General features: G+C 51.2%; 3 protein-coding genes across 3 annotated transcripts; 1 reads left to right on the top strand and 2 right to left on the bottom strand.

Annotated features, from left to right (window-relative positions):
• Positions 1-33,180: 33,180 nt before the first annotated feature.
• Col8a2 (collagen type VIII alpha 2 chain) lies at positions 33,181-35,911 on the top strand. Its single transcript, XM_051172065.1, has 2 exons — positions 33,181-33,368; positions 33,930-35,911. The coding sequence occupies exons 1-2, from the start codon at positions 33,188-33,190 to the stop codon at positions 35,846-35,848; spliced, it is 2,100 nt and encodes a 699-aa protein (XP_051028022.1). The 5' UTR covers positions 33,181-33,187; the 3' UTR covers positions 35,849-35,911.
• Positions 35,912-39,194: 3,283 nt separating this feature from the next.
• On the bottom strand, positions 39,195-44,087 carry Adprs (ADP-ribosylserine hydrolase). The gene is made up of 6 exons (XM_051172066.1): positions 43,862-44,087; positions 41,479-41,575; positions 41,005-41,212; positions 40,739-40,923; positions 40,336-40,436; positions 39,195-39,866 (listed from the first exon to the last, which is right to left on the bottom strand). The coding sequence occupies exons 1-6, from the start codon at positions 44,085-44,087 to the stop codon at positions 39,574-39,576; spliced, it is 1,110 nt and encodes a 369-aa protein (XP_051028023.1). The 3' UTR covers positions 39,195-39,573.
• Positions 44,088-44,378: 291 nt separating this feature from the next.
• Positions 44,379-47,494, bottom strand: Tekt2 (tektin 2). Its single transcript, XM_051172073.1, has 9 exons — positions 47,179-47,494; positions 46,950-47,075; positions 46,629-46,834; positions 46,026-46,169; positions 45,826-45,940; positions 45,612-45,719; positions 45,322-45,465; positions 45,115-45,194; positions 44,379-44,775 (listed from the first exon to the last, which is right to left on the bottom strand). The coding sequence occupies exons 1-9, from the start codon at positions 47,332-47,334 to the stop codon at positions 44,562-44,564; spliced, it is 1,293 nt and encodes a 430-aa protein (XP_051028030.1). The 5' UTR covers positions 47,335-47,494; the 3' UTR covers positions 44,379-44,561.
• Between the last annotated feature and the right edge of the window lie 12,613 nt (positions 47,495-60,107).

Consider the following 60,107-nt stretch of genomic DNA (forward strand, 5'->3'; position numbering starts at 1 on the left):
TCCTGTACTCACTTTGTAGACCAGGCTGGCCTCGAACTCACAGAGATCTGCCTGCCTCTGCCTCCCGAGTGCCGAGATCACAGGCGTGCACCTCCCCACCCAGCTGATATTGGGATTTTAACACCATGAGTTGAACAGTAGAGATCCAATCCAGTTCACTCTGGCCTTTCAACCGGAGGTTACCCTAGGAGTCTCAGTTACACACCATGGCATAGGAACACCCAAACTGACACAACACAGACAGACAGACAGACAGACACACACACACATAGAGAGAGAGAGAGAGAGAGAGAGAGAGAGAGAGAGAGAGAGAGAGAGAGAGAGACAGCAGAAGACAATCCCAGTGGCCTTTAAATCTCCTCACCTCAGCTCCTTCAGAGCCTGGCCTGAGAGCCTCCTGAAGTCTTCTATCCCGCGCCCCCACCCCCACCCCAAGAACTCACCCCCTACCATCAACCAGGCCACCCAGCGGTCTGGGCACATGTGGTCACATTTAGATGTTGATTGAAGCAAAGTAAGATTAGAATAGTTAAGGTAACTTTAATTTCCACTGCATTACTGGGATTTCTGAAGTTGGAACGAGCTAAGAGGTCCCCTGGGGTGGAAGCTGTACTGGGGGGGGGGCTGGAGTGGGGGAGGGTCTCCACTTTCCTCAACCGGGAAGAAACAGGCCCTGGCAACCATAATGGCTGAAAGCAGTGTGCCGGAGAAGAACTTCCTAGGAATCTCAGAGCCAAGAGCCCTGTGCTCTAGCATATGTAGAAGTTGGTTGGGGCAGGCCCCGGTGGAACAGGAATTTGCCAGCGCCACACCCCCCTTCCCAGACTATTTGCATGCCCCGGGCCACACATCTGTGCAAACATCCCTCCCTTCAGTTTGCCAGACAGAAGGGTGGCAAAGGGGAAGGGCGCATCCAGGTCCTCCGCAGGCTCTGGAGATGGGGAGAGGGGGTTACGATGGTAAGGCAAAACAAATGTGGAAGGAATGGAGAGCCGTGGTGAGGGGATGAAGATTACTAACATGAGCTGTGATTAAAGGCCTGACATTTGTTCAGTGCCTATTTTTGAACCATTTCTATGCACCAGACTTTATTAAATCCTTTGTTATTATTTTTTGTTTGTTTGTTTGTTTTTTGAGCCAGAGTTTCTCTGTGTAGCCCTGGCTGTCCTAGACTCACTTTGTAGACCAGGCTGGCCTTGAACTCACAAAGATTCGCCTGCCTCTGCCTCCTGAGTGCTGGGATTAAAGGCGTGTGCCACCACCGCCCGGCTTATTCTTTCTCCTTCTGGTCTGAACAGTGTTCACTCCTTGCAGTTCTGAAGGTTGGAAGTCTGAGATCAGAGTGCCAGAATGGTCAAGTTCTTGGTGAAGCCATTCAGGCTTATATTTACTCCCCCCGCCCCCCCCCCCCCCCCCCCGCCAGACAGGGTTTCTCTTTGTAGCCTTGCCTGTCCTGGACTCACTTTATAGACCAGGCTGGCCTGGAACTCACAGTGATCCACCTGTCTCTGCCTCCCGAGTACTGAGATTAAAGGCACGTGCCACCACACCCAGCTCTATACTTACTTATTTTATGTACATGAGTGCTCTGTCTTCATGTACACCAGAGGAGGGGATCAGATCCCATTACAGATGGTTGTGAGCCACCATGTGGTTGCTGGGAATTGAACTCAGGACCTCTGGAAGAGCAGTCAGTGCTCTTAACCTTTTAGCCACCTCTCCAGCCCCCTCAGGCTTATACTTATAGACTGACTTCTTGTGTCCTTAGGTAATGGGCACAGATTGCTGTCTCTTCAAAGAGACCTTCTAGCACAGTGCTCAGGGGAAGTCCCTTGGGGAGCCAGCTCACTTACTTCTCATCTGTGTGACCACGAGTGAGTCATTTAACCCCTGTGGACCTTAGGCCCCATCCGCCAAGTGAAGACACTAACACCAATGACCTCATAGGTTGTTGTTAAGGTTTAAATGTGTTAATATAGGTGAAGTGAGCACTCAGCATCACAGTCATTAGGAAGGACTGTCCCCATAGTGTCCTCCTTTATTCAGCATCACAGTCATTAGGGCTGTCCCCACAGTGTCCTCCTTTATAGAGGAGAAACTTGGGTTTTCAGAAATGAGGTCATGGGGCTGGACAGATGGTTCAGTGATTAAGAGTACCGGCAGCTCTTCCAGAGGACCCTGGTTCAATTCCCAGCACCGACATGGCAGCTCACAACTGTCTGTAACTTCTTTTCCAAAGGATCTGACCCTCTTACACAACCATACATGCAGTCAAAACACCAATATACATAAAATAAAAATAAATAAATCATTAAAAAAAGAAAAAAGAAAAAAAGAAGGGAAGGAAGGAATGAGGTCACTTGCCCACAGTCACAGAGAGGTGGTACTGGACCACAAAATAAGTCTGCTTTACTCATCTTCCTCCCTGTACCAGGGTGCCCATGCCAGCACTGGTGCTTCCAGGGCCTATATAAGGAAGGTTATATGCCTGGTCTGGTTCAGTTTAACAACTATTGGACTCTTCTGCTCAGGCCTAGAACAGTCTTTGAATCCTCACTTTGTTGACCTACAGTCCTTTTCTTTTCTTTTCTTTTTTTTTTTTAAGATTTATTTATTCTATTTTATGTGTAGGGGTATTTTTGCATGAATGTATAGATATGTCTACAACATGGATGTCTGATGCAATCGATGCCCTGGAACTGGAGTTACAGTTGTTAGCTGCCCTGTGGGTAGTAGCTCTTAACCACTGAGTCATCTCTCTAGCTCCCAGCCTCCAATTTTTTTTTGCTGGGGGTGGGGGGATTTTCAAGACAGGGATTTTTCTTTGCAGACCTGGCTGTCCTAGACTCACTTTGTGGTCCAGGCTGGCCTCGAACTCACAGCTGTCCATCTGCCTCTGCCTCCCAAGTGCTGGGTCCAATTCTTTTTTTTTTTTTTAATTCCAATGTATTTATTTATTCACTTTACATCCTGATTGCTGCCTCCTCCTCTCCTCCCAGCTCCCCATCACACACCTCCCTTCCTCACTCACCCCTCCTCTTCTCAGAGAAGGGGGAGGTGCCCCATGGGTACCAATCTACCCTGGCACATTAAGTCTCTGCGGAACTAGGTGCTTCCTCTCCCACTAAGGCCAGACAAGGCAGCCCGGTCAGGGGTCCAAAGGGAGGCATCAGGGTCAGAGAGGGCCCCCCATTCCAGTTGTTGGGGGATCCACATGAAGACCAAGCTGCATATCTGCTATATATGTGCTGGGGGCCTAGGACCAGTTCATGCATACTCCTTGGTTGATGGTTCAGTCTCTGTGAGCCCGCCTTGGGGCCAGGGTAGTTGTTGCTGTAGGCTTTTTTGTGGAGTCCTTGACCCCTCCAGCTCCCTCAATTGTTCTCCATACTCTTCCTAGGACTCCCCAAGATCTGTCTAATGTTTGGCTGTGAGCCTCTGCATCTGTTTCCATCAGCTGCTGGGGGAAGCCCCTCAAAGGAGTTATGCCAGGCTCCTGTCTCCAAGCACAGCAGAGGAAGGTTACCAGGGTCAGGGGTTGCTTCTCTTCTATGGGATGGATCTCAAGTAGGGCCAGGCTTTGGTTGGCCATTCCCTCAGTCTTTGCTCCATGTTTGTCCTTGCACATCTTGTAGGCAGGACAAATTTTGAGTCAGAGGTTTTGTGGGTGGGTTGGTGTCCTTATTCCCTCCACTGAAAGTCCTGCCTGGCTACAGGAGGTGGCTACTTCAGGCTCCATCCTCCTTACTTAAACAAACAAACAAACAAGCAAACAAACAAAAACTTTAGGATTATTTGTCTGTGTCTCTGTGTATTTATGTATGTGTATGTCTGTGTAAGTATACCTGTCTGTCTGTCTGTCTGTCTGGGTCAGAGGCATTGGTTTTCTCCCTCCACTTTGTTTTAAGGCAGAGTCTCTTGTTTCTGCTGGGGCTCAGAAGTGGTAGGGACCTAGAGAGGGGTTGGTGTTAATTTGCTTTTTGGGAAAGGTAGGGTTCTTTAGTTTGTTTCTGTAGAAATGTCTAGAAATGGTGATGCATTCAAAGCATATAGTCACCACCTTCCAACCCAGTAATACCTGCTTGGTACACAGTGGCCACCAGGCGGCCCAGAGGATGGCCTCAGCCATTAGCCATCCAGTACTAGAACCTGTCCCTCTGCCAACTTCGGCAGCTACTGTGGAAAGCTTTTTAAAGTTTTCTTTATGTGTGTATTTTGTGTATAAAGGTGCTTTATTGCATATATGCTTGCATGACAAAAGAGGGGATTAGACAAAAGAGGACATCAGATCCCATTATAGACAGTTGTGAGATACCATGTGGTTGCTGGGAATTGAACTCAGGACCTTAGCCATCTCTCCAGAAACTCCCAGTTTCTGGGTTTAAGGAGCGGTTTCTCTGTGTAGCCCTGGCTGTCCTGGAACTCATTCTGTAGACCAGGCTGGCCTTGAACTCACAGAGATCCACCCACCTCTGCCTTTCTTTCTTTCTTTCTTTCTTTTTATTTTTTATTTTTTGGTTTTTCGAGACAGGGTTTCTCTGTGTAGCCTTGGTTGTCCTGGACTTGCTTTGTAGACCAGGCCAGCCTCGAACTCCATCAATCCACCAGCCTCTGCCTCTTGAGTGCAGGGATTAAAGGCGTGCGCCAGCACGCCCGGCCGCCTCTGCCTTTCTAGTGCTGGATTTAAAAAGTGTGCCATCACTGCCTGGCAGCTCTAATTCTTAGAGCTAAGTTCAGAGAGGGCCACGAGCAGGGTGCCAGAGGCAGAGCTGACTCACAGTTGTCCTGACACTACCAGAGGGAGCAAAGGTGGAATTCTCTAAGGAGTTTGGCCCAACCTTGCTAGGAGGCGAGCCTTGGGACAGTTCACAGCCTCTGGCTCATCCAGGACATTTATTTCTGGTCTTACAATTCTAATAAACAAAAGGGAAATGGCCGGTGGACAAAAAGACTCCAGCCATGAGGTCAGGGCAAGGCTGTCTTAGCCTCTGTAGGGAGGTGGGTGTCGGGGAGTAGGGGTGGCAGCAGGTTGGGGCCAGGCATAGTGAGCTCTAGGGCTGCAGGACACAGCCATTCCAGAGCTGGTTGCAGAGCCCTGCGCCGGGCCAGAGAAACGGTCCAGTAGGAAGGTTGTGTGCCGCTGTGGGCCAGGTCTAAAGAGTTTGGGGACTGAGGGGGTCTATCAGGAAACTCAGGGTTGCATCCCAGTGAGGGAGGAGGTCAGCAGCTACCTTTGGAGGGATGTATGTATGAAGCCCATGGAAACTTCCTTCACAGCAGCTTGTCCCTTATCTGTCCATATCACTTGCACAACCGAGTGATCTACATGGATTAATAAATTTGAACCTCGCCGGGCATGGTGGCGCAAGCCTTTAATCCCAGTACTAGGGAAGCAGAGGCAGGTGGATCGCTGTGAGTTCGAAGCCAGCCTAGTCTACAAAGCCAGTCCAGGATAGCCAAGGCTACACAGAGAAACCCTGTCTCGAAAAACAAATAAATAAATAAATAAATAAATAAAATTTAAAAATAAATGCAAACCTCACAGCAGTCTGTGAGAGTTTATTCATTTATTTATTTTCAATGAGAAAACTCAGGCATGAGAAGTTACGTGCCTGGTTCAATGGTACACTGTGATGTGGTAGTACTTGGATTTGAACCCGGCAGGCTAACTCCAGAGTATCATTGTCTCCCATCCCCTCTTTGAGTGTTCAGGTACCATCTGAGCCTCTTCTATGCTTTATTCGTCACACCAGCAGTGGGGGAAGGCCCCAGCTATCCATCCTTGCCAGTGTCCTCTTAGCTGCTCTGTCACCCCGTCCCCCTCTCCTTCCTCAAGCAAGGCTCCAGCTTGACTTTGCTGTACTTCTCCTGGGCTGGCTCAGGCCAGGAAGCAAGACCCAGAGACCTCCCTGGTGGTCTCCCAATTTGAGGGGTGGGATAGAGTACGCCCAGGCTTGGGGTGGGTGGGGGTGAGAGGCCCTGATGAATAGTGATGGGGCTGCTGTGTACCTTGGCAGGGGGACAGCGAAGTGGGAGGCCCTTGGAGGGCAGGCAGGAGGGGGAAGGGGCGACCGAGACAGCCCTGGGCTCTCTCTGCTCCTTATGGTGTCCTGTGGATACCTTAGCTCCTTCCAGCTTAGACACACAGCGACCCTCACCCAAACCTCACCCCGCCTCAGGCCATCTAAAATCCTCCATTGCACTCCTTTGCACCTCTTCCTGGGATACCTCTGCAGGCTCTGCAGCCTGCTCTGCCGCTGCCAACCCTGTCCCTAACTCCAACCGTTTTCTATGAGACCTGCCTGGCTCCATGGGCCCTTTTGACCTTCTAGAAAAAAAAAAACACTGGCTTTGCATCGGCTGTTCTCCTGGCTCTTAGTTTCCCGCCTCAGCCATATCCCTCAGCGCTTTGCAGCTCCCTCTTCTGTCTGACCTTAGGTGACGGCAGGATGCACTTAACCGATGCTGGGTCCTGGTGGGGCTGCTTCCCCCAGCTAAGGCAATGTGGAGAGGAAAGGGTTTATTTCTGTTTACATTTCCAGGTGATAGCTCATCACTGAGGGAAGGCACGACAGAAACTCAAACAGGGCAGGAACCTGGAGGCAGGAGCGGATGCAGAGGCCGTGGAGGGGTGCTACTTACTGGCTTGCTCCCCATGGCGTTCTCAGCCTGCTTTCTTTCTTTCTTCTTTTCTATTTATTTATTTTTTTCTTTTTTTTTTTTGTTTTTTGAGGCAGAGTTTCTCTGTGTAGCTCTGGGTATGCAGGAATTTGCTCTGTAGTCTAGGCCTCTGCCTCCTCTGCCTCCTGAGTGCAGGGATTAAAGGTGTGCGCACCACCACCACCCAGTTTCAGGCTGCTTTCTTTTCTTTCTTTTTAAAGATTTATGTATTATTATGTATACAGTGCTCTGCCTGCACATACACTTGCCGGCATCAGATCACATTATAGATGACTGTGAGCCACCTGTGGTTGCTGGGAACTGAACCCTGGACCTCTGGAGGTGCAGTCAGTGTTCTTAACCTCTGAGCCATCTCTCTAGCCCTCAGGATGCTTTCTTACAGAACTGAGGACTACCAGCCCAGGGATGGTCTCACTCACAGCGGGCTGAACCCTCTCCCATCAGTCACTAGTTAAGAAAACGCCTTACAGCTGGACCTTATAGAGGCATTCTCTCAATTAAGGTTCCCTCCGGTCGCATAACTAGCTTGTGTCAAGTTGACATAAAACTAGCCAGCACACAAGGCCTCTCTGTGTAGTTGGCTTTCCTAGAACTCACTATGTAGACCAGGCTGGCCTGAAACTCAACAGAGGTCCGCCTTCCTCTGCCTAGGATTAAAGACATGTACCTCTGCCCCGCCCCCCCCCCCCCCCCCTTTAGACGCCTCTTCCCAACACCTAAATTCTGTCTATTTCACTGCCTCAGTACCTTTCAGGGTTGACCATTCTTCCAAATTGCATGCCCAGCTCATTGGGCCATCCCCGGACTCCCAATGACCCCCTCTGCTTTCTGTGCAGTAGTGAGCGGGCTCTTTCAAAGCACAGATCTGATCGCTTTAGTTTTCCAGGTCTCCCTACTTCCCTAAAGATGACATCTAACCAACTTAAGCTCAGCTCACCGGTTCATCATGACCTCCTCTCTTTCCCCAGTCTTCCTGGCTGAACCCAGGTCACCGAGTTGGGGCCAGTCTTGAGTCTTGTGTGGATTCCTTATGAATGGTGCCCAACAGACCACTCCACGCACCCCACCCTCTTTGCAGCTCTGCTGCTGTTCCCTAGACAGGCAGCCGTCTAGGGCAGGGGTCTGCGGAGCTCCGAGGCTGCGGGAAAGCTGTGCTGCGGGCGGGGCGCTCGCCTTTGGCTGTGGCTGTGGAAAGAGCAGGGCGGAGGCCCCGCCCCACTGAGCCCCTCCCGCCGCCCGCCCACTCGGCCAGGGCGCGGGGCAGCGGGCAGAGCGACGCGGAGCTCCAGTGGCGCGGACTTCGACGACGCCCCGGGCCCCCGAGCCTGCGCCATCCCGGTCGCCCTCCAGCGCCGGAGCGCCGCCCGGAGGCCGCCCTGAAGGTAAAGGCGGGCAGCATTGCTGAGGTTCGGGCTGGAGGGCTTCGAGGGCCGGATGCGGCCAGGTGTCCAGCCCCGACGGGGCTCGGCTCCTCAGGCCCTAGTGTAGGCACAGGATCTGGAGGTAGGTGACTTGTGCTGGGGGTTGACCCGAGGATGAGGGGGACCCGACCTGTTCCCTGGGCCTAAGAAGATAGAGCCCCCCTACTTTGTCGCTCTCTAACACTGGCCAGTGGCTCAGGGTGCCACTTCACTTCACCTGTAAATCGGCATTAGCAAAACTGAGGTAGAGAAGAGACAGGGAAGGGAAGGGACTCAACTTTTACCCTATGACATCTCTCCCAATCTTTCTGCTTTTTCTGATTCTCCAGCGACCTCCAAGTTACTTGGGTTTTCTGTCTCTACCTAGGTTCTTTCTATTTTGGGTAACCTGGCAGCCTCTACACCGGAGACTGAGGCTCGGAGGAATGTCCCAGCCAGAGGGTCTACACCCCCACTCCCATTGAGACTTGTAGGGATTGAGGGGGTTGTGTCTGGCCAAAAATGGCTAGGGTCCCAGGTCCTTGGAGCAGCTTTCTGCTGTCTCCACTACGCGGGTCCCCGGAATCTCCTAGGTAGAGAACAGCTATTCACACAGATTTCTGGAGTAGCACCTGGGAGGACAGACCCTCCTGAGTTTGTTCGGAGTATGTGCGCTCTTGTACGTGAGAGTGTGAGTGTATCTGCTACAGACAGCTTGTACAGGAGATCAGGCTAGATTCCTCGGACAGAAATGCATCTGACCTTTCAGGGTACCCTACTGGCCCAGAAGTCTTCCTTTGACTGCGCACCCAGAAGCTGTGTGTGTGTGTGGGGGGGTGAGGGGTGGGGGTGGGGGGTTGTGGGGCAGAGATGCTGGAGGGTGTGCAGATGGGGTCTCTCACAGAGATAGCTAAGATAGCAGATCCTCACTTTTCCAGGCAAAGGGATCTACCCCGGTGAGTGGGGGCGGGGGCCACAAAGAGAGCTGGCCGTCTTGATGGGGACAAAGATGCAGTGTTGGCCTCTCCCCTGGGCTGATGGAGACTTGGACACATAAAACGCCCTAAAAAGATACAAAGAACAAACCGCAGACACACACACAGCCACGCTCCCTCCCACTGAGACGCACACACAGTCACACACTGAGTGAAAGACTCATTGGACGCACACAACCACATTCTTACCACAAATGCTAAAACAATGACACGCGGGTGCACACTCGGTCTCCAACAAACACACAGCAAGCCCCATGTGGTCTAGCCAGACATACTTCCATAGGACAGTGTACACACACACACACCAGTTTCACACCCTACATGCTTACTAGGGTCTCTCTGGTTTCATTTTGTCTACCTCGGTGAACGTGTTTCCACTCTGGCCCAGAGGAAGGGAAAGACAGGAGGGAAGGAAATGTGTCTCTTAGCGAGAGGGAGGGAGAAGATACCAAGGCCCCCCAAACCCCACCGCTTCCCTGTTCTGGGCCCCAGCCAGACCAAAGGATGTGAGCCCAATTTCCCTGCCCTGCTGGCCCACAGCTTACTCCAGAAGCCTGGTGACAGGCACAGGCCTCTCTGTAGGAAGTAGAACCTCAATGAGCAGGTCCTAAGGCTCGTATGGAGTTAGGTGGATGAACCAGTGGCACAGATGTCTCTCATGGGGGGTGGGATACAGCTATGGGCTCTGGGTGCCTATTGAGGTACACAAGAGGGATGGTCCTATGCAAGCCAGAATGCAGGGCTGTGAATGTGGTGAGAGGAGGATCAGAGGGAACTGTTAGGCTTTCAGAGATAATGCGAGTGTTGTCAGTTGGATCTCACAGCAGAGTCAAGGGACCAACCGACCATACTGTTTGAAGTCAGGTTTCTCAGGTTATCCAGAGACACCGGTGTGAGCCTCCTAGTGATGCAAAGTGGGACTGACTGACTGTTCTATGCCGAACATGAGGCTGGACATCTTCACCTTCCAGGCAGGGAGATCTTGGAGGAGGCTGTACAGTATGAGGAGAAAGGTGATGGTACCTAAAGTGAGTGGTTGCCATGAGGACGACAGGAGGGGGTCGATGAAGGCACACTCATCTGCTGGGGGCAGTGGTGGTACACGCCTTTAATTCCAGCACTAGGGAGGCAGAAGCAGGTGGATCTCTGTGAGTTCAAGGCCAGGCTGGTCTACAGAGTTAGTTCCAGGACAGCCAAGGCTGGCCAGAGAAACCGTGTCTTGAAAAACCAGAATCCTAAAAGACTAAATCAAAACAAAACCAAAAAAGGATAAAGAAAAAAAGATGTACTTATGTCATTATGGAATCAGTAGAAGTCAGGCAGGGAACCTTCCACTGATGCACTGTGGCCTGTCCCCACAGGAGACATGATGGGAGACTGGAGCTGGGTATGGCCATAAATTGGGGGTGTGAGACACACTAAGTGTACAGAGGCCGGGGTGCATCTACAAGGCCAGACAGTGCACACATGTACCCAGATATGCGCCAGGGAAGCTATGTTCTCTGAGAGAGCAGGCTTGACCTCTCTGTTCTCTGAGAGAGAAGCCTAGAGCTCTCTGTTCTCTGATCATTTCCAGGGCAGGGAGGGTATAGACAATAGGTCTCAAGTGATGGGAGCATATTCAGTTTCGAGGGTTGGCCCTGGCACTGCCTGTCTCTATGCCTCAGTTTCCCTATTGTCAAAATCCCTTTCTGGGATCATTTTTACTTGTGGAAAGGGTGAAGGAGGGGTGGTCCCAGGTTACTTTTGTCATCATACAGGTAGCTTCCAGCGCTTTCTGAACAGCGTGCACCCTACCTCTCTGCTTGGATCATGGAGTGTAGGAGTACTGACCTCATATTATCCAGATTATTAGGGTGTTTTGAATGGTTGACTATCCGATCCCATGTGGATAGCTGCGTGTGCCTGTTCTTAGAGAGTAGAAAGGCCTGTGAGGGGGACAGGGAGCTGGTGAACACCTTACAGGGAGAGCCAGGCCAGCATTGCTGGCCATCTAGGCATGGGATTAGAGACTCAGGAGGGATCATATGAGGTCACATAGCAGTGAGTGAGAGGCAGAAGTGAGAGCTCAGGCTACGACCATGGGCTCAGGGTGTTCTCTACCGAGGCCTGCTTTCTCTCACAGGCCTATCACAGATCCTGGGGGTGGAGGGAGCCTCGTCAAATTATCTGACACGCTCTGATTTTTTTTTTTTTCTTCCTTTAAAAAAGGTTTTATTTATTTATTTACTTATATGTATGGGTGTTTTGCTCAAATGCATGTCTGGGCAACACATGCATGCAGTTCCCTTGGAAGCCAGAAGTGGGTGTTGGAGCCCTTGAAACGAGTTAAAGACAGGTGTGAGCCACCATGTGTGTGCTGGGAACTGAACTTGGGTCCCCTGCACTAGCATCCAGTGCTTTTAACCACTGAGCCATCTCTCCAGCCGAGACACCCTGTAACTTCAATTCCATTCTGTCTCTTAGAGAGAGTATAACCGTTGAGACTTTGTTGGGGATTTACTGTTCATTAGGGCCGCTGTTTACATTTTTCTAATCCTGTGGCCGTAGTACAAGGCAAAGATTGATGCCTCCCCCAACACAGCAGCCCAGGAAGTCTCTGCCAGGTCAATAGCCAGCCTACGTGCTCGGTGCAGGCCTGGACCTCCCAGGCCGGTCTGTGATGATACCCACTTCCAGTCCTTCACGTTAGCCTGAGTTTCTTCACTTTGGGGAAAGGGGCAGAGAACTGGATGTCAACATCTTCAGCATGCTGGGCATCTCTGTAACAAAGATGGTTTTGTTTTTGTTTTTGTTTTTCAGAGAGAAGCAACAGGTACCAGAAAGTCAGGCCCATGGGGAGAGTTTGGAACAGAAAAGGCTGGGTTGTTGTTTTTTTAGTATCTGAGACCTGTCAGTGGTCCTTGGCAGGGACACCTGGCAGTGAGGGACACCAGTTTTTTCAAACAAAAGCCTCTGAACCCAGGGTCTTGGCCTCACCTGTCAGTCCTGACTGGGCCCTTTGAGAGCCATGCTTCTGAGACGGGCCAGTGATGCTGGCCTGTCCCTCCCTGGAAACTGTTGGGTAGGAAGTCATTTCTCCTCTGTGAGCTCCCAGAAGCCTACTCCCCTCCCTCTGTAATTTCTTTCCCTATGTAGCTCGGGCTGGCCTGAAACTCTCTGTGTAGCCTAGGCTGACCATAAACTTACCATCCACTTGCCCCAGCCTCTTGAGAGATAGAATTACAGGCCCGAGCCACCACGCCTGGCTGAGGCCAACTTTTTGGCACCCACCCCTTCCAGCATCTCAGTGCTTAAGACCAGGAAATTCTCCCTTCTGTCTAGCCTTCTTCTCTCCCACTGTGCTGGCTGCTATGAAGCTTGCGTGGGCCCTCCAGGCCACACTCCTGACAGGCGACCACGAGCTTATTAGTTCGCGGCAAACATTCTTTTCATAGTTCCTGGAGCACAGCAAATCCGATGCTTAGCCAGGAATGCAGAGCCCCCTCCTGCAGTGGCAGCAGGGACTGGGGAGGGGGTGGAAACCCTGGGGGTTAGCCAGGCTGGGGATGAGCTGAGGGGATGTGGTAGACACCCTCCCTCCAGGAACACTCTGCCTCAGCTGCGGGAGCAGGATGGAGGGCTGTCTTCAGCAGCCTTGGACTTACCCAGCTTGGCTCTAAGCCCTGGGACCACCCTCTCCTGGCTCGCTGATGAACTCTGGCAAGTGACTCATCTGTGCCTCAGTTTCTTTCTTTCTTTCTTTCTTTTTTTCTTTTTTTTGTTTTGTTTTTTTTTGTTTTTTGTCTTTTGGTGTTTTTTGAGACAGGATTTCTCTGTGTGGCCTTGGCTGTCCTAGATTCACTTTGTAGACCAGGCTGGCCTCGAACTCATAGTGGTTCATCTGCCTCTGCCTCCCGGGTGCTCAGTTTCTTATCTGTTAAGTGGGGTTTAGAACACTTCACATAGCCAGGCGGTGTCATGGTGGTGGTATTTTAATAACCACAGTGGACATGTATTGAGTTCTTGTATGACAATTTACATGTTTAATCCTCACACAAGTTCTAGGGAGCAGAAGCTGTTTACATATCATCAATGAAGGAGTCAAGGCACTGGCTGGTGAGGCCATAGGAATACACTCATGGAGCAAGATGGCTCAGCAGATAAACATGCTTGCTGCCAAGCCTGATGACCTGATACAGAAGACCCACATGGTAGGGGGATGAAGTGGCTCCTAGAAGTTGCCTCTGACCTTCATACTGGCCCTGTGGCACACACAACCCCTCCCCCTTAATAAATAATTGGATATTTAAAAACAAAAACAAAACAACGTGAGGCAGGACATGGTGACCTATGCCTTTAATCCCAGCACTTGGGAGGCAGAGGGAGGGGGAATCTCTGTAGTTCAAGGCCAGCCTGGTCTATAAAGAGAGTTCCAGGGGCCTAGAGAGATGGCTTGGAGGTTAAGAGCACTGGCTGTTCTTCCGAAGGTCCTGAGTTCAATTCCCAGCAACTGCATGGCGGTTCACAACCATCTATAATGAGATCTGGTGCCCTCCTCTGGCCTGTGGGTGTGCATGCAGGCAGAGCACTGTATACATAATAATAAATAAATAAATCTTGAGAGAGAGAGAGAGAGAGAGAGAGAGAGAGAGAGAGAGAGAGAGAGAGAGAGAGTTCTAGCATGGCCAAGGCTACATAGAGAAAACCCTGTCTTAAGACAAAACAACAACAAAAAAAGGTGTGCAATGTAGTCGTGTGTGCTGACACAGGAGGATTGCTGTGAACTCCCTGCCAGCTTGAGCTTTATAGCAAGACTCTGCCTCAGGGCTGGAGAGATGGCTCAATGGTTAAGAGCATTATCTGCTCTTCCTGAGGACTGGGGTTCAATTCCCAGCTCCCTCATGGTAGCTCATAACTGTCTGTAATTCCAGTTCCAAGGGATCTGACACCAATACATATAAAATAAAGTTTAAAAAAAAAAAAAAAAAAAGACCCTGCCTCAAAACAACCATACCACTACCCGGCATGTGGAACAGGAGGATCACGAGTTCAAAGCCATCCTTGCTACAGCTCAGTTGGAAGCCAGCTGGGCTAAGGAGACAGACCCTTGTCTCAAACCAAACCAAACTGCATGCACGCAGCATGCTCTTGAGTGGGTCTTAAACCCATCACTTTTTTTTTTTTTTTTTGGTTTTTCGAGACAGGGTTTCTCTGTGTTAGCCTTGGCTGTCCTGGACTCACTTTGTAGACCAGGCTGGCCTCGAACTCACAGTGATCCGCCTGCCTCTGCCTCCCGAGTGCTGGGACTAAAGGCGTGCGCCACCACGCCCGGCTAAACCCATCACTTTTAAAAATGAGACTTTTGGGTCTGGAGAGATGGTTAAGAGCACTTGTTTCTCTTGCAGAGGACCCGAGTACGGTTCCCAACATCAACATAGTGGCTCACACTCACCCACAACTGCAGTTACAGACCCAGATTCCCTCTTATGGCTTCTGTGGGCACCAGACATACAGATGGTACACGTACATACCTGCAGGCAAAACACACGTACAGAAACAAATAAATCTAAAGCAAAAATGTTTGTTTGTTTGTTTGGTTGGTTGGTTTTATTTTTTCGAGACAGGATTTCTCTGTGTAGCCTTGGCTGTCCTGGACTCACTTTGTAGACCAGGCTGGCCTCGAACTCACAGCGATCGGCCTGCCTCTGCCTCCCGAGTGCTGGGATTACAGGCATGTGCCACCATGCCCCGCTAACAAACATGTTTAAATTGGAACTGTTGCCTGGACCTGCCCTCAGTGGGACACAGTAATGGACTTCTCTTGCAGACACCACCCTGCATGGAGCTGAATTTTCTTCTCAGGACCCTCAGGTCCTCAGGGCCTGTCTTTGGAACACTGTAGTGAGAGCTGGGCCCTATTGGGGACTCGACAGTTCTCCAAAGCTGCTGGGTGAGGAGGAGACAGATTGTCCCTCCCATATCTGCTGTGGGAGTTTAGCTGTGCAAAGGGGAGATGTCCCCACAGGAGGGTAGATGAAGAGGATTAGGGTGTTGAGAACAGGGACCCATTGAAGAAAGCTCAGCAGGACCCTGGTGCACCCATCCACCTCGCTTCTTACTTTATAGCATCTTGGACAGGGTTCCCCGAGGCCCTCAATAGAGACTGTGCACTCTGTGCCCAGTGTTGTCTGTCTATGGTTGTGGAACCTGGGTTATGGTGGCGGGATGGGTAGGGTAGGGTAGAGTGGATTTGGCCAGCAGGAGCCTAATTCGTAGGAAGCCCACGTCTAAGGTGGGCTTTGGAGAGTAGATACTGCCCCTCCATGCTCCTCCTATCTCCCATTGAAGCTGGACAGGAGCTCCAGCCTTGCAGGGCTGTGGGAGGAGCTCTTGGTAAAGTCATGCAGAGGAGAGGGGCTAAGGAGAGGCGAGATGGCATGTTGGGTAGAGGTGCTTTTCTTTCAAGCCTGGCAACCTGAGTTTGATCTCAGGACCTATATGGTGGAAGGAGAGAACTAACAACTCATGAAAATTATGTCTGGAGCAGGATGTGGTGGCGCACACCTGTAATCCCAGCACTGGGGAGGCAGAGGCAGGTGGGTCGCTGTGAGTTCGAGGCCAGCCTGGTCTACAAAGGGAGACCAGGACAGCCAGGGCTACACAGAGAAACCCTGTCTCAAAAAAAAAAAGAAAGAAAAAGAAAATTAGGTCTGATGACTGGGTGTAGTGGTACAGCCTGGTCTACAGCTTGTCCTGAGTTCCAGGACAGCCAGGGCTAACCTTGTCTTGAAAAAACCAAACCAAAACCAAAACCAAAACCAAACCAAAACCAAAAACAACCCCCCCAAAGAAAATATGAAAAAGAAAAGAAAGTTATCTCTGACCTGTACAGTCATGAGCCACAGCATGCATGGCCCTCCTCCCACTAATAAAAATGTAATAAAAATATTTTTAAAGTGATGCCTGGGACATGGCCAGCACTGTTATGTGCATAGCATGGATTTAAGGTCTATTATTTATTTTGTTGTTCATCCTAGGTGTTCTTGGGATTTAGAAACTGTTATTAGACAAGCATGGGTAGAAGATAGGGGAGCCAGCTTTGGTGTAGACCCTGGCTGCCCTCTGAAGTGAAGTCTTCTGGTACACACAGTTGTTCAAAGTCTGGGCCATCAAGATGGCTTAGCCAGTACAAATGATTGCAGTATAAACCCGGTAACCTGAGTTTGATCCCCGTGATCCATGCTGGAAGGAGAGTATCAATTCCTGGAAGGTGTACTTTGACAGCTTCCTACACAGGAAAACTCTGTCCTTTGTACACAGGAGAGTACATGTGAGCTTCTACACAGATTTAAGTTGGGGGGAGGGTCGTTAGCTCAGTGGTCAGGATTGCATGACCTTGTACTCCATAAGCAGACTATCTAGCTGAAGATGACCTTGAATTTCTTTTTTTTTTTTTTTTCTTTTTCTTTTTGGTTTTTCGAGCAGGGTTTCTCTGTTATCCTGGCTGTCCTGGACTCCCTTTGTAGACCAGGCTGGCCTCGAACTCACAAAGATCCACCTGCCTCTGCCTCCTGAGTGCTGGGATTAAAGGTGTGTGCCACCACGCCCGGCCTGACCTTGAATTTCTAAGCCTCTGGCCTCTACCTCTTGAGTCCTAGGATTACAGCTATGTGCTACCACATTGAGTTTATGTAGTTTTGGGGATTGGGGTCAGAGCTTTGACTATGCCAACTAAATATACCCCCCCCCCAAGCACTAGTCTGTGTATGTGTACATGTGTATGGTGCTGGGGATCAAAGCGAGGCCTTATGCTTGACCGATGTTTTTTGGGTTTTTGTTGTTGTTTGTTTGTTTGTTTTTATAATCCCCTTTGTCCCTTGTGTATGCTCAGAGCTTTGCCACATAGTATACCTTCAGTTCTGCTGTTCTCCAGGCCTGGATGGCCTATCCTTACCTAAGGACAGTTCTATTCATGTTCGTAGCCAAAACTCAGATCCAGCCTAGATCAAATGCCCCCACCCCCCAACTCTCTGTGGGGAGGAGCCGGTGGGCCAGTACAGACCGCCCACCAAGGTTTCAGCAGCTCAGTCTGTGAGTGAGTGGCCTCTGCTGCAGATCTGGTGTTTACTGTAGCCATAGCCCGGGTGTTCAGGGCTCAGTAAGGTAGACAGCCGGCCAGGAGCCACAAGCTTTGGCATCTGGCTGTTTGTGCAGCCACAGGGAAGGCCAGGCCGTCAGAGTTTCCATGGGATCGGGCAGAAGCAAGCAAGCAGCTGGGGGAGAGAGTGACGAAGCCTCGGTTCTTCCTGCCAGGTGGGCTGGCTGGGTGTCCCCTCTTTATCCGCTCAGGAGTCCTGTCTGGGTCTGGCCAATAGCTCCAACTGTTCTATCTACCTAGGCCAGGGATTTTTGCAAATATTTCAAGACAAGATGTTATGTAGCCGCAGCTGGCCTTGAACTCACTGTGTGGATAGGAATGACCTTGAGGGCTGGAGAGATGGCTCAGAGGTTAAGAGTACTGCCTGCTCTTCCAAAGGTCCTGAGTTCAATTTCCAGCAACCACATGGTGGCTCACAACCATCTATTATGAGATCCAGTGCCCTCTTCTTGTGTGCAGGTGTATATACAAGCAGAATACGATATAAATAATGATAAAATAAATAAATCTTAAAAAAAAAAAAATGACCTCGAACTCCTGATTCTATTGCTTCTCTACCTTGCAAATGCTGGGGTGGCAGGCATGTACCATCATATCAGATTTATGCAGTACTGAGGATCGGGCCAAGTGCATTGTATGTGTTAGGCAAGCCCTTTACCTAGTACCACATTTAGCTGGGGCACAACTGGGACGCTCTGCCATTCAGAGCTCTGGCCATGCCCACCACCCCACTCCAACATCTTCAGTGGCTCCTTATTGATTAGTGAATGCAAGTGTGGCTTTCAAAGCTCACCTCGCCCTGATGCTGCACTCTCCGTTCCTGCTGGTCTCCAACTCTAAAGACTTCTAGACTGTCCATCCCTCGTGGCCCCCAAGCAGCTCCCTACAGCCTGAAATACCTTGACTCACTTCATGGGCCCTCTCAGATGTCTATTGTCTTTCAGAGTTCACCTTGAACGCCCACCTCTTCTTCCATGAAGCCTTTTAGGGGAGCCCACTGGGGGATTTGGAGGGACAGTGTGATCTGCTCTGCGCTTCTACAGCCCAAGGATCTTAGCCAATTGTTTGTGTGTTTGGGGGGTAGGGGTGGTGGTTTGTTTATTTGAGACAGGGTCTTACTGTGTAGATCAGGCTGGCCTCGAACTCACAGAGATCCACCTGACTACTATAAGGATGGCATTTTTGTTTGGTTGTCTTTTTTTTTTTTTTAATTGATGTTCACTTCTCCTCCAGGGCAGGAGTGGAGACATCAGTATGAACTACACTAGATGAAACACTTCCCTCATCTTGGGGGCCACCCTCAGCCAGTCCTAATGTAGAGACAGGATTTGGCCAGAGCAACAGGGCACACAGAAGGGATTTCCTCAGTGTCTCATACCAGGATGGGTGTGGCACTGGCTGAGAGCAGGCCTGAGGTGTGGGGCTATTAAGAGGGTCTACTGGGCTGCTGGTCAGGTGCCATGGCTAACTGAGGGAGGCTGACTGGCGGGGTGGCGGGGTGGCCCTCGCTTTTTCTATGAATCCTCTCACTGAGCCTGTCATTTATCCCCAGGCTCTACCTCTGCTAGGAAGTTTGCGGCCCCTCCCACCTGCAAAAGGTAAGCTAGATCTGGGGCGGAGTTTTCTGATACCTAAAGGTGGATGGGCAAGTGTTGGGTAAACTCACCGGCTCCTGCTGCGGTAGCAGCCCCTCCCTCCCAGGCTTAGGGTGCCCTTTGCCTACGGCTTCTCCCGCAGGTGACCTCAGCTCCTTGGGCTGCAAAAACCCGGCCCAAGTCGGAAGCAGCTTTTTCTCATTTGTGAACTATCTCGCCCCGTTCCTTGGCGCGGCCGTGTTTGCTTGGCCCTGCCTGAGTGCAGTGGCCTGGCCGCACTCCCGCCGGCTCCCTCGCTGCCCAACCCGGCCTCTCCCGTTGCCGCCGCCGCCGCCACCACGCAGGGAAGCCGCGAGGCCCTGGAATCTTGGCCGGCTGGAGCGACAGCGGCCGGCCGAGGGTGGCGCTCCGGAAAAGGCTGCAAATGGGAACCAGAAGGCGAAGGCGAAGAGCTGGAGGCTGAGGAAGGCCGACCTGCCGGGGCGGAGGCTGGGAGGCTGGACCTAGACACCGTGCTGTCTGTTTTGGTCAGAGGTTCAAAGACCTCGGCTAGTAGCCAGCACAGAGTGGCACCCGCTGAGGCCATAGCCCCAGAGCGAAGGAGCCAGCTTTACTGGCTACCAGCCTGAGGGTGCCTTGGCTGTGGGTCATCTGCCTCAGCTTGGACAATCTTACCTCCACCGCTGGAGGCTTGGTGGGAAAGAAAGCAGGTGTCTAGACGCAAGTGGGCAGAGGCCAGGGGGCCTGGCATTAAATGTAGTCACCTGTAAGGCAGGAGGAGGTGTTTGGTCTTTGACTCAGGCCTGAGGGACTCAGGAAGAGCAACAGAGACCAGTCCCCTGGTCAGTGTCCCTAGAGGCGGCCCTGAGGTGTGAGGTGGCCTGATCAGAACTGGCCCTGGAGCCCCAGCTACAGGCTCTCTTGAGTACTTGTTGAGAGATGCTGAAGGGAGGGATGAGGTGGGGTCTGAGAGTGGGAGGCTGGGAAGGCTGTTCTGAGGAAAAGGCACTCAGAGCTTTGAATGAGAAGTAAAGGGTCAGGGAGGCAACTATGGGAAGGTAGGTATGGCGTTAAGGGCGCCCAGGATTGTGGTAGGCTTGTTTTATTCCTTCCCTCCAGTTTCTAGTCAGACCTCATCCAGAGAGGCAGACACAAGAGCTGAGGTCAGCATGAACAGGCGTGGGCCTTGCAGAAGGCCCTGTTAGCTGACCAGTAGCTCACGATTTCCAGAGCTGGACCTCAGTCAGGGCACAGACACGTCAGTTTGTCACGAGGGCATGGGAGAGGCTGGAGTCACTGCACCGGCACACAGGTCTGAGTGGGAAGAGAGACGGATGCTGAGACATGAAGGGTACAGACATGGAAGAGGACTGAAATGGTCTGTTCAGTACGTCCTCCTCCAGAAGCCACGTGGGTGACAGAACAACATAGGGCTATCTATCCTGTGGGTGCTCGGAGCCACTAGAGAACCCAGAGCAAGCGAGAGTCATGGCCAGGGCTACGGCATCAGGTGGTCCACAGGCAGGGCTCATCGGCATAGCCCAGGAGGTTGGCAAGATGCAAGGGGTTGGGTCTACGCCAGCCACGGCCATCCTGGCTATGGTTTGAGAAGTCCATATAAGGAATGTGAAGGGCTGGGTGTGGTGGCGCACACCTTTAATCCTAGTACTCAGGAGGCAGAGGCAGGTGGATCTCTGTGAATTCGAGGCCAGCCTGGTCTACAAAGCAAGTCCAGGACAGCCAGGGCTGTTACACAGAGAAACCCTGTCTCGAAACACACACACACACACAGAAGCAGAATGAGAGAGTCCTGTGCCAATGGGCTTTGGCAAACTTAAACACACACACACACACACACACACACACACACACACACACACACACACACACAGACTTTTGGAGGCAGGGTCTCACCTAGCCCAGCCTAGTCTCTTGAATTTACTATGTAGCCAAGGATGCCCTTGAACTTCTCAGTCTCCTGGGGTCACAGGAAGTTGTTTACCACCCATACACAGCCTTTTTTTTTTTTTTTTTAAAGATTTTTTAATTTATTATTTATATAGTGTTCTGCTTACATGTACCCCTGCACACAAGAAGAGGGCATCAGATCTCATTATAGATGCTTGTGAGCCACCATGTGGTTGCTGGGAATTGAACTCAGGACTTTTGGAAGAGCTATCTCTCCAGCCCCCCTGCTCCATACATAGTCTTATGTGATGTAGGGATCAAACCCATCGTTCTGTGCATGTCAGACAACCCCATTAACAACTGAGCTATATACTCCCCAGCCCCCAGCAAGATCATTTATCAAACCTTTATAGAGTGTCTGGGGTGCGTTGGCCTCTGGGCTGGTTGGTTGGCTTGTTTGTTTTTTGAGACAGTTTCTCTGTGTAGCTTTGGCTCTCCTGTAGACCAATCTGGCCTCAAACTCACAGAGATCTGCCTGTCTCCTGAGTGCTGGGGGTAAAGTGCTGGGATTAAAGGCTTGCACCACCACTGCCTGGCTGTATTTTGGAGTATAAGGTCTCTATAACCACACCGGCAGAGGCTGTGGGGGAAGGAACAGAGGTGAAAGGTACAGAAGAGACGAAGTCCACAGGACTGGGTCTGTGGCTTGAAGGGAAAGTAATAAGAGTGTCAGGTATAGTTGTGCAGGGTGGTGTGCAGGCGTGCAGGGTGCTACCCAAGAGCCCTCAGGAAAGGACCAAGTGGACTGCAGGGGAGGCCATTGTTGGAGTTGTAGAGTCTTTGTTTCCGTATAAGGAAGAAAGGAAGAGCTAGCAGTGATGTTTAGACTTCTATTCTGGGCACAAGGGATTGGGGGGGGGGGGGGGGGGGGGGAGGAAGCCTGAGGTGGAGGTAAATGACAGCCGCGTGGGAAGGCAGGGCTGAGGCGAAGTGGAGACAGGTGTGCCAGTAGAGGTGATGGAACTGGGTCTGGGGACATGGGGAGACCTGGAACTACAAGGACAGTGCAGAGGCCATGAGCCTGAGCCAGCTCCGGGGAAGCCTGGCTCTGCAGGTGGGCAGCAGAAGAAGTGTGCAGCATGTCAGGGAGGGGGTGAAGAGATCCAGCCTGGGGTCAGGCAGGGGTGTGCCTGGACTGTGGACATGTGGGGCAAGAGGCTGGGAGCCACACAGGATTGGTGTCCACACTGAAACCCCCAGATGCAGACATGGCCTTGGGTGGAGACCACCTTTCTCTCTCTCTCTCTCTCTCTCTCTCTCGTTTTTCAAAACAGGGTCTCTCTGTGTAGCCCTGGCTGTCCTGAATTCACTTAGTAGATCAGGTTGGCCTGGAACTCACAGAAATCCGCCTGCTTCTGCCTCCCAAGTGCTGGGATTAAAGAAGTCTTTTAAATTACAGTTTATATGTACTAGACACAAGAATAGTTCACATTCTTTGAACTTCTTAATACACAAAGTAACCAGCAAACAGTAAAAAGATACCAAATGCATCCAACAACTATCAATACTTGTCTGAAGGTGACTGACAGCAGTGGCTAAAAACACCCAGGCTGCTCATTTACTTCCAAATGTTTCTTTAGCACATCAGAAAAAACTCACTTTTCTTTTGGGACTGAGGACCAGGGAAGAGCTCAATAGAGTCTGGAGGCAAGACCTGAGTCACATCCTCCGCTCACCCCTGGATGTCCTCAGCCTCTCTACAGATAAACCTGGTTGCGCTCTCTCTCTCTCTCTCTCTCTCTCTCTCTCTCTCTCTCTCTCTCTCTCTCTCTCTCTCTCCCTCTCTCTCTCTCTCCTAACCAGTGGAAGGTCTAGAAGGGTAGAAAAGGACATTTAGACTTCATTCCTCCAGACCTTTAGGCTTCAGATGGAGGGGAGGCGCCACTTCGTATCAGGAAGGCATGTGGCTGGACTGGAGGAAGGACTTCCTGGACACGAAGGACAGGCCAAGGCAGCACACTTGAAGGGCCTGGTGGCTCCCAGTATCTCAGTTAACTTTTTTTGCTCAGGATACTGGAGGTTCAGAAAAGTTAAGTCACTTGCCCGGTATCGCCCAGCTCTGTGTAGCTGCACCGGGAGGCCAGGCTCTAGGAGGGTTGGCACCGGGAGGCCTGGCTCTAGGAGGGTTGGCAACTGCGCTCACCTCACAGGTGAGGGAATACAAGGCCCGAGAGACCAGGGAAGAGAGGAAGAGGCTGGGGAGTGGGGACCAGGCACCGGCCAGGGGCTCTGCAGAACGTCTCCACCACAGGAAGCGGCTCACAGCATACCTGTGGTTTGGCGGACCGGCCGCCGCGCCTCCCCGCCGCTGCTCGCGGAGCCGCAGTCTGGGGTGCTGGGGCCTGGATTCTGCTCGGGTCGGGTTCCATCCGCCTCCACCCCGGGGCGGGGTCACACCGGCCTCACCCAGCCGTCCTCTCTGTGGGGCCCCTCGGCACCTCGGACCAGAGGACTAGGGGGGTGGGGGGGCTGGAGCGGCGGCACACCTGGGAGGAGGTTTGGCGGGGGGTGTGTCGACCTGAGCCTTCTCCCACCTGGGTCTGGACGCCCCGGGGCGCCCGCTCCCAGCCAGTCTCCTCCGCCTCCCTGGGAGGAGGCCAGGCTGCCCCAAAACGCTGAGTTGGACGAAATGGTGTTTTACGGCGATTTGTTGAAAAGGGGGGAAATCCCCGTTAAGGACTTACAGCTGTCCAAACACCGCGTCTGCCCCGCCGCCGCCAGGGCGCAATCCCCTGAATCAGCGTCTCCTGAATGTGTCCCACCGCCGAGGCTCCGTGCCCCTGAAAGCCTTGGCCGCCTTCTGTCCACACCTCCGGAGAGGTCACCAGAGATGGTGATGGCTTGCCCAAGGTCACACAGCCGGCGGTGGCCGAAGCTGGGTAGAGCCCCTGCTGATCTTTGCCGCCCACCCTCTCCAACTTGGCCAACAATCCCTGCTAGGAGAATGAGTAACAGATGATTTTTTTTTTTTTTCTCTACTCTTCTGGAGCAGACATGTCCGTGCAGATCAGGTTGTCACCGTGGGAAGGGTGGCGCCAGTTGTTGCTGTGCTCTTGATGATTGATGGGTTGAGGTTGTCTAGCCTCAAATGTGCTAAGTAGTCAAGGATGATCTAGACGTTTCTGTGCTCTTCCCGCCTCTGACTCCTGTCTGCTGAGGTTACAGGTGTGTGCCACTGTAGCTAGCATTGTGTGTGTGTGTGTGTGTGTGTGTGTGTGTGTGTGTGTGTGTGTGTGTGTGTTTTAGACAGGGTTTCTCTGTGTAGCCTTGGCTGTTCAGGACTCACTTTGTAGACCAGGCCGGCCTCGAATTTACGGAGATCCGTATGTCTCTGCCTCCCGAGTGTTGGGATTAAAGGCGCATGCGCCACCGCCGCCCGGCGCATTGTGTGTTCTTAAAGTTGGTCATGCATTGTGGAGCCTCCTTGTGTGCCAGCTTGGCCATGTGAGGACAGGGAGAGCAGGACATAAGAGCTGAGCCTGGCTCCACAGACAGCGGCTCTGTGAGGCAGCCAATGGAATGGGCGGCTCCAGCATGCCAGAGCAAGTGAGAAGCACCAAGGAGGCAGTGCGCTGAGGCCAGTGTCCCTGAGCCTGGCACACAGGCTCACACAGTGCCACCTCCAGGTCATTGCCTCGTTTCTTCACCTTACAGCGGGCTGCCTCCACTCCCAGCCCCGTGCTCAGACAGCTTGCTGCTTTGCTGCCTGGCTCCTGTGGCAGGAAGTCCCGGTGGCTAAAGCTTTGCTTTGTCACAGGTCTCTGTCCTAGTCCTGTCGTTGCCGACCCCCAACCACGGCAAGCATCACTGTGCTTCTTTGAGCCTCTGTCTCGTCTGTAGACAGGTCCCAACAGCACCTTCATCGTGGAAAGGGCCACAAAAATTAAGTCATTTTTTTTGGAGGAAAAACTTCTAGAACATTCCTGACACAGCATTTATGGGCTAGCGCTTTCATCACTCTCCAAATGCATACCTGGCACACCTGGTATCAGACCTGGTCCCTGACCTCATGGAGGGAGGGGAGTCTCTCTCTCTCTCTCTCTCTCTCTCTCTCTCTCTCTCTCTCTCTCACACACACACACACACACACACCAGTGTTGGATAGAAGGTGCTGGAATGAAGTGCTAGGAGCTATGGGAAGGGGTTGAAATCAATCCTGTAAGACTCAAAGCAGAACTCTAAGTTGCATGGCTCTGAGTGCTGGAGGCCCTGCTCCTGGCTCGCACTGGGCCACTTCTTCTGGTACCTTGCCTGCCTGGTTCTATCCTCCATTGCCATTTCCCATGTGTGAGAAACACGTTGGGTCTTTCCAGAGCCAGGCCTGCTACGGTTCTCCTTGCGATGGTGTTATGACCTTGGCCCTGGCCTAAAGTAAGGCAGAAGCCATCTTGGCTCCCTCTGTTACCATCTATACCCTCAGTCACCTTCCCCTTCTGCTTCCTCCCTTCCCCCCACAACCCTGCCCACCCATTAGACTGAACACTATGGCTCTAGACAGGCATGCACAGCCCCTCCCAGAGTGCGCCAGCCCAGACAACCGGTGCAAGAGGGCCCTGCCCTGTGTGCTGAGGAGAGGTGAAAAGGTTAATTGCTGGGCCTGGGTCCCCTGCCTGGGACTTAGGTTGTGCCTGTAGCCTTGTTAATGAGGACTTTTAACTCATTTCCTCTTCCATAGACCACAATAACATCTCACAGTCTCCAGAGAAGGTTATACATGAACTGTTGGGATGGTTTCTGGTCTGATTCACCATCAGCATCTAATAAAGCCAGACCTGGCTGGGTGGCAGTAGTGGTGGTAGCGCATGCCTTTAGTCTCAGCACTCGGGAGGCAGAGGCAGGCAGATCTCTGAGTTCAAGGCCAACCTGGTCTACAGAGCAAGTTCCAGGACGACTGAGGCTACACAGAGAAACCCTGTCTTGAAAAACAGCAACAATAGAAGAGAGCCATACCTATACACCACAGGCTTGCTAAGTCTTGCCATCAGTCACAGCCAATAAGGCAGGTGGCCTGTGCTCAGGGGAGGCCCCTGATGAGGCCTCAACTCCAAGCGAGACTGTTATAGTGTAAGCTTTTCTCCCCTCTCCCATTCCCCCTCCCTTCCTCCTTCCTCCTCTTCCTCCCTCTGCTAAGGATGGAACTTAGGGCCTCACATATGCCAGGGAACCCCCTAACAGTGAGCTGCTCCCTAGCCCTAAGGATTCTCTTTCCACATCTACAGCTCAAGGGTGACCTTCGTATGGACTCACTGGGCCTTGTGGAAAGATCAGCTTGAGCTTGGCACGCAGGGAGCCACAGCGATGGGTGTTACTGTCAGGCCAAGGCTCAGGGCCAGTAATGGGTCCTTTGAGGTCACAGAGCTGGTGGGTAGTGGAGCTGGGATTTGAACCTGGGCATTGGGCAGTGGCTCCGTGGCCCTTCCCTGCAGCCCTCTATCTATTCCTGCCAAGAGAGATGGGAAGGCTGAGAGCTGCAGCATAGTACCGCACCAGAGAGAGCCTTGCTTCCTCCAGCCCCTGGGTGTGGACCTCAGAGTAGGGACTCTTGGGATCTGATGCCAGACAGTTATCCAAGTGACAGGTGCTCTCACAGCAGCCAAGAAGCAAGTAGTTAACCCACTTTTAAAAGCAACATCTTAGCTGGGCGTGGCAGCCCATGCCTTTAGTCCCAGCGCTTGGGAGGCAGAGTCTGTGAGTACACAGAGAAACCTTATCTCAAAAAGTCACAAAAAAAAAAAAAAAAAAAAAAAAAAAAAAAGGCACACACTTTTAATCCTAGCACTCAGGAGGCAGTTCTCTGTGAGTTCAAGGCCAGCCTGGTCTACACAGTGAGTTTTAGGACAGCTTGGGCTGTATAGAAACCTTGTTTCAAAACAAACAAATAAACAAACAACCTCCACAAAGCCCCAAAAGAACAAAACCAGAAAACCCCTGAAACCTCCTCCTTCCAAAAACAACAGCCTTATTGATATGTAATTTACACATCTTTCAATTACTCCATTTAAATGTACATACAGTACAAGGGGCTGGAGAGATGGCTCAGTGGTTAAGAGCACTGGCTGCTCTTCCAGAGGACCCTGATTTAATTCCCAGCACCCACATGGCAGCTCACAACGGCCTGTATCTCCAGTTCCAGGGGATCTGGCACCCTCACAAAGACATACACACGTGCAGGCAAAACAGCAATGTACATAAAAATAAATAAATCTTTTTTAAAAAGTAAAGTACAGGGCTGGATCTGCAGCTCAGTTGTTAGAATGCTTACTTAGCATGGAAGAAATCCTGGTGTACTGAATACACCAAGGCAGTCATGGTGGTGCATACCTGTGATCCCAGCACTCAGGGGGTGGAGCTTGGAGAACCTGAGATCAAGGTCATCTTCATTCCCATAGTGAGTAGAGGAGTAGAGGCCTGCCTGGCCTACATCAGGCCCTATCTAAAAAAAAAAAAAAAAGTATAGTGCAGTTTTACTTTTAATTTTTATTTTAAGACATGGTCTCACTATATAGCCCTTCCTGGCCTAAGCCGGGCGTAGTGGTGCACACACCGGGGAGCACCAGGGAAGGAGAAAAAGGTGAATTGCTGTGAGTTCAAGGCCAGCCTGGTCTACAAAGTGAGTCCAGGACAGCTAAGGCTACACAGAGAAACCCTGTTTCAACAAACAAACAAACACCCCCTAACCCAAACAAAACCAAACAGGCTGGCCTCAAACTCACAGAAATTTTGCCTGTCTCTGCCTCCTAAGTGCTAGAAGTAAAGATTTATACCACCGTGCCAGATGGCAGTTTTTTATTTTTTGGTTTTTCTTTCTTTTTTTTTTTAAATATATTTTATTAATTTATTCATATTACATATCAATTGTTATCCCATCCCTTGTATCCTCCCATTCCTCCCTCCCTCCCATTTTCCCCTTATTCCCTTTCCCTATGACTGTGACTGAGGGGGACCTCCTCCCCCTGTATATGCTCATAGGGTATCAAGTCTCTTCTTGGTATATTTTTTGGTTTTTCTAGACAGGTTTTCTATTGTAGTCCTAGCTGTCCTGGACTCTCTTTGTAGACCAAGTTGGCCTTGAACTCAGAGATCCGCCTCCGAGTGCTGGGCTTATTACAGGTGTTTGCCACCGTGCCCAGCCTCCCAGGGGGCAATTTAAAATTAATTTAATTTTAGGTGAATGTGTGTCTGCCTACATGTATGTAGGTATGCCACATGCATGCCGGATATTAGCAGTGGCCAGAAGAGGGCACTGGATCCCTGGAACTGGAATTATAAGTGTTTATGAGCCGATATGTGATGAGTTCTTGGAGTCAAACGTGGGTCCTTGGGAAGCGCCATCTTTGCTGACCATTGAGCAGTCCTTCCAGGCCTAGACCTTAGGTGAGACAGGGTTTCTCTGGGTAGCCCTGGCTGTCCTGGAACTCACTCTGTAGACCAGGCTAGCCTCGAATTCACAGAGATCCCTTGCCTCGCAAGTTCTGGGACTAAAGGCCTGTGCCACCATGCTGGACTCTCAGACCCTTACACTGTTGATCCTCGGAAGTAGCTAGGATTTCAGTCTGTGCCACCAGCCCCAGCTCGCAACCAGTTTTCCTTTTCTGTACATTTGTATTTTGCCTGAATTTCTGAGAGATTGGATCCACCGAAACCGGAGTTACAGATAGTTGTGAGGAGCATGCGGACACTGGGAATCGGACTCGGGTTGTCTGGTTCTCTGGAAGAACAAGCGATGTTCGTAACCGCTGAGCCATCTCCCCAGCCTCACAACCAGTTTTCAAACAGTTCATCACCCCTATGAGAAAGGCCATAGCTGTGAGAATCACTTCCCATTTCCCTCTCCCTCAGCCCTCAACAACCCCACCTACTTCCTGTCTCTGTGGACCACCAACTAAGCATTTAAAAAAAGAAAATGGATTCAGAACTGGGATGTAACTCCTTTGGAAGAGCTACATATGAAGCCCTGGACTTGATCCTTAGCCCACACGCTGGATGTGGTGTCACCCTCAATGTCAGGACTCTGATGCTTGCTTTTAATTCAATGGATATTTGTTGAACATAAAATATGTTCCACTTTCTTGTGTGTGTGTGTAAGTGTAATGGCAGGGTGGTTTGCAGGTGGATTCTTTTCTTAAAAAAATATTTTAATTATTGCCAGGTGTGGTGGCGTACATCTTTAATCCCAGCACTCGGAAGGTAGAGGCAAGCGAATCACTGAGTTCGAGGCCAGCCTGGTCTATGGAGCAAGTCCAGGACAGCCAAGGCTAACACAGAGAGACCCTGTTTCAAAAAACCAAAAATAAATAAATAAATAAAATAAAAATAAAAAAATAATGATTTATTATGTATACAGTGCTCTGTCTGCATGTACACCTGCATGCCAGAAGAGAACATTAGATCACATTATAGATGGTTGTGAGCCATCATGTAGTTGCTGGGAATTGAATTTAGGACCACTGGAAAAGCAGTCAGTGCTCTTAACCTCTGAGCCATCTCTCCAGCCCCTGCAGGTGGATTTTTGCAGAGGCCAGAGGAGACTGACTTTATTTTTATTTTTATTTTTTTGAGATAGGGTTTCTCTGTTTAGCCCAGGCTGTCCTGGACTCGCTTTGTAGACCAGGCTGGTCTCAAACTTACAGAGATCTGCCTGCCTCTGCCTCCCAAGTGCTGGGATTAAAGGTGTGTCCCACTATGGCCAGCCCAGTCAATTTTTTTTCAAATTTAAACCTTTTTTAAAATAGTTTTTGCCTGGGCGTGGTGGCACACGCCTTTAATCCCAGCACTTGGGAGGCAGAGGCAGGTGGGTCTCTGTGAGTTCAAGGCCAGCCTGGTCAACAAAGTGAGTCCAGGACAGCTGGGGCTACATGGAAAAACCCTGTCTAAAAAAAAGAAAAGAAAAAAAAAAAAAGAAAAAGAAAAAGAAAAAAAAACTTTTTATTTTGTGTATATGGGTATTTTGTCTGTGTCTCTGTGTGTACCATGTGTGTGTAGAGCCTGCAGAGACCAGAAGAGGGCACTAGATCCTCTGTAACTGGAGTTATAGCTGGTTGTGAGCCTCAGTGTAGGTGCTGGGAATTGAACCTGGGTCCTGTGGAAGAACAGCCAGTGCTCTTTGCAGCTGAGTCTCTCTCCAGCCCCCTGCAGTAACTTACTTATTGTCTGTTCCATGGGAGTGTCTTTGGGAAGAGTGTGCTTATATATTCTTTCCTGCTGCTGTTTCTGGGGGTAGCTGTTTTGTGACAGTGACTTCTTTTAAGGAAACACTTTTGGAAAAGAGTGCTTCTGTAGGCTGGGATGTGGCTCAGCCTTGCTTAGTGTGCACAGAGCCCTAGGTTCAATCCCTAATACCCCATAAAACGGAGTGCAGTGGGTCTCACCTGTCATCCCAACACTAGGAGGTAGGGCAGGGATCAGGAGTTCTAAGTCATCTTTGGCCATCTACCAAGTTGACACCAGCTTGGATTACATATGTATCTGTTTTGTTTAGTTTTTGAGAAAGGGTTTCTTTGTGTAGCCTGGGATGTCCTGAACTTGCTTTGTAGATAAGGCTGGCCTTGAACTCATATCGATCTGCCTGCCTCTGCCTCTCAGAGTGCTGGATTACAGATGTGTGCCCCTACACCCAGGGAGAACCTGTCATTTTTAAAAAAAAAAGAAAAAGAAAAAGGCACTGGTTATGGTGGCCAACATGCCTTTAATGTTAGCACTTGGGAGGTAGAAGCAGGCAGATCTCTGTGAGTTCAAGACCAGCCTGGTCTACACAGTTTTGGGCCAGACAGAACTACACAGTGAGACCCTGTCTCAAAAACAGAACAAAAAAGGGAGCGGCGGGGGTGGGGGTGGGGGGCAGGGGTGGGGGGTGGGAGGTGGGAGGTGGGCATGGGGGAGGGGTGGGAGGCTCCAGAATCCCTGCAGCTAGGGGACTCAGAGAGGAGGTGGGCAGAGATGGGGAGCAGGCCTGGCTGGAAGGACTGGACCCAAGTAGCACACTAGGGTTGGTCCTGAGCCTGTGCAGGGGAAGCTGTGAGATGCCAGGAGGGGACCAAGCTGGGCAGGGTGTGGTTACTGAGCCCATGAGCTGAGACCCTCCCTGAAGGCAGCAGCAGCAGCTGTTTTGATCGGGAGACTGAAAAGAAGGTAACATCCTACTTGAGTGTTTGTGTGAAGTGGCGGAGGGGGTGCACGCCTGTAATCCCATTACTGGAGAGGCAGAAACAGAGGCTGGCAGGTTTCTGAATTGGAGGCCAGCCTGGTCTACAGAGTGAGTTCCAGGACAGCCAGGGCTACACAGAGAAACACTGTCTAGAAAACAAAAACAAAAACAAACCAACAAACAACCCCCCCCAAAAAACCCCAAACAACCCCCAAAAGTGTTTGTGGCTGGGGCCAGATGTGATGGCACACACCTTTAATCCCAGCACTCAGGAGATAGAGGTGGACAGAGCTCTGTGTGTTTGACGCCAGCCTGATCTACACAGTAAGTTCCAGGACAGCCAGAGCTACACGAAGAAACAAAGAAAACTGCTCTCTGTCACCTACATGGAGTTGCAGGCAGTTGGCAGCCAACATATGGGTGTTCGGAATGGAACCAGGGTTAGCTGAAAGAGCAGTCAGTGCTCTCACCTACTCAGCCATCTTCCCAGCCTCCCTCTATGCCCAGTTTTTTTTTTTTTTTTTTTTAAGATTTATTTATTCATTATTATGTACACAGTGCTCTGTCTGCATGTACACCTGCAGGTCAGAAGAGGACATCAGGTCACATCATAGATGATTGTGAGCCACCATGTGGTTGCTGGGAATTGAACTCAGGACCTCTGGAAGAGCAGTCAGTGCTCTTGACTGCTGAGCCATCTCTCCAGCCCCTCTATGCCCATTTTGTTTTGTTTTTTGTTTTTTTGAGACAGGGTTTCTCTGTATAGCCCTGGCTGTCCTGGACTCCCTTTATAGACCAGGCTGGCCTCGAACTCACAGCGATCCGCCTGCCTCTGCCTCCCGAGTGCTGGGATTAAAGGCGTGCACCACCATGCCCGGCTCTATGCCCAGTTTTAAAAAGCGTTTTTGGGGCCTGCGAGATGGCTGAGGAGATTAGGGAGCTTGGGGCAAAGCCTGGTGACTTAGGTTTGATCCTTGGAACCTACATGGTGGAAGGGCAACTTCATACAAGTTGTCCTCTGACTGCAACATTCCTATTCGCCTCTCCCTCAAATAAATACATGGTCATTAAAAAGGCATTTAAGGGGGCTGGAGAGATGGCTCAGAGGTTAAGGGCACTGACTGCTCCTCCAAAGGTCCTGAGTTCAATTCCCAGCACCCACATGGTGGCTCACAACCATCTATAATGTGATATAATGTCCTCTTCTGGTCTGCAGGTGTACATGCAGCCAGAGCACTGTATACATAATAATAAGTAAATAAATAAATATTTTTTAAAAAGGCATTTAAAAAAGTAGTGCATCAGCTGAGCATGTGGCGCATGCTGGTAATCCCAGCGCTGTAAGAGGCAGAGGCTGGCAGATCTATGAGTTCGAGGCTAGCCTGGTCTACAAAACTAGTCCAGGACAGCCAAGGCTACACAGAGAAACCCTGTCTTGAAAAACAAAACAAAATAAAAATAATAATAAAATAAAAATAACTAAAACGGAGTGCATCGTATGGAGAGCATGCCCACTGTGCTAGCATCCCAGTTAGGCGATGGTGGGCTTGCCTTTGGGACTGTTCTGGATAATTTAATGCTGTGAACATTTGCATACAAGACTTGGGTAGGCATGTTACCCCATGTTATTTGCCCAAACTCCCTCTCTGGTGAGTAGTGTATTCAAGCTGGCAAGACGCAGGCATGAGCTCAGCTCCTGAGCTCAAGTAAGTGCCATGCATAGGACAGATGGGACACGAAGGACTGTGTGAGCTGTCAGGAGGCATTTTCAAGAAGGGGCCTTGAAGGTTAAGCAAAAGGTGAAACTGAGGCCCAGAGCTACTGAGGTTACTGGGGCCTGGGAACTATCCTGTAAGGAGTCCTGGGTGCCAGAGTAAAAGTTGGGAGAGACGAGATGGTGGACCTTGGCTCCTGGCAGGATGGAGTCCAGGACATCAGCATGGTGGGGCATCACAAGGACTTGTCAAACTCTAGACCTGCCTTCCCCTATCATCTGGACACTGTGGGTGCCAGTGTCGAGATGACTGAAGAGCCCACCCAGGTGGTACCTGGCCTGCACATAGGTGGCAGAGACCTCGTCAGGAAAGGGTTTGCGTTAGCAAAGGGATGTGCTGAGGAGGGTTCATCCCGCAGTGTGTACAGCAGACCTGTGACTTTGAGATTTGCTTTTGAATAACAACTGAGTTCTGATCTGAACGCCTGGTCCTGGTGGCTGGTTTGGTGACAGCTTTCCTTTTTCTCCCTATAGCATATCTGCAGGCGCCATGCAGGGGGCTCCGATGCTCCTGCCTTTGCTGCTGTTGTTGCTGTTGGGATGTTGGTTGAGAGTGTCCTCTGGTGGCGGGGCTGGGGGCGCAGCTGGATATGCCCCAGTGAACTATGTACAACCCATGCAGAAAGGACCAGTGGGGCCGCCTTTCCGAGAAGGCAAGGGCCAGTACTTGGGTGAGAGCCTCCCTACTCAACAGTACCTAAGACGGCACCCCAGCTCCCTAAGCCCCTCCAGATTTTGCAGACCACAGCTCCTCAGTGTCCAAAAGACATTTTCCCAGCTCTGCTTCTTCCTGGTGGAGGGCTTCTGAGCTTTAGCGGGCCCAAAGCTGCCTGTGGTTGGTTGATGCAGGTGGCCTACATATAAGAGTGGGTGGGATTGGGCAGGTAAGGAAGTAACTACACTGGTCTGTAAAGTGGGCCACTGGCGCCACCTGGTGGCCATCCCACCATTAGGTCTTGCGGCCATGAATAGAATTCTAAGTTTGCTGGGCAAGGATGGCTGGGTAAAGTACTAGGAGCCCTAGATGAGGAAGCCTGCAGTGCTCCCAGGATGGCAACTGGACAATTCCGAACTCCTCCCATCATGGAAGACCAGCTCTGGGAATGTTCTGAGTGAGAGGATGTAAAGCCTGTCCATCCCCAGTGCTTCCTACACTGTCATGGGGGAATGGTAGGGGAGGTGCCCAGCTCCCATTGTCCAGGTCCCTGACTGCCCTCTTCTCTCTCTTTCAGAAATGCCTCTACCGCTGCTGCCAATGGACTTGAAAGGCGAGCCAGGTCCCCCTGGGAAGCCTGGACCTCGGGGTCCCCCTGGGCCCCCTGGCTTCCCGGGGAAGCCAGGCACGGGAAAACCTGGACTCCATGGGCAGCCAGGCCCTGCTGGCCCCCCTGGATTCTCCCGGATGGGCAAAGCTGGTCCCCCAGGACTCCCAGGCAAGGTTGGACCGCCAGGGCAGCCAGGACTGCGAGGGGAGCCAGGGATACGAGGGGACCAGGGCCTCAGGGGGCCCCCGGGCCCCCCTGGACTTCCGGGACCTTCAGGCATTACTGTCCCTGGAAAACCAGGTGCCCAGGGAGTGCAAGGACCTCCAGGATTTAGGGGGGAGCCAGGACCCCAGGGAGAGCCTGGACCCCGAGGAGATAGGGGCCTCAAAGGTGATAACGGAGTGGGCCAACCTGGGTTGCCTGGGGCCCCTGGGCAGGCAGGTGCCCCTGGGCCCCCTGGGCTGCCTGGTCCAGCTGGTTTGGGCAAACCAGGTTTGGATGGGATACCAGGAGCCCCTGGAGACAAAGGTGATTCTGGGCCCCCTGGGGTTCCAGGCTCTAGGGGAGAGCCAGGAGCTGTGGGTCCAAAAGGGCCCCCTGGGGTAGATGGTGTGGGGGTGCCAGGGGTAGCAGGAGTGCCAGGGCCACAGGGCCCAGTAGGGGCTAAAGGGGAGCCAGGACTCCGGGGCCCCCCTGGTCTGATAGGGCCTGTTGGCTATGGGGTTCCAGGCAAACCAGGACCTAAGGGAGACAGGGGCCCAGCTGGGGCCCCAGGGCTCTTGGGGGACAGAGGTGAGCCAGGAGAGGATGGGGAGCCGGGGGAGCAGGGTCCACAGGGCCTTGGGGGTCCACCTGGCCTTCCTGGGTCTGCAGGGCTTCCTGGTAGACGTGGGCCCCCTGGGCCCAAGGGAGAGGTAGGGCCTGGAGGTCCCCCAGGAGTGCCTGGCATTCGGGGTGACCAAGGGCCTAATGGCTTAGCTGGGAAGCCTGGGCTCCCTGGTGAGAGGGGACTTCCTGGGGCCCATGGACCCCCTGGACCAACCGGACCCAAGGGTGAGCCAGGTTTTACAGGTCGCCCTGGGGGGCCAGGGGTGGCAGGAGCCCTAGGGCAGAAAGGTGACTTGGGGCTTCCTGGGCAGCCTGGCTTGAGGGGTCCCTCTGGGATCCCAGGACTCCAGGGCCCATCAGGCCCCATCGGGCCCCAGGGTCTGCCAGGCCTGAAAGGTGAACCAGGCCTTCCAGGGCCTCCCGGAGAGGGAAAAATGGGAGAACCTGGCTCTGCTGGGCCCACAGGGCCTCCTGGAGTCCCTGGCTCCCCAGGACTCACAGGGCCTCCTGGGCCCCCAGGGCCTCCTGGGCCTCCTGGTGCCCCTGGGGCCTTTGATGAGACTGGTGTTGCAGGCTTACATCTGCCCAACGGTGGCGTGGAAGGAGCTGTGCTGGGCAAAGGAGGCAGGCCACAGTTTGGGCTGGGTGAGCTGTCAGCCCATGCCACTCCAGCCTTCACCGCGGTGCTCACCTCCCCCTTCCCGGCCTCAGGCATGCCAGTTAGGTTTGACCGGACTCTCTACAATGGCCACAGTGGCTACAACCCGGCTACTGGGATCTTCACCTGCCCAGTGGGAGGCGTCTATTACTTTGCTTATCACGTGCACGTCAAGGGCACCAATGTGTGGGTGGCCCTGTACAAGAACAACGTCCCAGCCACCTACACCTACGACGAGTACAAGAAAGGCTATCTGGACCAGGCGTCTGGAGGAGCTGTGCTCCAGCTGCGGCCCAATGACCAGGTGTGGGTGCAAATGCCCTCAGACCAGGCCAATGGCCTCTACTCCACTGAGTACATCCATTCTTCCTTCTCAGGGTTCTTGCTGTGTCCCACATAACCTGTTGGGGGCGCCCTGCTGCCCTGGCCTCCTCCTCTTTAGTGCTAGAGAGACCTTTCGAGTTACAGAAATATCCATTTGAAAGGAAACAAGCAAAAGCCGAACAGAGGTGGCCGGGGGGCCTTGGCCCGAGGAGACTGATCTGCTTTCTGTAGGCCGAAGTTGTTTCTGGAAGAGGTTGGCCTAATTTTCTTTCCCCCTAGGTGCACTCTGTGTGTGTGTGGGGGGGGGGGGGGAGAGTTGTACCCTGTTCTGGACCTGCCTGGTCTGCAGGCAGCACCCCCAGAGCACTCAGCCCAGCCTCCTTGTGAGTCCAGGAAACTGCTGGGAGAGGTGGCTTTCCTGTTGGCCTTAGATGGCACGGAACAGGCCAGGGGCTTCTGGTGTTTGCCAAGCAGGCCTCTCCCAGCTCCCCAGGGGCCTCCAGCCTATGACATTAAGTTCTCTGAGGTTTTGTTTCCTTTTGGGGGGAGTGGGGACCATGGAGGCAGTCCACATGGATAGACCCTCCTCCCCCAAGAATGTAGCTGTGGAATCAATACCTGTCCTGGTGGGGACAGTTGTGTGGCCCTTGCTACTGGCCCCTGGAAGGCTCCCAAAGCGGCCATCTGTGGAGATCTGTGAAGGGGACAGGGACATGGATCTGGGGCAGGCCTGTAGCTCTTCTGTCTCCCTGACTATCTCCAAGCTCTGGCTCTCGAGCACGAGGCTGGCGGCCAGACGGGCTGAGACGGGATTCTGTGTAGTGTCTACACAGATTGCAGAGCCGAGCCGGACTGATGATCATGCAAACAGGAGGGCCCCTCCCTCTCTCCTCTCACCTGCTGGGGGTGGGCTAATTCTCTCCTTATCAGACCGTTAGGGGACGTTTGCCAACTCCAAAGTTAAGTGTCTTCAAGGCAGCACACCTCTCGCTGGGCCCTCTCTGCAGAGAGGCCCACGAGCTTGTGGGCGAAGATTTCTTTTTCGCCTTAATAAGAACCACGCCGTGGGTATTTAGTGTCTACTAGAGGGCTCATCTGTGGGCACGTCCTCCTTCTCTGCCCTCTGCTTCCAATTTCCTGTTCTAAGCGGGGTAGGGCCCAAGAGGCCGAAAGGCTCTGAAAGAAAGTATGCCAGCCGGGTCCACTGGAACGAGCTGGCTCTAGGGCTTCCAGGACTCTCTCTAATCAGGATGCTCCTGCAGGAAGCAGGTGGGCTTACTTCCCAGCCTGTTCCCCACCCCCACCCCCTTTCAGGCTGGGCTCAGCTGGGGCCAGGGATGGTGGTCCTTCTTGCTTATGTAAGGATGGTTGCTTCCTCTGTGGCCTCTGGCCTTCCTCAGTCCTCACCTAGTCAGCCCACTTCACAGTACCAAGTGTGCTCCAATTTGGGCACGTTCGGCTGCCCGTGCTGATGGACCGAGGAAGAGGGGGCCCCCCCCCGCCTCCCCCCCCCACCTCCTCCCCTGCCGACAGGGGCGGCAAAAGCAGCCTAGTGAACTATTCACTTCAGCTTCCAAAGGCGGATCTGCTTGTGACAGCAAGAGGAAGTTCGGTGGGGGTAGCGGGGGTAGGGGGCGCCCAAGAGAACCGGCTGGGGTCCCAGAGCAGCCCTGCTGGGCCTGTTGTTCAACTCCGCCTTCCCTGGGTCAAAGCCACTAAGCTGATGTGTTAGGGGTGGGTTCGGACAGGCCAGAGATGAACCAGCTCCCAGAGGGAGCCCTGGATACCAGGGAGCCCAGAAAGCTGGGTCAGTGCAGAGCTGCCAGTCTCCACCCAGAAGCCTCTAGGGAAGGGTCAGCGAGCCTGAGATGCTTGTGGATTGGAGCTGCAGGTGTCGCTGTCATGACAGCTACACTTCTTAGCCTGCGCGTCTGTGTATTCTGGCCCTTGTTCTAAGACTGAGGTTTTCGACTCATGACTTCATTTCTAACCTGGTGTAGGAGTTTCCTCTCTACTTACCATGTGCCCCATGTTAGGTTCAGGGAAATCGCGCTGGGGAACCAGAAGAAAAAAAAAAAAATGGGACTTTTTAAAAGGATAAAAGACAGTATTGACTATGTTGACTACCCCCAATAAAACCTGTTGTAGAGACACTACTGCCCTGACTCTGGCCTCAATACAGGTTTGTTTCATTGGCATCCAAGTGCTTTCCTTCCTGGTTTCTTGAGGAGTGTACCTTGCTCACAGCTGCCCATTCAGGCTCCTGAGGCCCTCCAGAACCACACCCCGCTCCCTTCCTGCCTCAGCACCACCAGGCAAACTCGGAGGCATTCTATGAAACCAAAGAAGGGCAGTGGCTGGAGCCGGATGGAACTTGGTTGGAACATTCCTGCAGCCTCTCAGGAGCAGTGGAACTTGACAGTTGGCTCAGGATCCCAAGGGCCAAGTTACAACATCTGACACAAATTATGAATGAAATTGTGAATCTTTGGAATGGGGCTTGTGCTAGGCCGAGTGCTGACAGGTGGGGGGCATTGTCCCACACAGAAAGTGCCTGCTCACAGCTTGCAACATGCTCATGTCCTTGGCTCTGGGGATCTGACAGTGAACCTGATAAACGCCTACCCTGATAGAACCTCAGGCTAACCACTCAGCTAGCCACACACGCTTGTCCCTTCACTGAACCTGGAAGGATGCTCAGAGATCGTCCTCATGGGGTGTGTCTTTTCAAGTGCCCTTCCTTTTTTATTTCCTCCCAACATGATCTCACTCTGGAGCCCTGGCTGGCCTGGGACTCACTCTGTAGACCAGGTTGGCATCAAATGACGAGATCCATCTGCCTGTGCCTCCCAAATGCTAGGATTAAAGGTGTCCCCAGCTTCGCCTGTCCTTTATAACAGATGCTGTACAAAACATGGGCCCCAAGAAACATGAGGCATCCAACAGTCCACTGGGACACTCATTCCCATCAAAGGAGGGTTCTCTGCCACCTCCTCCAGGGTCCCTCTTCTTGGTTCAGCCAGGCCTGGGCTATTTGATGAAGTCAGGACAATCAGACTGTTTCTACCCAGTGTCTCAGGCAAAGCATTTGCCAGACGCCTAGCTGACGCCGTGAGACCTCCAACAAAAGTCACTGCTTCTGTCTACTCTGCCCTTCCTGGGCAGAAGCGGAAGACTGCCCCATAACACAGCAGCTACTGCACTGGGGCCCCAGGACTGGGAACATGCAGCCCAGGCAGGGAGTCACTACTTAAGACAATGCATCAGTAGAGACAGAAACAGGACACACTGGGGCTTACATGGAACTGTTTATTGCTGCGACTTCCACCAGAAGCTGTCAAGGAGCCCATTCCAGTGAGGGCCAAGGCCAGGCTGCCACTGGGTAGGGTGAATGCAAGCCTCAAGAGCCACACAACCCACTGCTGGCTCTGCCCAGTCAGCCACAAGCTGACTGTTACACTCATTAAAACCCACAGGGAGACAGGATGCTCCCGCAAGTCCCGTGTTCTAAATGAGAGAGCGAACCACAGATGCCTTTCCAAAGAAAGCTAGCCCTGGCTCCTCACACTTCCGAGGGCCCTGGGGTGTCATACAACCCCAGAGAGTCAGAGCTGTAGCCCCGAAGAAGGCACCAGGTCCTCACTGTTCCACAGTCTGTCCTAAGACTCGAGTCCCAAGGGTGCCCTCAGCCTGACCGCTAGGAATGCTGGGACAGGCGAGCCAGCCTACGGGAACTGTGGATTCCAATCTGAGATGTCCTTGGTCCTGATGGGCCTGACAGGGCCACTGAAGCTGTGGTCCTCACAGACTCCCTTGGAAGACTCGATGTAGGCTCTGGGCCAGGACGTCTGTCTCCTCATAGCCCTCACAGCTTTGCTGCCAGCTCTCTGGCACCTGCTCCATCCCATAGCAAGCTCCAGCAATGGCCCCAGCCATGGTGGCTATCGTGTCTGTGTCCCCACCAAGTGAGATGGAGTAGATGAGAGTCCTCTGGAGGCTGTTGAAGGTGGAGGGGATCTCAGGGTCAGGCTGCATGCAGCGCAGAAAGCAGTAGATGGCAGTGGGCACAGACTCAAAGGCGGCAATGCCATTGCCTGCGGGAAAGGCGGAGCATGGGAACTTGACCTCCCTCCCTGCCACAGGCTTCCTGCCATTTGCCGAGAGCCAGCACACCCAGCTCTGTGCAGGGCCATGCCTGAGATCTCAGGCCCTACCCTGAGACTACCAGTGACCCACCAAGCCTGCTAGTGGCCAGGCAAGGTCACACTTAGTCCTGTTCTTGGCTTTGATTCTGCTCTCTCCCAGGTCTGCTGGGGGCAGTTCACCATGAAGGGCTCACTCCACATAGTGCCCAGCGCACAGGCACCAGGTAAACTAACATCCACAGCCACTAGTCCGACACACTGGTTGCCAGTCGCTGTTTCTAGGGATACTGACCCTCAAGACTGCAGGCAGTGTGTTCACAGTCCTGCCAGGAACCCTACAAGGAGGAGCCCCAGGTGTCCCAGAAGCCCTCTCTGCCCTGTGGTTAGCTGGGGTACATATTAGTCAGAGTCCACCCACCTAGTTCAGACACTACTTCCTCTCGGCTCACCACGTCCTGGTCCAGCAGCTCTCCCACCTTCCTCAGCCTGCTGGAGTATGGACGCTCCTCCATACCCAACCTGGGGTTTTGCAAACAATATTAGAGATGTCAGCAAGCAGGCAGAGATACAGGCAGGGGGAAGGGAGTCATAAGAGGAATTGGGGACACCAAGTCCCACCCACGTAGGTACATGTGCCTTAACAGTGTTGTTCCTTGAGACATTGAGGGCCGTGAATCTTCGGAAGCAAGGGGGCTCTTCTAACCACTCCATAGGTTCCCAGCGAAGGCAGGAGGTTTGGCTTTGGGGCCGTGCCCGATACCCGACCCCTGCCCTGTACATACTTTTGATTTGCCTCAGCCCTCGTTGCAGCCTTTACTCACTCCTTAGCATCCAGGACCGACTGGGCATCACCCTCCAGCTCCTCCATGTGGCCCAGAAGCTGCTTGAGGAAGTGCTCACTGGATGACACACCCTGCAGAGCTAGGTGTACAGCCAGGGCCTGCAGGATGGCACCGTTGTAACCCAGGGAGGAGGCATGGGTCAGCTGGGCTGAGAGCCGGGCAAACTAAGGAGAGGAGGAGCCACTGTCACATGTCTCTGCAGACAGAGTCGGGAAAGGGGTATTTGTGACCAGCCTGCCCAGTACCTTCTGTACATCTTGGACACTGCTATAGGCCAGGGGGATGCCCGCCACCCGCATGGCACCCCCATTGCCATAGGAGCCCTTCCCATTGAACTGGGCTCGGGCAGGCTCATAGACATCGCGGCACTTGGGGCTCAGGAGCTTCCTGAAGACAGTGATGACTCCGGCCCCATACCCTCTGTCAGGGTCCTTCTTGTATTCTTGGGCAAACCTGGTGGAGAGAAGGGAGGCAGGTCAGGGTTTCAAAGCTGCCTCTCAGGGCTACAAGAAAAGGCTGGGGTGGGCTGAAGGGGAGGGAGGTGAGGTGCCTAGAGTGCCTGCACATCCAGTGTGGTCACTTTCAGCTTGGGGGGCTGGTGTCAGCCTGGGAAAGGGTTCCGCTGAGGGAAGGGGTGCTGGGTCTGCACAGGCGTTACTCCTGAGGGCTGCAGCATCACTGCCTGCCTGGCTGGACTCATGCTAGGGTCACCCCCTCACCTGTGAGCCATGTCCACCTCGTCGAAGGCCTCCTTGGCCAGCAGGGACTGCACCAGGGCCCTGGCCATGGCGGTGTCATCTGTGTAGCACAATGTTTCTGCAGGAAAAGGATGGTGGGTGGGTGAGAGCAACCCACGGGGCCATGGTAGCATGCTTGTTCCTCTTGGCCCAATAGCTGACCACTACCATGACCCTGATGTGACCTTTTACCCCTTCCTCCTGCAAGCTAGCAAGTCTTCAGCCTTGGGGTCTTCAGCCACTGTCTGTGACTGATGGCCACGGCACCCTGATGCTTTCTGAAGGGGAACCTTCCACCCCCTTTTCCCTTCACTAGTCATCAATGTGGTCCGCCCGGGCTAACTGCCTCCCATCTCCAGTGTGGCTTTACGCACTGCCTCAACCTCTCAAGTAGGATGTTCTTTTCAGTCTCCCGATCAAAACAGCTGCTGCTGCTGCCTTCAGGGAGGGGTCTCAGCTCATGGGCTCGGTAACCACACCCTGCCCAGCTTGGTCCCTTCCTGGCATCTCATAGCTTCCCCTGCACAGGCTCAGGACCAATCCTAGAACTTGGGTCCAGTCCTTCCAGCCAGGCCTGCTCCCCATCTCTGCCCACCTCCTCTCTGAGTCCCCTAGCTGCAGGGATTCTGGAACCCTCTGTGCTTGCTGCCATGTGGGTGCTGGAATTTGAGCCTGGGTCCTCTGGAAGAGCAGCCAGTTCTCTTAACTGCTGAACCATGTCTACAGGGTCTCGCTGTGTAGTTCTGCCTGGCCTAGGGCTGTGCTGTGAGCTTCCTGACTCTTTCTCCTAAGTGCTGGGATTACAGGTGTGTGACACCACATGTCCAACATGCCACACTTAAAGAGGCTACTAAGTTGCTGGGGGACAGGGCCTTTGCATCACTGAGCAGACAGAATGAAGTCGATTCTTCTCATGAGTCTCTCCCTCCATGTAGGCCGAACTCCATTTTCCCTCTTCCCAGGTGGCCCCTGCCTCCATTACCTTCATATCATTAAACACATTCCGAGCCCGGCTGGGGCAAAGGTAAAGGCCACTGGGGTAAGGGGTTGCTCTTTGCCCTTCTCTTCTATCCCCCCAACCACACCCCTGTGGGTGAGGGGGTCACCCGTTCTCCTTCCGTTTGCTCACTGTAGCCTGATCTTCCTGAGGGAGCCATTCTGCTTCAGTCTCAGCCCAGGGGCTGACCTCCTGCCTTCTCAGGCGGTGGCTATCAGCCATCGATCTCCTACTGCCAGGCCCTTATTTAGGGCAGGGCTCCAGCCTCAAGCTGCAATGTCTGTGGAGGGAGGGCTGCAACGTTTTGCAGGGCTACTGGGACCACATCGTAGGAAAAGGCCGCCAAAGCGAGCCGTCCCCAAAGGCAATCTCAACGCAGAGAGGAGCCTTTAGGAGGCGGGCTGAGCTCCTGGACTTAGTACTGTCTGAGACAGGAACTTCCTTTGGACTCCTCACTGTGCCAACTCTTTTCACTCAAAAATTTTTTTTTTTCCTTCCGAGACCAGGTTTCTCTGTGTAGCCTTGGCTGTCCTGGACTCACTTTGTAGACCAGGCTGGCCTCGAACTCACAGCGATCCACCTGCTTCTGCCTCCCGAGTGCTGGGACTAAAGGCGTGCGCCACCACGCCCGGCTTTCCACTCAGACCTTCTTAAATTGGGTTTTCTGTAGCCACAAGGTCCAAATTACCACTCAACCCAAAATACATCTTTTCTCCCCATCTTATCAAACCATAATAAAACAGTTGTCTTCGCCTTATCTCTGCTTCCTTTAATATGTTTTTCATGTTCTCCTCGACTCACTCGACTTTTCTGTAACCCACCTTCAAATTCTTTCCTCTAGTTTTGTTACTATCTTCCTGGTTCTCGGAGCAAACCTGTCCTTCCTCTACCTCGATGTGCCTCTTACTCATGGTGTCCTCTGGGGATCTGATGATGGCCGCCTGTTACTATGTTTATATGCTCTCCAAGAAGAATCGAGTCCTCTGCTGACATCTGGACTCGGCGTCGGAGGACAAGCTGCCCACGCAAGCGAAGGGAAGGGACTTGTCTTCACAGGCTAAGGACAGAGCCTGCTGACGCCCACATCGGGCCAGCAGATCGAGAAAGCTGGCCACGACTGAACTGAACGCTCTTGCTCTCGCCAAGGTTTTAGGCTAGGCCGTGCGCTCAAGACAGGGGACATGGCTAGTCACCTATTACCGGGAGACCTGGAGGAAACCTGCCGGGGGACATGGCAGGAGACATATTAACGGGAGAGCTGGAGGAAACCGACAGGGTGGCAGGGGCCTTCCTCGGTAGCCTCTTCCGTGCGCACGCCCCGGAATCTCGGCCGGGCCGAGGGGACCCGACGGGTGGCGCCCCGCCCACCTGTCCGCGCGCTGCCCGGCGTGCCGGGGTCCGGCTCCAGGCTCTGGACGTGATGCAGGACTGACATCAGGCTAACCGTATCGTGTGCCTCGTAGACAGCGCCCACGCAGTCTCCCAGCAGCGCGCCCGCCAGGCAGCCTCGGAAGCGCGAGAGGGAGCGGGCCGCACCAGCCCCACCGCCGCCTGCCGCCGTCATCGCTGCCGCCGCCATCCGCGCGTGGGCCATACGCCACTTCCGGCGCCGCCGCTGCCTCCGCGGTCATCTCTCCGCCGCGGCCCCACAGCGCTCCCTTGTGGTCTGGAGCCTCAGCGTGCAGTCCCACCCCCACAGCGCCACCCAGCGGCTTGGAGCCGCAGAACTCCGCAGTCCTCGCACGCTTCGGTTTGGCGCCTCCTACATTGGGGAACGAATCCGCTGGGGACCCTTTTAAAAGCACCCGAACAAGAATGGTACCCACTCAAAACCACTTCTGCCTGCGAGTGAGCACCCTTATCTTTGCACTCTCATTCCTTCTGGAGTCACTTTCGGATGCTTGACCCCTATGAATCCTAGGCCACTCCATCATCCAGATGGTGTGTCTCATTCTGGCCCTCATGGGTAACACAATAGAACCTTGCCTGAGAACTCCATATTTATTAGTTTTGCTGAACCCTCTTCACTCCCCCACCCCCATCTTCCCTCCTCCCTCAGCCACCAAGGCTAGACTAGCTCCGGCTGGCAGGTTTTGATTGGACTCAGTATGCGGTTTGTTGTGCGCGTGAAGGTGTCCACCTGCGGCACAAATTTCTCAGCTGGTACCGTCAGCTTGCGTCGGGTGTCCATACACTTGGTGTCCAACAGCATGGAGTTGGTCTTACACGCAATATCAGCCTGTAGCCGGGCCAGATGCTTGAACAGGGCATCCAGAGCATCTCTGTGGAGAGGAGGCACCGAGAGTTCACAGCCCTGCATCAGGCTGAGGGCCAGGGTAATTACCTCACCAGATGATAATGATGATGATTATCATTATTCGAGACAGGGTTTCTCTGTGTAGCCTTGGCTGTCCTGGACTCACTTTGTAGACCAGGCTGGCCTCCAACTCACAGAGATCCGCCTGCCTCTGCCTCCCCGAGTGCGGGGATTACAGGCGTAGGTCACCACGCCTGGCTGTCATTTCGCCAGCTTTAAGCCCAGAGGGACCAGCAGGAAAAGTACAGTCCATCTCATGGTTGGGCAGTGTCTCCCACCCTTCCTGCCCACTCTTTAAACCTACTGTGTTTGAGCCAGCTTCTGCTTCATGGTTGCTATGGTGGCCTCCAACTGGTGCACTTCATCAGTGAGGCCGTACTGTGTCTGGAGGCAGAGGGGGGCAGGATGCAGTTCAGCCACACTGCCCTTCATCTGCCCTCACGGCCACCCTCGAGCAGAATGCTTGCTCCACCAGCAGAGGGGGCCAGTCCCCTCAGGGACCTTTTCTTACCTGGTCCCGGCAGAGTTCCACATTGGGCCGGTAGGTTCTGGATTCCAGCCGGGTATGTGCAAGCTTCAAGTTCATCATCTTCCTGCGCAGGTCCTCCTCCAGGCGCCGAATATCTTCCTGCAGCTGGGCTATCTCTTCTAAGGTCTGCGGCGGACGTTGCTGTTCTCCAACTGGGCAAGACTCACACTAGGACACCCCACCCCCACCCCCACTCCCCGCCTTGAGAATTTCTGGACAGAGCATCTGTGCCTCGCCTCACAGCAGGGTGGGATGGGCAGGGTAACACTCACATTTTTCTCTTGCCACTTGAGCTCGCTGTATAAGCTCTCCATCTCCCGAAGCCGCTTCCTGAAGGCAAATTCGGTGGCAACCCTCTGAGCTTCCAGCTCGTTGTTTGTCTGCATGACAGGAGCGGACCAGGAAAGAGGAGGGGTCATAGTCTTGGGAGGCTGCTGTTTTAAGTCAGGGGAAGGGCTAACACCAGGGCAGCTTGGGCTCAGTCACCTGAGCAATAGTTAGAGCAATGGCTTCCCTCAGCTCTATGGCTGATTTCATTTCCGCCTCCGCGTGGTTCTTGTTGAACCTAGTAAAGTCATCCCACTGCGGCAGCGTGGTGGAGCTGTGGAGGCAAGGAAACCACGGGGTCAACAGGGGGAGGTCTCCAAGGGCTGGGGAGGAGGGACTGCCCGAAATACTATTCTTACTCTTTGGGGACTCGAGTGGGGTTGACCTTCAGAGAGATGTTTGGGGAAGTGAGGTTGAGAGAGAGGCATCCCCTGTCGATTTCCAGGGTCTCCATTTTGTCTCGGTGGTCAGAGTTGAGCTTCTGCCGGACTTCCTGCAGGAGGCTGGGGAAGGAGAGTGTTGGAACCATCTCCCGTTTCCCCCCTTCCCCCATGCAGTTTTCATTGGACTACAAGGATACTGAGGGTGTGTGTGTGTGTGTGTGTGTGTGTGTGTGTGTGTGTGTGTGTGTGTGTGTGTGTGTGTGTGACGATGCTGGTGCTGCTGCTTCCGAGACAGAGCAGCTAAGCCTCATGAGTGTCCCCCAGACACAAGGCACAGGTTTGTGGCTTCACATGCATGCATGCTTGCATGAACACTTATAATAAGGTACCAACAACGGCTGCCTAGAGTAGGGTCCTAACAATGAGGAGGCAGTGGAAAGCATGCTCTAAACAACCAATGGCTTCTGCCAGAAGGCGGGGAGGGACAGAAAGTATCATCCAGACAGCCGTTCTTTACCTACAACCCCCCCGGGGTGCTTCCAGGGCACCCGAGTGTGCTCAGGTCCGCCTCTGCCTCACCAGAGCTGCTGGAAGGCCTGGCTGATCCTCTGTTGCAAGGCCTTCTTGGTGGCTTCGATGACTTCCACCTCTTTAACCAGTTCTTCCTCCACAGGGTCCTTCACCACATCAATGTCTCGCCGGCTCTCCCGCAGGGTCAGGCACTCGATGGCCACATCCAGAGGCAGGTTCTTGGCCTGCAGGTTTTGTTCTGCAGACTCTTTCATCTAGAAAGGCAGGGCACAGGGGACTCACTTCAGCAGAGGGGAGCAGTGGCTTCCCAGATCTGGAAGTGGAGTAAGGTGGGGGTTAGGCCTATGGCTGCCAGCCCTGGCTCCCTACCTGTGCCAAGGTGTCGATCTCAGCATCTAAATCGGTCAGACACTTGTCCAGCATCTCCTTCCATCGGTTGACAGTGCTGATCCTCTCTTCCAGGCGAACCCTGTTGTCATGTTCATCCCAAACAGTCTGGAAGAGACAGAACCAAAGAAAATGGATGTCTGTGCTTGAGGGCTCTCCTGTGGCCCACGGGGCTGGAATGGGGTGGGAGGGGCAAGGAGAGGCAGGCAACCTGGTTGTTGGTCTCATTTCGAAGGATCCGGGCCTCCTGGCAGATCTGGTGGGAAGCATCTCGCTGCCGCTCGGCATTGGTGGACAACAGGTAGCTGTTGGTGCGCCAGTCTGAGAGCTGGTAGCGCTGGCTTGGCTTGACACTCAGCGAAGCCATGGCTAAGGAGCCAAGGGTCTGAAGCCCTTAGGCCTGGTTCCAGATCACCACCTACGGAGGAAAAGCAACGTGCCTTTTCAGGACCCGGATCCTGTCCTCTTGGCTCTAAACCCTTTTCCGCAGAGTCGGCTGGGAAGAGTTCCAACTCAGTCCCCAGCTCAACTTTTTGTGAGGCGTTAGCAATCAAGCTATATTTCCTCAGTGGTTCATCTTCAGGCACAAAGTCCTAAAGCCTGCAAGGGCGTGTAAAGGAAAGGATAGAGCTGGTGTGTGTGTGTGTGTGTGTGTGTGTGTGTGTGTGTGTGTGTGTGTGTGTGTGTGTGTGTGTGTGTGTGTTTAGGAGACGCCAAATGTCTGTGAAGCGATGGCAGGGAGCATGCCTTTTAATCCAGTTTCCACTCCTACTTCCAACAATCCTACTTTCCCAGGCTGTGGGCCAGGCCCACAGGGGATCTGAGAAAAAAAAAGCCTTGTTTCCTTTCCTGGGTGGTATGACTGGGCTGGCGCACCCAGGCTGGAACCAGCTACCTGGGTAGGGAGGGCCGCCCGGTCTCTTGCCCCGCCCTGGTACGGAGGTGGAGCAGCCTGGCTGCCCCGTAGGAGGAGATGAAGTTAGTCTAGCGCCCTGCAGGACCCTTCCCCAGCAGAGGCTGCGCTTTTGGGGTTTTAGTTAATACCCTGGCATGAAGTCTGGCTTAGGAGGTCAGCCCCAGGATGCTCCCGCCGCCCGCACCCCCTCACCTGAGCTCCTCGCTCGCCCTCTATGCCCCCGTCTGGAAAACTCCTGTTGTTTGCGGCTCTGGTTGCCGAGCAACCGCCCCCTCCTCGCGCGGTCACCTGCGCCCCTGCGCTGTCACCTGGGCCCCAGCTTGGCCGGGCAACAGCGCAGCTGCGGATCTAGGAACTGGACATTTTAGTTTTGACCAACGCATTAGATTGACAAGCTTTTAAAAGTATGGATGATGTATAAAAACCGTAAAAAGCTTCGTTCTCAGGCTCGCTTTCCGCTCAGGCTCGATTACCTTGGGGGTGAGTGGGGTGGGTGGTGGTGGTGTCTCCTTCCAGAAATGGGTGAGATAGCAAAAAGTGTATCTTGGGCATGCAGTTAACACATATTCTTCCCCCCTCCCCCGAGACAGGGTTTCTCTGTGTAGCTCTGGCTGTCCTGGACTTGCTATGTAGAGCAGGCTGGCCTCGAACTCACAGCGATCCACCTGTCTCTGCCTCCCAAGTGCTGGGATTAAAGGTGTGCTCCACCACTGCCCTGCAGAATGTGTTATTCTTACCAGCGAAGTTGTAAAGATAGGTGTCTGGACTTGGTAGGCAAGTGGAGGGTGGGGCTTCCTTCGAAGAAGTGGGAGGTCCTTCCTGCCCATAAGTTCTGAAGCCCAGAAAAATTAAAACATATTTTTAAAAAAATTACAGATCCCCTCTCCACACACACTGTGTAACCCTGGCTGGCCTCAGATCCTTCCTCCTCAGCCTTCTGAGTACTGAGGTTACAGGTGTGAGACACCATAGGCTATTTTGTAGACGCTAACATACAGCTCACAAATGGGACATGAGTAGGAGTTGGATGTACAGTTTCTCTATGTAGCCTTGGCTGTCCAGGCCAGCCAGGGTTATACAGAGAAACCCTGTCTTGAGAAAACAAACAACAAAAACAAAAACAGAGTGATACGGTGTTCTGTCATTTTGTGTTGGGAACGCCGGGCTGCTGGTACCCTGTTACTGTGATGTTCACCCCTTTCCGTGAGCTCAGCTCCTACGTGGTGTGTGAACGCTGCTGAAGAGTTTCCAACTTGGGCGAGTTCCTGGCACATGCTTGCCCATTCACCATCCAGGTATTTATTTTCTACGGTAGCATCTAATGAAAGCCCTGAGGTCTTTTGAATTCTTTTTTTTTTTTTTTGGTTTTTCGAGACAGGGTTTCTCTGTGTAGCCTTGGCCATCCTGGACTCACTTTGTAGACCAGGCTGGCCTCGAACTCACAGCGATCCGCCTGCCTCTGCCTCCCGAATGCTGGGATTAAAGGCGTGCGCTTTTGAATTCTTTTAGCTCCAAAACCCTTCCATTTTTCTACTGGAAGAAAAAAATCACACCAGATGGCTTTTGCCATCTGAAAGAAAGGGCTATCAGAGCTGCGCAAATGGGCAGCCAGGAACAACCAATGTCTACGCTGGCGTTCGGATGGTTGTGTCTCTTTAAGCTGGCTTTACTTTGGGATCTCCTTGGTAGGTTTGTGTACTGACATGGGATAGCAAATTAATTCTAGCAAAATTTTGTGTGAAGGTGTATCTCGGAGACAAGGTAGGTACTATAAAGCACGTTTTACTGTGATTTCAGGCTGGACTCCCCTTGGCTCCTTGCACTTGTGATCGCCACTGAAACACAAGACATGCAATATGGCGTGAAATATGGGCAGAATTTCTCGCAGAATAGGGGATAGCACACTCCTAAGGGCTGAGAGTGGACACCTCCTGAAGAGACAACGATGACTGTGCCCATCTAGAAAGGCTTTATACTATTGCTGGTGTCTCCAAACAAGCAGCTTTTCCAGAGGGACTTTGCGCTCTCGCTCTCTCTCTCTCTCTCTCTCTCTCTCTCTCTCTCTCTCTCTCTCACAAGATCTTTATTTATTATGTATACAGTGCTCTGCCTACATGTGTACCTGAGAGGGCATCAAATCACATTATAGATGGTTGTGAGCCACCACGTGCTTGCTGGGAATTGAACTCAGGACTCTGGAAAAGCAGCCAGTGCTCTTAACCTCTGAGCCATCTCTCCAGCCCCAAGGACTTTGCTCTCTTTACGGGGTGATTGACAGGTCAGTTTGCACTGACTCTTGAGGAGGCAGCTAGAGAGTGTTTTAGCAGAACTCCTGCTGGACAGAGAGTGATTTTTATTTTAAAAAGATTTATTTATTATTATGTATACAGTGTTCTGTCTGTACGAACACCTGCAGGCCAGACGAGGGCATCAGATCACATTATAGATGGTTGTGAGCCACCATGTGGTTGCTGGGAATTGAACTTAGGACCTTTGGAAGAGCAGGTGGTGCTTTTAACCAATGTGCCATCTCTCCAGCCCTGTGTTTTGTTTTTGTTTTTGTTATTGTTTTTGTTTTTTTACAAGGTTTAGGGCCCCGGAGCCAGATTAGAGATAGTTATCCACTAATAACCTTTTACTTTCGGGGCAGTTCAGGATGTTGGATTTTCCTCACTAAGACCAAAGATTTGATTCAGGTCCTGTTCTTCAGATCAGTGGGTCTGCTGTTCCTGTCCTTGCTTTTATAGACCCTGATTGTCAAGGGGCCTTCCGGATTATGAGGGATCCTAGAGACAGACCAAGAAGCAGGAAATCTGAAAACTTTAAAACAAAACAAATGCAAACACATATAAAATCTGGATACTTCTCTATTTTGATTGATATTTCTGGGTTACATAAACTTTTTTTCCCTACTGCACATGTTTCTTCCCACAATGCATCTGTTTTTAATTTTATGTATGCCTAATTTTGCATAGTAATTAGGGGATTCTCCCTCAGAGTTTACTCAGAGGACAGTTTGCCTAACTGCACATCTACCTCCAACCAGTATAGGCTGGATGGGCCCACTCACTCTGTATCTTCATATATTTAGGAGTATGTTTGAATAAGGCTTTCCATGAAAGGGGTCATTGATGGTGGTTATGGACAGAGAAACTTATTCCATTTTTCAAGGGTGGGTGTTTGTGCAGCTTGATGAAGGTGGGATCCTAGCTTGTCAAGTGCAGTTAGAAGGGGGGCATGTGTACAGCTGTGGCCCAAGCCAAGGAGAAACCCAGGTAGGTAAGATATTCCCTCTGCTTGTCTCTTCATCGCCATCACCTGTTTTATGTATATAACTTTGTTGTTGTTGTTTTGAGACAAGGTTTCTCTGTGTAGCCTTGGCTGTCCTGGACTCCCTTTGTAGATCAGGCTGGCCTCAAACTCACAGTGATCTGCCTGTCTCTGCCTCCCGAGTGCTGGGATTAAAGGCGTGCGCCACCACCTGGGAGAATGCATAACTTTTAAAGTGATTGATATTTAATCAAAAGAGATGGGACCAAGGCATGCAGTGCTGTGGTCAAGTGCTTGTTTAGATATACATGAAGCTTGAGATTTGATCCTCAGCTCCCTAAAGTATTTTAGTTAATATTTCTTCAGCTGATGTGTTCTGATAGAAAAATGTCTTAGTGAGCATCGCCCACAGCTGGCCACCGAACACAGCTGTGTTAAATGTCTGTGGAGGCTTTTGTGCATTGCTTGCACAGCCTGTTTGGTGGGTGGAGAGGCCAGCTGCACTATGGTTTCCTAAAATTTCTTTCTTTGGAGTTACATTTACAATGCCTACAGGCAAATACAGTGTTACTTACCATTACACCTGTCTTTCCTACTGAACACTCTACTATGTACCTTGATGGTGATGGATATTATGAAGATATTGTTTTGAATTTAATTTATTTTTAAAGTTTTATCATTTTACCCATATGTGTCTATGCGTGTGTCTGTCACATAAGTACACGTGCATGAGGGGTATAGGTGGTTACAAGTGGTCATGGAAAGTCCCCGAAGCAGGTGCAGCAATACTCGTCAGGTGTGTGGAGGATTTTTTGTTTTGTTTTGTTTTGTTTTGTTTTTTTGAGACAGGGTTTCTCTGTGTAGCCTTGGCTGTCCTGGACTTGCTTTGTAGACCAGGCTGGCCTCGAACTCACAGCAATCCACCTGCCTCTGCCTCCCGAGTGCTGGGATTAAAGGTGTGGGCCACCACGCCCAGCGTGTGGAGGAATTTTAATCCAGCAACATGGCTGCTCTGGCAAGGGATCACATCCAGAGACCTAGGTCTGGGTGACCTGGCTGGAATACAGACATGTGTTTAGTACACACCCTTAGTCCCTCTGGCTAGAATTTAGTACACACCTTTAATCCCAAACAATGGCATCTAATTGAGGGGCAGACAAAGTGAGTCAGAAAAAGATTTGACAGAATGAGTCATAGATAGGATAGGTCCAACTCTCATGAGAAGAGACAGGAAAGAGAAGCTACCTAAGAGCATTGCAGAGAAGCCAGACATGGTGGCACACCTGTAATCCCAGCATTCAGGGAGGCAGAGGCAGGTGGATCTCTGTGAGTTCAAGGCTGGCCTGGTCTACAAAGCGAGTCCAGGATAGACAGAGAAACCCTGTCTTGAAAAACAAAACAAACAACAAAAACAGTTCAGAGAGAGAACAAGAGTTTGTGGAGACAGTAGAGTTTGAGAGTACAGCAGATTTCAGTGCAGCTCAGTTTGTGGAATTCAGAGACAGTTTTTCCAAGAACAATTCAGTGAGGAGTTGAGAGAAGACAGATTGAATCAGTCAACTTGGAGAGGAGTTTGAGCCAGAATAGCTGAGTTGAACCAGGCAGCCAGAGTTCAGAAAGAGCTAGAAAGGGTGAGCATATTCAGCAGTAAGTCTCAGAGGCTGAAAACATTCCAGGCCTAGATTAGATTGTATGGAGGCTAGAAGCTTCCAGAACTAGGCCTAGGTTAGCAGATGGAGGCAGTAAGCTTCTGAGACTACAATTAGACAGGTGAATAAAGGATACTTTAATACATTTTCATTCTATCCAATTCCTTTAATTTTAAAAAGTGATTTTTAAATTTCATGTACATTGGTGTTTTGTCTGTGTGAGGGTGTTGGGTCTGGTGGAGCTGGAGTTAAAGACAGTTGTAAACTGCCGTGTGGGTGCTGGGAATTGAAGACCAGCCAGTGCTTTTAGCCTTTGAGCCCTCTCCAGCCCCAATTTTAAAAAATTCACATGTGTGGAGGTCAGAGGATAACCATGTGGGAGTCAGTTTCCCCACTCGAAGTGGTTTCAGGGATGGAATTCAGGTCGTCAGGCTTGGCAGCGAGTAGCTTTATCTGCTGAGCCATCTTACCAGTTCTACCTAGTGTCTTTTCTTTAAGAGAAAAATGTGTGTGTCAGGGAGGAGTGATGTCTTTAAAACCCAAGCTCTACCCACATGCCCAGCATTTCGAAATACTTTCCATATATGAACTCACATAAATGGCCCTAGCACTTGATCAAATTATTTCATATTGGGGTGAATGATTATTTATTTACTTATTTTATTTATAGACAAGTTCTCGTCTATGTAGTCCAGGCCTTGAACGTATAGTAATCCTCTTGCCTCTGCTTCCCAAGTGCTAGCATGAAATACTCTGACAGCCTAAATTAAACAGACTTTAAAAATTATATCTACATTGTAGAGTGTGTACATGCGTGCACGCACACACACACACACACACACACACACACACACAGAGTCATCTGGTGGGCATGTGAAATCAGATGAAAACTTTTAGGAGTCTGTTCTGTCCTTTATGTGGGTACTCAGGCCACCAGGCTTGGAGCAAGCATCTTTACTTGCTGAGCTATCTTATTGTTACACACACACACACACACACACACACTTAACTTAAAAAGATTTAGAAGCATCTGGGAACTTGCTCAACGTGTTATGGAGTGAAGATTTAAACACAAGACTTCATGACTATAAAACCTGATTCTTTCTACTGTGTCAGATGGCTTCCCCTCACCTCAGTGTGAAGAGTTAATAGTAGTTAACTACACAACAGAAAGTTTAGAGCAGTTTGTAGGCATAAAGTTATTGTGTAATTCAAATGCTGATTTCTCTACTCCCATATCTGGCTGCAATCCTTGTTCTGAGAATCTCTTGTCTCAATGCTGTATAAACACTGCTCCCCAAAATAGTCTCTATATGCCAATAAACCATCTTACAGCCAATCACTGAGCAGGGGAGAGAATAGGGTTGCACTTCCTGCCAGCCTGGGAGGAGGAGTTAGAGAAGAAAGGGGATTCAGATGTGGTAGAGGTCCAAGAGAGAGCTCAGCAGGAAAAGTCACAAAGTGCTTGTATGCTGGGAGAAAGCCAGATTAGTTTAGAGGATTGATTATAGAGTTAATACTGCTCAGTTCTTGTGCTGTGAAGCTTGTTAAAATAATATAATGGAGGCTCAATTATTCGTGTGATAGCTGGGTTAAGAGAGAAAAACTGAGAAACAAACACAATTATATAAAAATAACCATAACAGGGGCTGGAGAGATGATTCAGAGGTAAAGAGCACTGGCTGCTCTTTCAAAGGTCCAGCAACCACATGGTAGCTCTCAAGCATCTATAATGAGATCTGGTGCCCTCTCCTGGCGTGCATGTGTACAGGCAGAACACTGTATATGTAATAAATAAATAAATCTTAAAAAAAAAAAAAACACAACAGCAGTTTAAATTTTTTTATTGCAGGTATCAGTGTAAGTTATACTTTAAACTAAAGATAAGCAACAACAAAATGATTATTTTAAAGTCAAAGAGTAAAGACAAGCACAACATAGAGCCTCTCCTTTTGCAGAATGGCAGAGATGCGAGGGATTCGGGCACAGGACATTTTGGTGACACTCTGGCGCAGGAGGAATCATGAGCTTTTACATAAGTGTTGCACATGACCAAACCATTTAAAACCAACTTCTTCAAGCTCAACTTTACACATAAGGTTTTGGATTTCTTTTAGAAAATTTAATGCCAAGTTAGAAATACCAAAGACAAGCACTTTTGATTAAAAACTTTATTAGCTTCTGCTCTCAATAATCACACATCATCTTTAAGAAGTTAACATGACAGGCCAGAGCCCGGCCCCCAGTACACAGTGATAGAGCTCAGCCTTTGGTGACTATAACGACGCAGTGATCACACACATCACTACTAACAGAGTCCCAACTCCTCTTCATTTATATGGTAGCCAAGATCATCATTCTGTGTCATTTCTGGTCCCATAGTAACGTACAGATCAGACCCACCCCACTGTTTTACCTGATGTCAGCACGTAGCCAAATATGTAAAAAGGCAGCAGGTAGACAAACACGAAATGCTGCGGTCTAAATGCTACAGGAAACTGCTCTTTCTTGTGAAAAGCCAACAAAGAAAATGAGGGGAGCTCAGGCATATGTCAGAGCTACTGCAGGAAGGGACAGTGAGGACGAGGGGGTCAGAACCCCATGTTGCACCCTGGTGTCAGTAGGAATATTTGGCAAGAGCTGGGAGTATGAGAAAAGGGTGGGAAAGATTACTCTGAATTTATGTAATATTTCCGTTTCAAAACATTCTGCTATTAACTCTGAAATAGAAGTTCACATCTGTAATACAAATAGGCACACATGGTCAAGGTGATTAAAAGGTAAATTTAAAAGGCTATCCATGTGGAGGACATTGGGCAGGTGGCTCCACCCTCCCCACACGTCTTATAATTTACATTTCACTCTTCAAAAAGGTCCTTTTAAGAAGAATGTTAGTTCTTACTCCATTACTTGAGGTTTAACTGAAGCAGCAACTGTTAAGTAGAAGCAGTTAGTGATGCTTTATGTTTAAGGGAATCTTGAATGAAGGGCGTGATTGCAATGGAATGGTCACACTGCCATGTTAGTCTTCCCAACATGAAGGAAACAACATAATATTTTGTCTCTTTAAACTTAATCTACAAAGTGTTATAAAGTATTTATATATACACACATACACATATCACTGCTTTCCACAGCCTGCAAATGCACCCACATATTGGTTCATACAGATGATATTTACTTAGAAGATACAGTAATACTTTATGGGTGCATAACTGAGAAAGACATTAAAGCTACACATTACAGTAAAAACCATTTAACAGTGTTGTGATGTATCAGTGCTAGCTAGCGCACTGCACATGGTGGCTTATTTTTATTTTTGTTTTTTGAGACAAGGTCTTGCTACACAGCCATGGCTGGCCTGAAATTTAGGATGACCCTCCTATCCTGTCTCTGCCTTCCAAGTGCTGGGATTACAAGTGTGAGTCACCACACTTAGCTTTTTAATTTTTAAGCACAAAGCTCCCCAACTTCTCACCTTGTAATTCTATTCCACTAACCACAGATACCATATTTGCTAGCAAGAAGTTGGAAAGGCCTAAATGCTTGCAGGAATGGGATGTCAGTATCGGTAAGGATAAGAATAAACACTGATTCATCCATACCCTATATACTTAACATCCATCCATCTTTCCTTATTAAAAAAAAAACAAAAGCAAAAGCAACAAACTTGTCTGTTGTAAAAAGGAACTGTTTATACCTGTGGTAATATGCCCTTCCTAGACACAGGAGCCCCCCATCTTACAAGGAAATGGAGTTCCTGTTGCTGTTGAAATGTAAGGCCCTGGCTACATTCCATAGGATACCTGGGTCATACATCCAATGTCACCTGCAGCCAGCCTGTCTCTCTGACTTTTGAGAGAGGGTCCCACTAAGTAGCCTTGGCCTCAAATTTGTGATCTGCCTGCTGCAGCCTCCTGCATGCTGGGACTAGAGGTGTCTGGCTTATGTTTTAATTTTTATAGGTAAATGATTGGAGATTTAAAAGCAAAGCAAAGTTCAATTCTGTAAAGTAATGAATGAAATCAGTACACTTTTCTCTTGGAGCCTACCCACCTCTCCCAGGGAAAAGTACCAAATGTCTGCCAAGCAGCACAAAGTCGGCCCTGCAGAACAGCAGCTGGGCCGGACTCGGAACACAGGCACCTGGAGATGACAGATCAAGTTAATCTGGGAGCCTCCTGGCTTCACCATTAGCTCAAAGTGCAGCTGCAACCACTTTAGCACCTCTGAAAGGAATCTGGTTTTTGAAAACTTACGTTTTTGCTAGGCATTATTACAAACAAAACAAAACCAAAAAAAAAAAAAAAAAAAAAAAAAACCAAAAAAAAAAAAAAACTGTGCCATGCACTGGACCTCCGGCCGGGAGGAGATGGGACACACCGAAAACCACGTCCCGATGCCTCCATGCCTCTCATGCTTGTTCATAAAAGGGCCTGTGGCAATGAAGACACTTTCACGCAGCTGCTGGAAAGGACCCTCAGAACCCCCGCTACCACTCTCAACTTCTGAATAGCTTCTCCTTTGGGGAAGTCGAGCGTTATCCACAAACAGACTGATTCTCAGAAGACTTGGTGAGGTAGGTGAGGGCAGGTACCATCACTGTCGGGAGACAGGCGGAGAGAGGGAAGAACATGGCTGAGGACACAGAACAAATGAGAGGCAGAGCTAGTGTGAGGACACCCAAGCCTCTGGCTCATGCTCTACAGCCCTTTCTACTCTCAAAGGCATAAATACTTTCTCAATAGTCCTCTTTAAGTTGTGACCTTCTAAAAGTCACATTTGAAAACACCTTATGTCCCCCTTACAACCCAGGCCTGACTAGAGATGGGTTGGAATTTTTCTTTTTCTAGAGACAGGGTCTTACATTGCCCAGGCTGACCAGAGACTCAAATGTATCACCTCATGTCTGGTGCATAAATTTATATAAACATATAAATTTTATGTTATTTTGCTTATATGTGCATGTGCCCGCTGAGGTCAGAAGGGGGCATCAGATCTTTTAGGGCTAGATAGAGTCACAGGTATCTGTGAGCTGTCAATGTGGGTGATGGGAACCAAACTCTAGTTCTGACAGAACAGTAAATGCTCTTAACAGTTGAACATCTCTCTCTAGGCCCTAAAATACTTTTTGTATAGAGTTTTTTACACATCAAGAAGTCAAATGTGATAAATACACTTATATAACAACATTAGTAAAATAAATAAATATGCAAGTTAAGATGAATGGATAGTTTAAAAAAGCAAAAATATGTAAATGAAGAACAAGTTGTCTAAGTATTAATCCATTCAACCTATTTTTTTTTCAAGATTTATTATGCATACAGTATTCTGCCTGTATATGTGCCAGCAAGCCAGAAGAGGGCACCAGATCTCATTATAGATGGTTGTGAGCCACCATGTGGTTGCTGGAAATTGAACTCTTAACCACTGAGCCATATCTCCAGCCTCCATTCAACCTACTTAAAAATATATTTAAGAAGTCAGAAGCTGGGCGTGGTGGCGCATGCCTTTAATCCCAGCACTCGGGAGGCAGAGGTGGGCAGATTGCTGTGAATTCGAGGCCAGCCTGGTCTATAAAGTGAGTCTAGGACAGCCAAGGCTACATGGAGAAACCCTGTCTCGGAAAAAAAAAAGTCAGAAATTTATTTTTCTTGGTCTGAAGCTTGTAATGTAGACCAGGCTGGTCTCAAAAACAGAGATTGCCCTGCCTTCTGGTGTGTTAAGATTAAAGGTGTGTGACACCATGCCTGGCTAAAATCATCTTTTGATCAAGCAGGAACGTCTGGCAATTGGCCTTTCTTCCCCAATTATTCTAATATTCTAAAGACTATTATTTACCCATAGTAGAGGTCTATGTAAACAGCTTGTAAACTTTGTTTTGTTTAAAAGAGGAGAAAAAGTTGTGTTCTAGGCTAAGAAGGAAAACTTTCAGACAATCTCTAGTCTAGAAGATTCCACCAGTTTGTGCTTACTGTTGTTGGAGGTTTTTTTGGAGGGCGCAGGGGCAGGGGAGGGGCGGGGGCGGGTACAGGGGCGGGGGCGGGGCAGGGGCAGATGTATGGGCAGGGGCGGGGGAGGGGCAGGGGCAGGTGTATGGGCAGGGGCAGGGGCATGGGCGGGGGCAGGGGCGTGGGCGTGGGCGTGGGCAGGGGCAGGAGCGGGTACAGGGGCTGGGGCTGGGGCTGGGGCAGGTCTGTGTTTGGGATTCCTGTGCTACCTCTCTATGTTCCTAGCTTCTGAATGAGGGAGGAAAGAACACATGGAGGTTGCAAAGCCCTCACCTACAATAGGGTCATTCCCTGACTGTGAAGGTATCTGCAATTAGTCATCATCAGAGATCAAGTCTACTGCTACAAAACCCAAAGCTTCTTCCTCTTACTAACTCCCTGGACCAAACAAGATGCATTAACCAGATGGAACCATTTATGCCAATATTGCTCCTTCATTTGAACCTACCAGTGTTCCCCCAAGTCCTTACAGGAAAGTCTGGCAAGGCCCACCAAAGTAACACAGGCTTCTATTTAAGGATAAGCACTTCATGTGATCCCACGATAATGAGGAGGTGAATTCTAAGATGTTAATTTGCCAAGATCTGGCACGGTTCTGGGTTTGGGGCAAGCAGCTAATACAGGACTCCATTACAAACCTTTCCTTGACATGGATGTCAAGCAGCAACAACCGCTGCATTATCTGTGATTTTGTGAACTTGGACAATACTAATTACATGGTTTCTAGGATCCCAGCAAAGAAACTGTACCCACATTTCCCTTCACCCGCTCTTGCAGTCTCACCAGTTAGTGTCTTTATAAATGTCTCCCATTTTCACGAATCCTTTTAAAAAGGCGGGGTCGCATACATAACACACCTGAGTGAGCCATTCGTTTTTGAGCTGAGGATTATGAAATGGCTAACTCCAGGCAGTTTTGCTTGGTTTTTCAAACAAAAGTCATGAAGATGAAAGATTTAGGTGTGAAATACCAGAGTAATTTTCCTGTCTAGTTTCTGATGCAGGCTGTGCAGGCTTCCATTTCAGTATGTAATCAAAGCTAACCCTGAACTCTGGTCCTGCTGAGGGCTGCTGAACTGCAGGAGTGTACTACCAAGCCCAGTCTGTGAGGCACTGGGACTGAATTCATGCCATCATGCATGCTAGGCAAACACTCTTCTGCCTGCGGGAGCTACGTCCCCAGCCACTGATGTAGCCTCCGAAACTGCAAACATAAACTTACAGACGTGCACACAATGTGTGCCTGGGAAGAGTACAACAAACACAGGGAGGTCTTCTGACCCACCAGCCCATCC

This window comes from Acomys russatus, chromosome 29 (assembly GCF_903995435.1).
Source record: "Acomys russatus chromosome 29, mAcoRus1.1, whole genome shotgun sequence".
NCBI classification, from domain to species: domain Eukaryota; kingdom Metazoa; phylum Chordata; class Mammalia; order Rodentia; family Muridae; genus Acomys; species Acomys russatus.

What these genes read in the sequence shown, in the direction of transcription:
- Tekt2 (XM_051172073.1), bottom strand. Translation starts at nt 47,334, where the DNA reads ATGGCTTCGCTGAGTGTCAAGCCAAGCCAGCGCTACCAGCTCTCAGAC. An exon ending in AGATCGACACCTTGGCACAG is followed by an intron (nt 46,835 to 46,949) that starts GTAGGGAGCCAG and finishes CTGCCTTTCTAG; the next exon opens with ATGAAAGAGTCTGCAGAACA. An exon ending in TGGAACTCTGCCGGGACCAG is followed by an intron (nt 45,195 to 45,321) that starts GTAAGAAAAGGT and finishes CTCTGCCTCCAG; the next exon opens with ACACAGTACGGCCTCACTGA.
- Col8a2 (XM_051172065.1), top strand. Translation starts at nt 33,188, where the DNA reads ATGCAGGGGGCTCCGATGCTCCTGCCTTTGCTGCTGTTGTTGCTGTTG. An exon ending in AGGCAAGGGCCAGTACTTGG is followed by an intron (nt 33,369 to 33,929) that starts GTGAGAGCCTCC and finishes TCTCTCTTTCAG; the next exon opens with AAATGCCTCTACCGCTGCTG.
- Adprs (XM_051172066.1), bottom strand. Translation starts at nt 44,087, where the DNA reads ATGGCCCACGCGCGGATGGCGGCGGCAGCGATGACGGCGGCAGGCGGC. An exon ending in GCCGGGCAGCGCGCGGACAG is followed by an intron (nt 41,576 to 43,861) that starts GTGGGCGGGGCG and finishes CTTTTCCTGCAG; the next exon opens with AAACATTGTGCTACACAGAT. An exon ending in TCGGTCCTGGATGCTAAGGA is followed by an intron (nt 40,437 to 40,738) that starts GTGAGTAAAGGC and finishes GCAAAACCCCAG; the next exon opens with GTTGGGTATGGAGGAGCGTC.